The sequence below is a fragment of the Scomber scombrus genome, chromosome 13 (assembly GCF_963691925.1).
Source record: "Scomber scombrus chromosome 13, fScoSco1.1, whole genome shotgun sequence".
Classification (NCBI taxonomy): domain Eukaryota; kingdom Metazoa; phylum Chordata; class Actinopteri; order Scombriformes; family Scombridae; genus Scomber; species Scomber scombrus.
In genome coordinates, this window is record NC_084982.1 from 10,912,341 (window position 1) to 10,984,429 (window position 72,089).

The following is a 72,089-nucleotide window of genomic DNA, read 5'->3' on the forward strand; positions in this document are numbered from 1 at the left end:
TCCCAGCGGTCAGCTGCTATTGAATGCCCTAGGTCCTGTTCCCATGCAACTTTGGTCCGGTGCAATGGCAAATGCTGCAACATGGTGATGTTTTCGCACAATGTTGAGAGGGCGCCCTTTGATGCAGGATTAAACGAGAAAAAAGTGTCAATTGGATTGAGACTACATTTTTTGGGGAAACCTGGTAGAACAAAAAATGATTTAGGAACAAATACAGGCAAACATTGAAATAAGTAAGTAAACTTTGGCAATATGTTCATTTTTACAGAGTTTATACGGCCAGCTAGAGTCAGTGCGAGGGGTGACCACTGTTGTAAAGAAGTTCTAACCTGATTTTGCAGAGGTATGAAGTTTTCTTTGAAAAGGTTTTTAAATTTACGGGTGACCTCGATTCCTAAGTAGGTGTACTGTTGTCTCTCAATCATAAATGGGATGTTATTATAATCAGCGTCTAGGGCCTCATCGTTTACCGGGAATAGCTTTGTCTTGTGTCAGTTAATATTCGGGGACCGAATATGCCAAACAGAGATAGTGCCGCAGTTAAAGAATTTGTTGGGTCCGAGACATACAGCAAGATATCGTCAGCATAGAGAGAGATCTTATGTGTTATGACGGCCCTATGGATGCCTTCAATGCCAGTGTTATCTCTGAGCGCGATTGCAAGCGGCTCTATAGCCATATCAAAAAGAATTGGGCTGAGTGGGCAGTAGTGCTGGGTGGTATGACCAAAAATGTATATTCACGGTATATGACGGTATTTCTTCCCCCGTTTCTCCCGGGTTTCTCCCGTATTTTAGACTCATCTCCCGCAGCCCTCCCGTTTTGTCTTATCTCCCGGGAATCTCCCATAATTTACAGCCCCAACTTTGTGCACACATGCTTAGAAGTTTTTACTGTGGAGATAGTTGCTCCACTGTCCACCAAAATATCAACATTATTACCATTGACTTGAACTGATATCATTTTATCCTCAGAGGGATTATTGGAAATTTGAATACATATTTTCTTCCCATTTTTATCTTGAGATGTTCCTGCACCATTACATCAATCATAATATTACCATGATATGTTCGTTGTTAATGCAAAGACATTAAATAGTCACCACATTCCACATTATTACTCCATTATTATTCTATCATTACTGAGATATTAATATAAAATATAATCCAATTTAAAGGCCAGCTGTTGGTTTCTGAGCCCACATATAAATGTATCATAGTCTTGTTGCCATGGGCCTAAAAAAATGATGCCTTTACTATGCAACCTGATTAATGCTGCATTAATGACTCCTACCAGTTGGTTGAAGTGTCTGTACACTAAGGGCTAGAAATGTAGCACATTGTGTGACCCCCAACACATTATTCCTCCCAGTGAAACTCATCAAGTAAAAGCAGCAGCTGGTGAAAGAGTTAGTGCAAAGATTGCAGTGAAATAGAAAGTGAGTATTCCAAATAGAAGAAAACGTGTTCATATAATTAATTCAGAAAGGAAATACGTGAATATTTTCAAAAAGCTAAAACGGAACAGTCATAGCCTGAATTAATAAACCACAACAAATGTATATGATTGCTCAAGTTTAATGTGTAATGTTTTTGTTAAGCAGCTTTTGGCTGTGGCAAGATAAAACAAGTTCCCTTTTTCATTTCAGTGCAACCACCAATGAGACCACAGAACTGATATGGGTGCCAGGGAGGGCCTCCACCAAAGAAAACAGAGTTGTCAGTAACAAGAGGAGCTGGAACAGAAACTCCAGCAGAACAGCATTAAGGACATGTTGAGTGGCTACAAGAAGACTGGTGGCCAGGTGACAGGGGGAGACCAGAACAGAGCCAATGAGTAAATCTATTTTTCAACAGATTTGATTTGGAGGCCCCTGTTTCATCCTTCCCCCAGCTCTGCGACAGTCTGCTCCCTTCAATTCCCTTGTCCTCCCTCAACCAAATTTGGGGGTGGAGAACGCCATCACCTTCCTCTTCAAATATAAGCACCTGGACTGGGCAAATACCAAAGTGAGACACATGTTCTTTGACTTCTCCTGTACGTTTAATATCATCCGGCCTGCACTACTTGGGAGAAAACTGAAAACTGTGGATGCTCTCCACACTGGCCACTGTTTGTCAGACTTCAGAACAGCACAGGGGCTCCACAAGGGATGGTCATGTCTCCCTTTCTTCTCACCCTCACCCTCCACACCACAGACTTCAAATACAACACTTAGTCCTGCCACTTACAGAAGTTCTCAGACAACTCCGCAATTGTGGGTTAAATCAGTGAGGGGAAAGAGGCCGATTACCAGGGTGTTGTGGACTATGTTCAACAACCTGCAGCTTAACACCAGAAAGACAAAGGAGTTGGTGGTGATGTTTAGTAGTCGGAAATCACCCCCCACTCTTATTTCCATCCATGGGGTGAATGTGGAGACAAGATAAGTAGAGATAAGTACCTACAGTAGGGATCTACCTAGACAACAAGCTGGGCTGGGCCAAAAACATTGATGCTGTGTACATGAATGACCAGAACTGTCTCTATGTCCTGCAGGGGCTCCGGTCATTCAATGTCTGCAGTACTACTCTGAGGATGTTTTACCAGTGTGTGGTGGCCTGTGCAATTTTCTATGCTGTCGTGTGCTGGTGCAGTAGGGGGAGAGCAGTGGATATCAGTGGAATCAACAAGCTCATCAGTAAGGCAGGCTCTGTCCTGGGAATAGAACTTGATTCCGTGAGAGAGTGAGATGATGAGTTAACTGCAAAACATCACGGAAAATGACTCTCAACCACTCCATCATGCACAAGAGCACCTTCAGTAACAGGCTGATACTAGTTTGGTGGAGCACAGAATGGCACAGGAAGTCTTTTCTGCCAGTGGCTATAAATCTTTTTAATTCTACCCCCCACTCACGGACTGATGGCAGTGATCTTAGTTTCCTGTTGACTAGATTACCATTATCATTCTGTAGGATTATACTCCATTCTGGGTCTAATCATCAGACACTTTACTTTCACCATGGAACTTTCTGATGTATGGTTTTTATATTTTTTAAATGTATTTTAGTCAATTTATTTACCTATGGACCTGACCACTGCACATATTTCACATTAGTTATTGTTATTGATATTGTAGCTGATAGTTCTCTCTCTCTTTTGATACTTGATACTATTTTTTCTTTTTCATACCTCATACTGTTCTACCTTGCAACCACACTCTTTCAATAAAGTACTATCCTCTCTTATTTTAAAAATGTTAAACCACAGTGTAACATAAATGAACAGTGCACTGTGTTGGCCAATCAAATATGTGCACATTCCGCAAAGATTACTTCACAATGTGAATAGTGTAACTCTATTGCATTGCAATCATCCTGATGGTGGATTAAACTATATTGCAGGACGCTGAGTACAGGAGGCTCGGTTACATTTCTCTTGCTATTATGAACAGTGGTGCTTTGGCTTCTGTTAAGCCTTCGAACTCATAATGTATGACTGAAACTGGTGTTTGTTTTTCTTCTCACTGTTGTGTAACATACCCACACCAACTCAGCCACTTGAGGGTTTTTTCAGTCAGTTACAATGCATGAACAAAACCTTGTCAATTGAATCGAATTCAATGGCCAAGTATGTTCACACATATTGTACCATCAAGATTTACTGCTGTATTTTAGCTTCCATAGAAGGTTTGACAGAAGAAACTAGTATAAAATAGTCTAAACTATTGCTCAATACGTATGTATTGCCAACCACTTACTGTAAGCAGTGTATATTGCATTTGAACTGTAAACACAACATCGTGACAATTTCACAATAACTGCAGTCTAAATTAAGGCTTCTCATCTTCAGTCGCCTACCCACGGCAGGTCTGGGGTTAAAAAGTAGAATCCGCATGTATTAAATAATTTACCCAGCTGTCAGAAAAGTTTCAGATGTAAAACGAAAGTAAATGAATGTAAATAAAAGTAAAATTCAAGAAACAGCAACACATACATACACACCCCTCCCTTGTGACCCCTGCCTCGTGACGTATTAGTTGCCTTTAAAAGATTCTCGATAGCCGAGATGAGCGCACTTTCACACAATACTGCTCGTCTTGCGAGTGAGTCCTCACTGTGAGCGGGATTATAATTATTTTAGACATGGTGACATGGAGATGGCAGACCTAACAAACATACAACAATAACGGTTTCTATAGCTAGGGAAGGGTTGTGACTTACCTAAACTGAGATGAAAGCTGTCATAACAGTATTAAGAGAGAGAGAAGCTGATGCGCTCACTGAAATGTGGTGAGTCTGGAGAAGGGGGCAGGCGATACGTTTAGGTAACAGGTGGGACTCCATGGTTACTATATAATGTAACCTATTTTTTTATTTGTAGCTTACATACCGTTTTCAAGGAAATAGGTGCGAGTTACATGCGCTCAGCATCAGTGGAGGAATGTAAGTGTGGAAACAACATGAAGCGCACAGTTTGTAAGCAATGTGACCAGTCTTAACTACCAAAAACGCTCCAGAGTAAAGAGAAGCTCTGATGAATGGACCGCAGGATGTTTTCTGGTCAGGATGGTCTGAATTACAGCTTCAACCTGAGCGATGATCGGGGACTGGAGGACGTGCCGGCGGGAAGGGGGAAGCTCTCCCCCACGGGTTTCGTAGTGCTGTCCGTGGTGCTGGGCTTCATCATGACTTTCGGCTTCCTGAACAACTTCATTGTCCTGCTTCTCTTTTGCAAATTCAAGAAACTGCGAACACCGGTCAACATGCTGCTCCTGAACATCAGTGTGAGCGACATGCTGGTGTGTTTGTTCGGCACCACTCTCAGTTTCGCCTCCAGTATTCGTGGAAAGTGGCTGTTGGGTGCAGCTGGCTGCAGCTGGTACGGCTTCATCAACTCCTGCTTTGGTAAGCTCAGTTACGTTTCCAAACACTGCAGATGCCTGAGAAAAACACTTATTCACACTCATATGTTTGAAGAAAGTAATTGCAGCTATCCCTTTGTTAGACGGAGTACGCCTACTTCTTTACAAATACCAAGTAACGTTTTTTTCCTTATGAATAATTTTGGAACCTAGATGAATAAAGAGGACTCTTGATGAGTGATTGCCAGAAAAAGGCGAATCATGGTTTTAAAAACATTGTCTACAGTACATAACAACCAGATATTAAATGCGTATATACCTAAAAAAAAAAAAAAAAAAAACTCTGTTCAAATCTCTGACAATTGACACATTTCCATAATTTCACTGCATATAATCTTAGTACAACATGAGGTTGCAGTACAACAGGCACTGTGGGGACTGATGGGGATTGATGCATTAATATTGCACACAGTGGAGCATGGCATTCTCTCTGCACCCCATCTGTTTAATTACTTACTGAGGTAATTGAAGATAAACAAGAATAATGTTATTTCTATCAGCTGCTTCTTTGTTGGAGGTACAAAGGGCACAAAAGAGCCTGAACTTGGTGGATTTAAAGTGGCAGCTGAGTTGTCATGAACATATAAATGTTTTCATGGATTAAGAAAATCTAAATTTAAGTGCATAAGATGGAAAGCCTGTGGGGATGAGCAGTCACTTGTATAATGATTTAAAAAGTCCAAGATTGACAAACCAAATGCATTTTATCCAGCCAGCACCATTGTTCACTTTGCTTTGACCTTTTTTTAACCAGCTTCAAAATCCTCCACAGAACATGAAATGTCAGATTTGTGCAGTATATTACCTCATCACACTGACATCTCACAGGCCCCCTTAAAAAAAGAAACAAAATGAGAGGTTTTCCTTTAAAGCAAAAGCTGATTGTTCAGGGCAAAGGTCCACTTCTCCTTCTGTGAATAAACTCCTTTGTGCAAGGAAGCATGCTGGTGTCTATGTCTGTTTGTCACACAGAGAAAAATTCTGACCACCTTTATGCTGTCAAATCATATCTTGTCAGCAGTGCTACATGTTGGTCAGTACATCCATTAGAAGGTGACATGACAATCAATGAAATTGAATGCATTGATCTAATCTAACAATGTCTAAATCACATAACCCTTGACCTGTGAAGTAAGAAGAAATGACTAATTGATTCTTGTAGATGTGACCAACAGCCAATGTATCTTTATAATGAGCTACAGATACTTGGAACTATCCAGTTGTTATCTGAGATGGCATATGGTCTCATGTCCTATATCTAGGAGGTGAAAATGTTGTTGTACAGATGTCTATGTTGCCTCAGGGCACATAAATGCAACTGCACTCAAGACAGAAATATTCCATTTAAAATCTGACTGGCTGATCAGTGGGCACATACAACTCAGAGACACTGCCCAGTATTTAATCTACCTATTATTTACTTGATTGATTGATTAGTGGTTGGTCCAAAAAATGGTGAAAAATGTTAGTCACTGTTTCTCAGAGGTCTTCAAATTGTTGTCTTGTTTTGTCCACAAGAGTTCACAAACCAAAGATTTTGAGTTAACTATAATAGAAGACCAAAGAAATCAGAAAATATTCCCATTTGAGAAGCTGGAATAAAATAATTCCGACATTTTTTTTTCCGCCTCAAAGATTAGTCATTACTTTTTTTATAATCTTTTTAAAAATTATACATATATACATACATACATACACACATACATACGTACGTACGTACGTACATACATACATACATACATACATACATACATACATACATACATACATACATACATACATACATACATACATACATACATACATATATACATACATAAACATAAATAATTTCCACATACACCAAGTGCGCAATCTGCTGAAAAAACAGAAGACAGAAGACAGGAAAAACAAAACAAAAAACAAAAAACAAAAACAAACAAAACAAAGCAAAACAGGGCAAAACAAAACAAAAAACAAATATAGAAATATTGATGAGTGAGCCACGTTTTTTATAACAGTCCTTCCAAGCTAAAAGTTTGTTGAAAACAGTAAAATATTGAACTATATTTTTTAATTTTTGGAAATTTTTAATAAATATAAGAGGGATCAAGGGTAACGAGTCGAATATGCTGACTTCAATTTGGATCCATCGAGAATCCTGTCTCCCCATCGACCATGACACAATGTTTCGCATTTGAGCAGACCAATAATACTGGAAATTGGGGAGACCTAGACCTCCCATGTATTCTGGCTTCATGAGAGTGGATAGGCTAATTCTTGGTTTTTTATTGCACCAGATGAATTTTGAAATATTTTTGTTCAGAGATTTAAAAAATTATGTAGATAAATATCAAGGTAACATTTGAAAAAGGACATTTAACCTTGGGAGAACATTCGTCCTTATTACATTTATTCTTTTCAACAGTGATAGTGGAAGACTTGACCAGTTACACATGTCTATTTTAACCTTATCTATAAGAGGGGTGTAGTTTTCCTCATACAGTTTATTCAAATGTGAGGTGATATTTACACCTACATATTTAAAAACCCCTGGTGCCCACTGAAAAGAGCAAGATTCACGCATGCGTTCTGTTGGAGTCACATGCAATAGGCAAGCATTTGATTTGTTCAAGTTTATCTTGTATCCTGAATATTTTCCAAATTGCTCAATTGCATCCTGTAGATGTATAACTGAGTTTTCTGGGTCAGTTATATATAAGATTATGTCATCAGCAAAAAGAGAAATTTTATGTTCTTCATTATTAATCGTCAGGCCTCTGATGTTCAAGTTGTCTCTTACATGTGACGCCAACAGTTCGATCACCATTGCAAAGAGCAGAGGTGATGGACATCCCTGTCTGGTTCTTCTAGTTAAAGAGAAGTAGGCAGAGGAAGTGTTATTGGTTATAACAGCTGCTTTAGGACTTTTGTAAATTAATTTGATCCATTCTATAAAATTATAACCCACATTGAAATGATGAAGGACAGAAAAGAGAAAATGCCATTCAACCCTGTCAAAAGCCTTCTCCGCATCCAAGGAACGAATTAGAGAAGGCTTCTGACTGATATTTAGGTGGTTTATTATGTTTAAAAGTCTCCTGATATTATCAGCGGCGTATCTCCGTTTTATCAAACCTGATTGGTCTGGATGAATTACTCATTAATAATGATTAATAAATTATTTAAAAGTAACTAATCGATTAATCAACCAATCATCGCAGTTCTAATATTGTCAAGCAGTTTTGCTAAAAAAAGAAAGCAGACTAATCTAGTCATGCTAGAAAAACTTAATTAAGACACTTTGTACACACCCAGGGACTCTGCATTGTGTTTATTGTTGTGATAGGGTGTTTGCGCAGGGAGAGAAGGAAACACTGGAGACATGAATTCTGGATTGTGGCTAAGACTTGGCGACACTTCTGGTCCTCTATACTGGCTGCTGGCTCCGTCACCCTTACAGGATAATAAATTAAAACATTTAAATGGTGTCCCACATGGCAAGAATTACCCAAGTACGGTGTTGCATAAGGGACAAACATCAACATTTACCTTATTCACAGAGGAATAGATCAGAGCCGTTGATATAGAGAGTTTGGCCAACTTGGTTTCATCCGTTCTGTGCCATGATTGGTTTGATGACGTGATATACAGGCGCCATGTTGTCACCATAAGTGCATCCCAGTTCTCATTGACATTAATTAAAACGACAGGTGTAGATCAAATGTAACAAGTTATTAAGACAAATTTTGAAATGAAAATGCTGTGCTGTTCAGCTCATGGCTGCAGCGAAATTGTAGTTGTTGTTTTTTTCACCAGATGACGTCATTTTGTGGTATTTAACCTATGGGAGAATACAATGCAGTGTATTCAGTATCCCAGTCCTGCTCATCCTGTATTATGAAGTATAGCAGACCAGTGAAACATGTGAGTGCATCTAGAGTATGTGTGTATTGAAAAATTAATGTGTGTGTGTGTGTGTGTGTGTGTGTCTACGTAATTGTGTGTATATACAGAATTTATATGGTTTTGCAGGTCTGCATTTATAGCATTATATCTAAATCTCTCTCTCTCTCTCACACACACACACACGCACGCACGCACGCACGCACGCACGCACGCACACACATACACATACACACATACACTTTCACACATGCACAAACATGCATTTGCACGCACAGGTTGTTAAACTCAATAGAATATAATATAGGCTACCATAAAAATCAGTGTATAAGCCATACAGCTGTTTAGGACCCAGCCTATGTTTCTCATGCTGGGAAAAACACTTTTCTATTAAAGACTAGCTTATTTGAATGCACCAGTAGCTATTCATTTATAAACACATATGTTTATACTCCAATTTACTTTTATTTGACACACAGTAAAACGCACATATTACATCTGAAGCAGTCAGGTTAAGGTTTAATGGTAGGTAAACCTAGGTAAGGTAATGATTTGCTTAACTGACCTGGACAGGTATATTAACTCAGACCAGGTTCAGGTTAGGCTATGAGTTTCAATTAAAACAAGAAGACAGTAATTTTACATATGTAATACAGTGTATAGCTGTGAGCTTACTCGAGTCCCAAAAACTCTTCATCAGAGCTGTCACTGTAAGGCTCACTAAGCACACTGTCCTCAGACTCTGCGTCAGTCCCAGAGTCAAACAAAGCATCATCCTCTGTTCCATCCAGTGGAAAAACAACAAAGTTAGTGAATCTTTTTTTCTCCAGTTCTGTGCTCATACTGTGTGTTGCTGTCACAGCGCAATAAAGCAGCTCATCTGTGAGCTTTTGCATATTGCGCTTCAACATCTGCTGCTGTCCCGAACTAGTGTCTGAAATACTTCTGATCAACACACTGAATCAGCACCCGTCAGTGAACCCCCCTGGTTTTATTTTCTATTTTTCTGTACAGCATAACGCAGTAACAGGTCATCACTAGTCTATCTATTTTCATCAACTGCCAACACAGCTGGAGTGCGTGTTTTATAGAATGTTATAGTTCGTAAGTGTGGATGCTCACATCGTTATCTTTATAGTTAGGGCCCGAGCGGCGACTGCAAGTCGCCTGGCGAAAGCCCTATTGAAATTCGTTCATGCCCCAACGTGCAAGTGACCCCAAAGTGCAAGTGACCCCAAAGTAATCAAGTAATCAAGTAATCAAGTGGTATGGAAGACCCCCGGGGAAAAATGCTATATTGAAATTGTAATGTTTATTATTATTATTATTATTATTGGGGCCCGAGCGGCGACTGCAAGTCGCCTGGCGAAAGCCCTATTGAAATTGTAATGTTTATTATTATTAGGGCCCGATCGGTGACTGCAAGTCGCCTGGCGAAAGCCCTATTGAAATTGTAATGTTTATTATTATTATTATTAGGGCCCGAGCGGCGACTGCAAGTCGCCTGGCGAAAGCCCTATTGAAATTGTAATGTTTTTTATTATTATTATTATTCTTCCGACATTTCGTGCCCCAATTTCGCCCCTTTCCCAAATGTGAAAATGCTTATACTTTTGCACGGACGTCCGGCCTCATCCGAAATTCGATATTTTTGGGTGGTCGCACATAGTCGACGCAGAATGGCGGAATAGCGCCCCCTACAAAGTCCAAAAATGCCCATAGGGAATTTTGCTAACTTTGTCCTATGCTCACAAAATTCGGTACACATATGTATTATACCCACATATGCAAAAATGCCTCTTGACCTCATGACCTCAACCCAACAGGAAGTCGGCCATTTTGGTTTTGATTTTTCCCGCCTAAAATTAATTCCTCCCACAGCGTTCACCCGATCAAGTTCAAATTAGGTACGCAACATCTCCAGACCTAGCTGAGCTTAAGTTGTGCTCTGCGCATCCGTAGGTCAAAGGGCGTGTCTGCCAGGGCTCAACTAACTTTGGCGTGCTCGCCATGTACATACGAGTGGCTCTCACGCCCACATACTTCATCCAATCAGCTTCAAACTTGCTGGACATGATGATGGCTCCGCCCTGAACGTCCCGATATATTAACTTCCCACGTAACTCATAGCGCCCCCCCGGTAGTAACAGGAAGTGAACTTAAATTCATGAAAAATACATAGTTGACCCCATCAACTTCATTCCACTTCTAAAACATGCGGAACCAGTTGGTGAAGCTACATTATGAACACTGTGAAGCTACGAGTAATGGCGTCCCTGTGGGGGCGTGGCTACCATCAATTCCTCGCCATGAAAATACGTTTGGCTTTTTGATGGCTTTATTGAACACGTATCATCATGAAAATTGATACACAGGTCCAGGGTGGAGACCTCTTCCATCTGATAGGGGTGTCGCTCATGTCGCCCCCTAGTGGAAACAGGAAGTGCCATTTTTTGCATCAACATTGTCCGATTTCCACGAAACTTCACATGTGTGATGAGGGACTGACCCTGAACACACCTGCATGCATCCCATTACTGCCCCCTGGTGGATGAAACATCAACTGCTCATAACTCCCTCATGCTTTGTCCCATTTCCACGAAACTTCACATGTGTGATGAGGGACTGACCCTGAACACACCTGCATGCATCCCATTACTGCCCCCTGGTGGATGAACCATCAAATGCTCATAACTCCCTCTTGCTTTGTCCGATTCACTCCAAACATCACATGAGTGATGAGGGGCTGCCCCTGAACGCACCACACCACATGTGCTGACTGCCCCCTGGTGGATGAACCATTAACTGCTCATAACTCCCTCATGCTTTGTCCAATTCACTCCAAACTTCACATGACTGATGAGTGGCCGCCCTGAACACACCAGACCACACCAGACCATATGTGTAACTACCTGTGACTGCCCCCTACTGGATGAACGAAACATTGCATTTTTGGCCTCCTTCCAGGTTTTTTCTCACTTTCTGCTTCACGCCACAGCCCCGCCATGCCTCAGGCCCCGCGGTGGCATGGGTGAGCGAGGGCCCGCCATCGCCGCTTGCGGCTTTAATTATAGTTATGATTCTTTGTGTGGACAGCCTTTTACATACCTATGATCGTATTGAGATCTAACCTCTCTCTGCATTTTACTGGTGTATAAGACGCACCGTGTGTGTACGCACCTACTTTTAAATGAAAAAAAAAAAATGTTAAAGGTGCATCTTATTAACTGGTTTTTATGGTATAACACTTCAAATGTGCTGTACATTTACTGTTAGTGAACTTTGAAGGTGTGTGTATGTGTGTGTGTGTATATGAGAGAGAGATAGAGAGATTTAGATATTATGTTATAAATGCAGATCGGCAAGACTCTATTTGTATCTGCACATACACACATGTATGCACACACACATTAATTTTCAATGAACAACTACCAACAGTGGCGTTACACTAGGGAGTGGAAGAAGAGAAACACTGATTGATGACTGACTGACTGACTAACAATGTTAATTTTACAATTTTTTAAACAGTTATTGTGGTAAACACAAACAGAGGTACTTCTGTAGGGATCCTTTCCATGTTGTGAGCCAATGATAATGACATTTGCACTCAGAACCATCTAACTTTATGGCGCCTATTGTTGAGTTGTCCGAACTCTTTCTATATACGGCTCTGGAACAGCAGTGCCACCCTGTGGATTATTTAGGCTACTAACTTAAATACACATGTGGCCTCACGTCTCTAGGTTGTTGGGATCTGTACAAACATTGCTTCATTTTGCTAATGTTACCTCAGTGCCTCTGGCATGTTTGAGCTAGTGTTTCATTATGTATCATGTATTTTTGTTCACAAACAATGTAATGTTACGTCCCCCAAACCAACCTCCACCTCCGCTGCCACCAGAACATGGAGACCCCGCTGCTATCGATGCTTATACAGACTAACGCTTTAAACACAAACACAGCATTGCAACCATCCATGCAATTGTAGGGATGACTGGGGACAGTTGCAACACTTTTTACATTACTCTCAGTTACTCAGAGACTATTTGGACTAGGCCCACCAAACCTTTACATATTAAACTTACACATGTCTGCTAATTACCCATACCATTTAAAGATAGTTACAGATAACATATCAATCACAATATTGATTTGAATAGAAAAATTCAGATGGGGACAGTTGCAACACGTATCAGGGATGGTTGCAACATATTAAAAACACATTAAATTTAATTAATTATTATTTATTTAGTAATATTTATCATAGGCCTACCTTGTGTCAATTTGCAGATGTTACTGAAGCTATTAAAACTCAATATTTCAGTGTGAGACAAGAAGAATGGAATAATTAGCTTGCAAGCGGTATCTTATTTGATGTCCCGCTTGCAAGTCTCTCTCTTTTTTTGTGGAACCTGAATAATGTGGTGTGGCATATGTTGAAGGCCTTGGCTACTGCCCTGACTGATTTGCCCTCATCTCTTACAATATCTGAGGCTCGTTCCAAAATATTGAGGGGAACCCCTCTGTTAATGACTCACTTCCTCACTCTTGGCATACTGAAAACAAACAAAAAAAACAGTACAATTTCTACTTTTAGATGATTTATTCACTATAGGACAACAAATACATTTTCCCTGTTTTCACAGGGAAATTTATGTGGCTAGTTTGTCCCATAGCACAACAGATAGAACAATAATTTCTCATTTTTGCTCTACTAGATATTTGGGGAATTATTTTGTTTATCAATAGCATTAGTCTCTCATTGTCTCATAATTGCCAGTTCTGTTCATCATGAACATAGGCACAATAAAATACATGAATTGTGCCTATTTTGAACTTAAAATCTTCAAAAACACTGTTTTGTGGTCTGTTTTGATATGACTAGCCAACTTAGCATGGGGATAGTTGCAACAGTTGCAGTCATGACAAAACATCATGTGCTAGCTAGCCACACTGACATTGACACATGCTAACCATGTCACTGAATAGTCAACAAAATAATGATTCAAACTAGGTAAGTTTGGATTCACTCATACAAAAGGTCAGGGCAGTATGACAAAAATACAGCTCATGAAAAAAGCTACTTTCATACCTCCAAATCAACTTTCTTGATAAAAGCAGGACGACATGCCCAATATGGCCTCTCTCTTCTTGGTGGGCAGAGGGTCTAACTGAGCATGTGCAGTGTGAGTGTCATCACTCTAGCATGCTTCTGATTGGAGAAATAAGACTTGTAATAAGAACCGTCCCCTGTTGCAACTGTCCCCAGTCTCCCCTACCCCGTAATTAATTCTTAAAAATTCACTACTTTTTTTGATGCGCTATGATGGTTTGTAGCTTAAGCATTTTACGTTAATGCCTGCATTTAACCATACAAACAGGCAAACATGTATATTAAATACCCAATTCTGGCAGTTATAGGAAAAACGCTAATTTCGTCCCACATACTCAAGTGGATACTCATTTCAGGTCCTGTTGTTTTCTCGAAGGCTTCATCATACTTCATATGTGTCTCTTGTCTCTTGTCTCTCTCTCATATATTATACATACAGACTAATTGTAATGGGGCGTTCAGACCAAAAGCGTCTGACGCTAATTGAGCAGCAAGTTTACATAGAAAATCAATGTGAATGGCGCGATAACACGCAATTTCATATCAGGCGGCGCGAATGAAGCGTCTGAAGCGAATGAATGAATGAATCAAGCATCTGAAGCGGCGCGAAATAAAATTTGGAAAAATTGAACTTTTCAGGCGACATCACGCCGCAACATCCAATCAGTGGCGAGTTTCTCCCGACGTCACAAGTGCGAATGAAGCGATGATCCAAAAATTGATATTTATGATCAAACGGCACGATATAAGCGATTCAAGCGTTTTTTTTCGCGTCAGTCGCTTTTGGTCTGAACGCCCCTTTAGAATGTCAATATATAAACTGTACCATTCTCATGCTTGTTCATTTATTTTTCCTCTATCTTTTTCCTCTCTTTTTATTATCATTTTTAATGTTTCATCCTGTTGTCACAGTTTCACCACCCTCTGCTTGTCTCAGTGTATGTTTTATTGTATTTCTTTTTGTATGTTTCACAGTGTAACGTGATGTTTCACCAATTTTTAACAAAAGCATATTGATCGTGAGGAATGGACATTTTAATAATAGAACTGGGATTTGGAACTCCAACATTAAACTACATACAGGACTCGACTCAGCGTTCATGAGAGCAGGCATATGTCACTTCTAGGGATCGGAATTATTAACATTTTATTGATACCATTTCCATTATTGATTCTGCTTATCAGTCAAATTCTGTATTTATTCCCTAAAAATTTCTGATCAATTTTTTATGTGAAAAAAGAATGCCTACACAGGGGTTGGTTTACTACACTGTTTTATTATCTCCACTGTTTATCAATGACCTTGCATGCTGATGAGTATATGAAACATGTCTGGTACATAAGATAAATGGTCCACAACCAAAAGTTGACTTAATTAATTAATTAATTAATTGATTAATTTGAAAGCATCATATTGTCTCCTGCTTTTATGAAAATAACATAATGAGCGTGAGGAGGGAAGATCCATTGTTATTAATGTACTTTCTCCAGCAATAGAGAAAAGCCTCTGTGCTGCACCAATAGCTCCCTGGAAAGCCATTGTTGTCCATGGACATGGATGCAGGGTTAAGAAAACAGACTGAGCACCGAGTTATTTTTTCTTTTTTCTGTTCTCTTTTCTTTTTTTCACCTCAGAGTTGGTTTAAGTTTTTTAATACTGCAGTGTGTGTTGGTCAGCCTGTCTTGTTTGTTACTGCTGTCTGGAGGCGGCACTGCCTTCCTGTCAACATCACATGCCTGGGCATCAATGGAGGAATTGATAAAGTTGGAGGCCTACAATACCTTTGTGTTGGACAATTTAGAACCAGTTCTCAACTGGAACTGGTTCTCAATTATCATTCCTAGTCACTTTTCTGTCATCAGAATGACCAGACCGCAAATCAGGTCATCTGCTTAGATTAAGAAAATGGTCAAATGTGGTGTCTATGGCAAATATTTCATCATAGGTTAGTTAATTATGTTAAAGTCAACAGTTATAATGCTAAAAGTCAAAGTAGTGACTGTTGATGCAGCATTGAAAGGGCAATACATAGAACAAACTGAAAAGCCAAGGAAATCCCAATTAAATATAGGCCTGTAACAGCTAGCTAGGTAGCACTGGCAAGCTGGTTTTTCACCTGGTCTCTTAAAATGTGGGTAACAAGTAAAACGGCTTCACCTACCTGTTACCTGAAGTGATTTTATGTCATGATTATTGTCAAAGTAATACAAATTCAAAGGTATCTAAATTATGGTGACCAGACGTCCCCGATTTCCGGGGACAGTCCCCGTTTTGGGTGACCTGTCCCTGGTCAAAGCTGTCCCCGAAAATGTCCCTGATTTTGACACTGAATGGGGGAAAAATGCACGCAGACTCAAACACCAGTTATTACGGTAGCCATTTAACGCATCGCCAGAGAAGATGACGTATGACGTACAGACGTTATCAGGACGTACGACCAGACGCAGCAGCGTCAACAACAACAATCTAGAGGTGGCAAAAAGGAGAGAAAAGAAGACCAGCGGGCGCGATAAATGGTATGTTGTGTATGAACTTATTTATTTTGTGTGAATTGGCAGTAGACTTGGCTGTGTGTGTGTGTGTGTGTGTGTGTGTGTGTGTGTGTGTGTGTGTGAAGTGATGTAACATTAAAGTAAGTATGATTATTTATCTGAACTGAAGACCTAACGTAACTTTATAAAAGTCAGTGAACGTTAACATTGTGACAATGTTTTCATATCTGTCATTAGTGAAGCTATAATGTTAACGTTAGCATGAGATTACCAGGTGATGACATTGTATGTGTCTCTGTTTTGGAAGAGGGGGAGGTGGAAGACTGCTTTGGTAGCATATGATTTTCCTGTGGCACACATTATGTGATCCACTTACATCTTTTTATATGTTTTGACTTGGTAATTATTATTAATTACATCTTGATGATATTTACTAGCTACTGGTCTGGCAGCTGTCTTTGCACATGACACTTAACTTTGGAAGATAGATGTTTTTTCTCATGTATTATTCTATATTTGTGTTTTTGACACTGCTGTGCGCTACTGATACATGATATTTGTGGGTGCTGATATTTTGATTTATTAACCTGGTCCTTATAAAAGCTGGTTAAAATACATGAAAAAGTACTTGTCCCCATTTCTTTCCCATAATGATAATATTTAATGATTTTTCACCGCCGCATTGAAAATGTCCCCGATTTTCATTTCAGAAATCTGGTCACCTTAATCTAAATGCTGCATTAAGTTCCTTCGAGATGAAGTTGTGACCTGACATGCTGCGGTAAGCGCATTGTCTCACTTCCGGTTGCCGGTGTTGCTATGTTACTTGCAGTGATTTTGCTGCTCTCAACCCTGTTAATTTATCTACATCTTCAATAATGTCACGAGTTCTACTCAAGCACTCATAGCTCTTGCATTATTTTAATGACTGTCTTGCTAATTAGATCTGCTAGTTACTTTAGTTTAGCAGTAAGTGATGACACTCATCAATACCTACTTATTTTATTTTCTTCTTTATAATGATGCCAATCGTTGATCATCATGGTTGCTTGTACTTTTGCTCAACATAACCAACTACCCTAATGACATCTCTACAGTTAGCCATCTGGAATACAAAAGGGTTGAATGGTCCAACCAATTGCCCAGCCTGGTTACGTTTCCTCCACAGGAAGAATATTGACATAGCTTTTGTTCAGGAGTCTCATCTTAAGGCAGCTTATGTGCATTGTTTTACTAATAGATTCTACTATGTAGCAGCATCAGCTTCTTTTGTTTCCAAAACCTGTGGTTCCTTAATCATTTTGAAACACTCCTTATCTATAAACATTCTAAAGAAATTTGGCAGTACCAATTGATGAATTTCATTGATTAAACCTATTATTGTGGGATATAGCATTTTTGTCTGTTTATGCCCCTAACCAATGTGATGAAGAAGTTTTCAATAACCTATTTGGGACACTTGGAGATATGCAGGACTATGCCCTGGTCATGGATGGGGATATGAACGCTGTCCTAGATCCTAGTTTAGATCACTCAAATCCAAAGGAACAGTGTTCCCATTCCCAAATCTCAACATCAACTTCTTTGTCTCCTGTTATCTCAGACTAAAACCTAATAGATGGGTTCAGAGTGATTAACCCTTCAGCTAGACAATACTGCTTCTTCTTCAACATACATAGATCCTACTCACACAACGACTACATTTTCATTTCCCCACCCATTTCTGAAATACATCGTGCAAAATTATTTCCTTGCCCATTGTCTGAGCACTCTGCCATATTGGTCAAACCTGCCTTACTATAAACAGACCTATCAGGCATCATGTTAGCATGTCAACACCACTCTCTTACTGATTATTGTAACACGCATACAACTTGATTTTCTTCTTAGACATAGAGCTAAATTTCTTATCCATAAGACAAGGAGAAAGTATAACTTTAGGTCCCAAGACCTAGTCATCTTCTTGCTCAGATAATGAGACCTAATGATGAATCTTCCAGTATTCAGCTATAAAGCCCAGTCACTCTCACACAAAGAAATTACCAGTGAATTCAGTAACTTCTATTCAAAGCTGTATTCTTCTGAAGTCCCCCTAAATAAAGGCAGATGTGAACCTTTTTTGCAGAACTTAAATCTTCCATCTCTAAATCAGGAGGAATCTAATCATGCATCTAATCTTGCATGCCCTCATTCTGTTGAAGAACTCAAAAAATCAAAAAAATGATTACTATGTCACTTTTGAATGCTGAAAATAAGACATATGCTAAGGTGTTACCCTCACTCGACCTTAATGTCAGGCAAACATTTAATAAGAGAAAAAGTAATATTTACCATTCCTTCTTTAACATTTATATGTCTACTTGTGCTTATTGTTTTTATTGTCATGGACACTGTGTCACCTTGACATTAATTATGAGAAATAAATTATTGCTTGCATCTTCATATAAATAATTATTTGTGCTTTATTGGTGTACCATCCAGCACAATCACACTATTCAGTGCATTTTGTTCACCCAGCAGTGGCATTGTTACGCTATGCTTTAATGTGTATGAAGATAGCTCAGTACTATGGTGAAACTGCAAACAACCATATTAATGCCTGACTTTTTTCATTTTCTTTAAATACATCTCCCAGCCACCACCTTCGCCCTGTTGTATTTCTTTTAGATGAGATATGTGGGTCAATGACGTATAAGGATTTTCAACAACTCAATTTTAGAATAATAAAAACAAGCATATCTAATGCAGTAGTTCAAACATTCAGAGTGCTGGTACCTGAAAATTCATATTACAATTTAAAAGTGATTTTAGTGGGTTTTTCAAGATTAATTGGCACTGGCCTTAAAAAAAAAGTCATGTGGTGCGACCATGATTCATATTGAAATATCTTATATAAATAAAAGATCATCATTTACAAAAATTTAAAAAAAAAATGCAAATACTTTGTTTCCAAACACTTTATATTACTGAAAACTTGTAAAAAAAAAAAGATGTGAAGCGTGTTAAGTAAATTCATTTATTTCAAGATGAATCATGGTCGCACCACATGACTTTTTTTAAGGCCAGTGCCAATTAATCTTGAAAACCCCCCACTAAAATCACTTAATTTCAAATGTATAATATGGATCTTCAGGTACACAACATTCTGAATGTTTGAACTACTGCATTAGATATGCTTGTTTTTATTATTCTACAATTGAGTTGTTCTAAATCCTTATACGTCATTGACCCATGTACTATGTAACACCAGCGTTTCTGGTTTGACTCTGACCATGAACCTTTGTTGCATGTCATGTCCCTCTCTGTCAGTTTTTTTCCTTTGATCCTCTATGCAGTGAATGTTTCAACGAGAGCAAAAATCCCCCACAAGATTTGTCTTTACAAAATTCAGTTATTGACATGACTATCATTGTTTTAGTCTCTCTGCTCCTCCTAAACTGATCAAATCACAAAATTTGAATCACTTCCTAGTCTCTTGGAATTGGTTTACAAACTAATACTACTACTACTAATAACAATAATAGTTTAAAAAATCATGCATAAGATGAAATACAAAGAATTTTACATTAAAACATGCTACACACATAAACATCATATGTCAATATCACCTCCTTTTACTGCAAATGGCTGCTTTCGTGGAGCATGGAACTATTAGCAGGTTCTAGGCAGGCACGCTTTATGGAAAATCACCTGGGATCCTTTTGCACAGATTGTCGGAGCTTTTACAGATTACGGTGTAGGGATTTCAAACAACAGGGTGCTCTGTCTTCCTTTGTTGGTTAGATTCATTAACACAGTTGGTTGGTCCAGACATGAACTAGTAGAACTACTATTATTACTAAGCGTGCAAAATGTTGAATATACATGTCATGTATTTTTAAGCAGCTAAAACATCTAAACTGCAGATGGTTTAGTGAAAAATAATTTCAGTAAAACTGAGGTGAGAACAACAAATGGATGCCATAGAAATATAGAATAAAGACTGCTTGTCTGCTGGATTGCCTTAGGCAGAATAGGAGGCACAGCCTTTGTTAGAGTAACAGCACATCCATCAGTCACATTTTGGCAAACAACCTTATCTTTTCAAGCTATTCAATTAAAGCTAATTATGTAACATGAGAGTAAAATACAGAGTTTATTGGTGGGAATGTACTGCTTGTTTTTCATGTTAGTATTTCACATAGACACATTGTATCACAGTGAACAACTGACTGGAGCAGTTGTTCACTGTAGTATTAATGAGCTATTCTGTCCTGTCATGTTCTGTCATTGTAATTTTGTATGAAAGTATTTCCTCGTTGTATTTTCATTTATGATAGATTTTACCACAAGCCTCAGAGATTTTGGATTTTCAGAAAGTAGCTCTTAAAGCCAAGAGAAATACTTGCAGTTGTGCGATGTGTTTTCTTTTTCAGTTAAATGGTTATGCAATAATGAATTCACATTTTCAGTCGGGATGTTTTACAAATTTTGTGATATAGTTCATGACATCCAAATTAAATCCATATTAATTCCAGTCAGACAAACTAATTCCATTATTAACTCTGCCTGTCAATGGTGATGACTGTCACCATTGTGTAATAGTATTAGCTTATTTCCAGCTGATGAATGATGTGTTGAACTAGTCTTTGGCACAACTAGCTTGAAACACATTAAGATAATAAAAATGTTGTCTTGCTACTACAAAATGTAAAGTCCTGTAATCATTATTTTTAATGAAACTACAGATTTGAATTCCTTCAGTCTGGTAATGATATTCCTCAGAGAGAGACAGGGGTGGAGCTAGCAGAATGGCTGAACACAGGAACCTCTCTGAAAATTACCAGGTAGAAAGAACCTTACTCTTTAACAGTAACCACAAAGTATGTTAAAGGACAGGCTCACAATTTTTCAAGTCTGTCCTTAAACAAAAGTCAGGTGCCCAAATTAACATTGACACATGTTTTTCTTGTTCGAATCATTCCTCCTGTTCATACTGACCATTAAGTTGACTTACGTGCCAAAGTGTATTTAGAAGTTGATTTGAAGCCAATATGAGGCTTCAGCCACCCAAATTAGTCAAATCAAGTCTTTTAATACTTGGAAATATAGGAAAACAGTGTTTATCGAGACCCAAAGATGCCCTTTTTCCAGCACTGTACTGTGACAGAAATAAAGAGGGAATGCTTTGACAACAAGTTAGATGCTAACGAACTTCTTCCTGAAGTGAAGTGGTCTGTGATGTGGAGAAGCCATGTGATAGCCCCAGAGACACAAAGGAGATATAAGACGAGTATTATAGGCTACAGTTGGTGATGTTATACTGTCAGCTGCAAAAGAAGATGAAGATGAAGAAAGACGCCGAGGCAGCTGATGGAGTGAGAGGACTTTTCTATCAACTACTGAAATGTAGGCTATAATCATACAGTCTCAAAAGAGCCTCTCAAACTGGCAGCCATAATGATAATAATAAGGTGAACAGACTTTTGCTTTAGTTATGCATTTTATTTTAGATGATCATATTTCAACTTCAAATTCATTCAGATATCAATATAGATATAAAATTCCAAGTCAAATAAGTGCTTCTCCCCTGTGAAGATAGTCTGTTCATGGCTTCTGCGACAGGTCTGGACCAATTTCATTTGTACTTAAGAGAAAATTGTAAGTACAGAAAAAATGATGAATGAAATTACTTGTACATGCCTATTAAGGACAAATCTGTTTATACATATGGTTCTAGCGTGAGGCCCAAAGTGTTTTGACTATACTGTAACATGTCTGAAATGGAAGAATAATTATGTGGTTACAGTGCCTTTTTATGAGTATTTTCTGATCTGCAGCCCCTTTATTTAAGGTGTCATGTTTAGGCAACTAAAATTAAATTGTTAATACAAAATAAATAAGGAAGCATTAAGAATATGGCCTTAAGGAAGCTTGATACACACTCCTAGTTCCAGCAGGAGTCAGGGCTATCTTTTCATGAAATTGAAAGTGCTTAAGGGCTCTGTGACTTTGACTTTTTGGGCCATTTAAACAGACTTTGCAGGATATAAAAAATATCCTCCACAGGTGTATAAACACATGTCACTCATTTACTTGTTTATGGTGCCATGATGAAGAAGAAAGAAACACTCAAATTGATTATACTACATTTGGAATAATGTTCCAAATGTACACTTTACTGTCTACAGAAATGTCTCTATAATGTGATTTTGGTGTTGTCCCACTCCTCATACAGCACTTGAAGCCTTAAATCTTGTTTTACTTACACACAAGTCATGTCGCGTTTAGTATGTAAGGGGTTCAGTAATTAGTGCTCAGAGTGGACATTGGAACTGAGTACACACACTCCTGCTAAGTCCTTTAGGGCTCAAGGCTGTTAACAGTGGTCTATGAATGAGTTTTTGAACCATGTATGCATTTTTTAAGCCTGCAATTAAGAGGATTGGTAGAGTAAGAGTAATGTCTGTGTCATATTAAAGCTGTCATAATTAGGAGTTTCTGACTTGTAAACTGAATTCACGTCAAGATCCAGGTTTTAATTAATATATCCAACTTGGCAATTAATAATACAGAAGTGCCTGAAATCCAAATAATTATGGAAACTTCAGATCAGCCAAAGATTGAAGTTCAGTATAATTAAACTCAAATTTAATCGGTATGGTGTTATATTCTTAATGGTTAGTGTTGCGTAGGACGTGAATGCAGCATTAATAAGAGCATGTTTGCTCATTCTTGACCAAAGTGGTGAATTGCCATGCAACTGGCATTATGATTAAGGTGTAAGATCTGCATTTACTGTTGACAGGATTCCAGACACAATCCCCAGTCTTCAGCTTTCAAATCAAGCACTCTGTATGCGCACCAACCCACCAACCCACCCATCCAATGCAAGCTTCACACTGCTACTATTTGCTGTGCTATAAAAATGTCCCAATACCTCATTCTTTGGTGCTGAACATAAACACGCTGTAGGCTGTTAATCTGTTTGAACAAACAACAGTTGTTTTTTCTGGAGAGGAAAGTCTTTACACAACAGTAGGAGCAAGAAGGAAATGTCAGACACGATTTGTCAAGTTAAAGTTCATCACAGTGGGTTAGCAGCACAGTTCGTGTGTTTCTGCACACACACCTTTGCCTTTTCTTCCTTTAAAATTCACCATAGATGCACAAACCACATTGTTAGCGAGCTGCAGGTAAAGAACTTCAAATACAGAGATCTTTCTTTATGGATTTATCTCATTACACTTTGCACTATAGATTTTAACGTCTCTTTAGTGACATTTATACTGTAGGCTGACGCTTCTATAAGTGAAGGCTGCATCACCTGACACGCTGCCTTTCCAGCAGACTTTCTATCTCTATTAATTACTTCTGGAACATTTTATGTAAAAATGTTAAATGTGTGATTTGGAGTGACTCACATAAACATAAGGTTTGAACAAAGTTTGCCTTGTCTCTTTATGTCTTTGGGTGATTTCACTAGGTGCTTTAGATTTCTCACACAGTTCAAAAACATGCAGGTTTGGTGAACAAGCAACTCTAAAATGCCTGTGGGTGTGCATGTGTTTTTCTGTTCGAACAGTCAGTTGTGTCAGCCCTGTGACAGACTAGTGACATACAGTATCTAGAGTATATCCATACTCAGACTAGATCAACTATTAAAGCTCTGTTTGAAAGGCCCCATGAAATGAAAAATACATTATCCCAGTTTTAATCCGGCGTTTTCTCTTCCTGTAAAACAATTTCAAATGTTTGGTGACTCATACTATCCACACTGGTCATTTAAAACTGCACTCTGTGGATCGAGGTAGCTAACAGAGTAATATGGAGACAAGTAGGAAGAGATATGTGTTTGGACATCAGTGGGCAAACTGTTGTTTTATTTCATAAACAATATGGCTGTGGTCTAATTCATTCATCTCTCCTTCATCCTCCTCCTAATCTAACAACAGGTGAAGAGCTGTGTGTGGAGCAAACAGTCTTTTGTAACTCTGTCTCTCTCTGCAGCTCCATATCGTGCTAAACTCTAAGCCTCACCAACTGTTAAGCTGTCCGAACAAATGTGAAGGATTTGGTGTAAATCCATCTTGTAACCGTACATCATGTAAATACTCTGTTTTCACAAGTACATAAACCTGGCTTGAGGTGTATTTTTAAAGTTCTTTCCATCACTTTATTTATGATGCTTCAAGTCCTCTGTGTGCCTGGTTTGAGTAGTTTCTGATCTCAGGAGATCCAGGATGTTATGCCTTATAACCCAATATTCCTTAAATGCCAGATGGAATTATGGAGTATTTTGAACTATAGGTTACTGCAATATAACCACTTTCTATGTACAATGTAAAGGACCTGTTGTTTCAGAGTTGTCATAGCAAATGTTGGTCATGATACTTTGGAATAGGACATGGGTCAAGAGCTCCAGAGAGAGGAAGATGCAGCAGATGGGTTTTAGGGTTGGAGTTGAACATGTCAGCCAGTGGAATGGCCAGGTCTTTATGAGATCGCATTTACTGTATCTGCTTGTCACGGCACTGGTAAAATAATTTGTTTTACTGTAGGTCTAATGCATGTAATTTCCACTGAGCCTGATGGCTTATGACAGAAGAGACTGCCCCCCCATGAAAGACAGTGAACTTTGCCCCAGGAGACCACTGATCATTTCTTGTTTCCAACCGTGAGAGAGGCCGTTTAAAAAAAAAAAAAAGCATAACTACAATCACCCCCTAACCTTACCCCATGTTTTTTATTGTAGCCATGACAACACATGTCGCCTAATTTTAAGGAAGTTGTGACTTCCACATGAAACCCTAACTTAACTTTGTTAAGGTTAGAGAAACAAGTGGTGTGGGATCAATTTAACCCAAAACATCATCTTTCCCTTGACCTAACCAGGTGTTTTTGTGCTTAAACCTAATCAGACCCTAGCCACAGTATTGTCATGAATGGTTTTGGAAAGCACAGACAAATCAAGTTATCCTGCCAATTACTATCAATGAGAGCACCAGATTAGAAAACATGTGTGTTGTTTGCGAGTGCACATGGCCAAATAACCATCACGGTCTCATCAAAAAGTTGCTCTTTTCCTTCACATGCAGCACACCACTCTCATGCATCTAGCACAATGGTTCACAATAGGTAAGCAATATAATTCAATGTAATGACAAGCTGTAATTATGAATTGTATCAATATATATATATACATATTGTCTTTTGACTGATTCAGAATACAAAACAAAGACCCCAGAATCACACATGGAAAGGGCTAGAGCTAGGACCCTGTGGAGACTACTGCCACATCACAGTGTGTACATTTGTAATTCAGAGCTATTTGAATGCACCAGTAGCTATTCAAAACGTTTTCAATCGACTTTTATTTGAAACACAATCAAAACACACATATTACACCTGAACAGTGTGTTGGGTTAATGGTTAATAGTCCAGTAATGATTTGCTTAACTGAACTGGACCGGTATATTAACTCTAAGATTCTCGAGTCCCAAAAACTCTTCATCAGAGCTGTCAATGTGCACAATTATTGCACCTGAGTCTCTGTAAGACTCACCAAGCACACTGTCCTCAGACTCTGGGTCAGTCCCACAGTCAAACAAAGCATCATCCACTCTTTCATCTAGTGGAAAAACAACAAAGTTAGTGAAACCAGATCTGTGCTCCCTGTCAGTGTGCAATAAAAGCTCCTCATCTGCGTGCTTTTGCACATCATGCTTCAACATCTATCTATATATCTATATTTCCCTCTAGATAGATGGATAGATAGATAGATAGATAGATACACACACACACACACACACACACACACACACACACACACACACACACACACACACAGATACATATATACATATCATTAATACAGTGTGGTTGAAGGGTTCTGAGAGTTTGAGAGTTCTGTTTGGAAGTTTGAAATAATTCAGCTGTCACTGTAAAGGAATCCATATTTCTGCAAGTACCCATTTTTTTTGATGATCATATGATATATTGAACTTGAAGTGACATGTGGTTAATTTTTTATATTACATGTTAGTATTGGGATAAACAAAGATAAAGGTCCCATTGACTTTTCATCTTTTGCCCGAGGACAACTAGCTTAAGGCAAAACATTGCAGTAAAGCCTGTTTCATGGCAACTCTGGTTTTAGTATGCAGCTAGAGTACATCTTTATTGCATTCCAGTGATGTGCAGGGCCTTCAGCTTTGCTTTTATACAGTTGAATTGACTTTGCGTCCCCAGTTGACAAAAAAAGTTTTTGCTTCATACTTGCCTATTCTTTCCACACTGTCAAATGATCAAAGTGAGCTCAGATATACTGTAAGTACAAGATGACTTATACCTTGAAGAATAATATGAACGTGTATTATAAAAATGCTGACAGTGACACTGAGAAAAATAAGTGCATGTATTTGACAATGATGAACCACATCCGATTAATTACTCAACGATCGATTATTAAGTGGAGTGACAGTAAAGGTCTCGGCATGCATCAAATGAAGGGCTTCAAAGAAAGAATCAGCTGGGGGATAAGGAGGGAGAGTGGGGATGGAATGGTGTTGCTTTTGTCACCCAGTGGGATATTTTGAGACTGTCCTCCCAAGAACAAGACTCAAAACCTAGTGTATGACTGGATGGTGAATAATGTGTATGATGTCGACTCCTTTAATTCAATCCTTTAATTAAATGTTCATTTGCAATTTTGAAATTTTAAGCAACATTTGATAAAACATTTTTTTAAAAGGGTTATAAATAAAGCTACAATAACAATACTTTCCACTCATATCTTGGGGAGTTTGATTTGAAAGACAAATTATTTTTATTTTAATTGTAACTATTCTAACTATCTGATCGACCAATGGTGTATCTTCATCACTCAGTCAGTTAGTAAGTGACAGACATTCAGGGTTATAAGGCTGGTCTGTGACTGGTCCAGCCAAAAACGAGGGTATAACTAGTTTGTCCAGAAAATGACATGAGTTTAGTTCAAGTGACTAAGCAGCTATACTTCAGGGATTAGAACATTTTAAAATGGCAAACCACAGTTAATTTCCTCTTTTGCTGGTTTCTCTTATCAGTGACTATGGTCGTTCCGTAACTGTACCCAAGTTTGTTATTGTTGTAACTGTGATGATACAGATCACAGATCACATGACTGTTATTGTAACCCAATCCATGATATTGACCTAAACCTAACCAAACTTAAACCATAGATCATAATAGGTTTTTTTTTTAAATAGTGATGTTGCCCTGCTGATAGGGGTGGCAGATCAGAAAACACTTCCACATGTTGTTCTGGAGTACATGACCTAACTACGCATCTTATCTTTAAATGTTGAGGACTTTGTGATCCATTTTATTTTAGATCAGACACACTAATCACACAATCACTTTTTGATCTAAATTCACTATCTAAATGTCATGGAGATCTGTATGGGAGGCGAAATAGTTTGAAACCTAAAATGGAGCAGAGTAACTTAATGTATACAGACAGGAAATGAATGAAAGCCGGAAGCACTCTGGCAGTATTTATCTTTGACTTACACAGGTTGAGCCTTTAGGAATCTGGGAGGCTCTATTGGATGCCTTTCTTAAGACAAAGAAATTTGTTTTTAATAAGTATTTTCAAGAGTATAGCCTTTTAAACTCCACTGTCCCACAATATCTGTTTCTTTTAGTATTGTATAGTGCCCTGTTTCTGATGTTGCTCTCTTAGTATTTTTTCTGCAACATGTCATATGATTGTGTGTCTTTTTTGATGTATTGGTCAGCCAAAGACAACTTTCCACCCTGGTTCACATTAAAGGTGTATTCTATTGTATTCTAATGTGCCAATTACTTATGGCAGTCTTTTCTCGCCCCTCTGCCTTTCTCAGGTATTGTGTCACTGATTTCTCTGGTGATCCTCTCGTACGACCGCTACAGCACTCTGACTGTGTACAACAAACGTGGTCCAGATTACAGTAAACCTCTGCTGGCTGTTGGGGGCTCTTGGCTGTACTCCTTGCTCTGGACGGTGCCCCCTCTCCTGGGCTGGAGCAGCTATGACATAGAAGGGGCAGGAACAAGCTGCTCTGTGTCCTGGACGGTTCACACAGCCCAGTCGCATTCCTACATCATCTGCCTTTTCACTTTCTGCCTGGGTCTACCTGTATTGGTGATGATCTACTGCTATGGCAGGCTGCTATGGGCCGTCAAACAGGTATAGCGACTGTGTGTGTGTGTGTGTGTGTGTGTGTGTGTGTGTGTGTGTGTGTGTGTGTGTGTGTGTGTGTGTGTGTGTGTGTGTGTGTGTGTGTGTGTGTGATTTATGCTAAAAAAAATTGCTAAAAGAAAAAAAAAAATGCTTTAATTGCTCCTACACCAAAATATATCTTTTCAGTACCCAAACACAGGGCTTGAGAGGTAACTCAAAGTTTGTAGTTTTGCTTATTCACACCAGCTGCAGTCAGCTTGAATTAATTTCAGTTACAATGATTTGAAAATGGTGTCCAGTCTGTGAGGTGGAAAAAATGATTCATGAATCCAAATGTCCTTGGAAACCACATCAAAAATGAATAAATGTGTGAACTCTTGCACCACAATGAACAAGGGTGATAGCTAGTGCTAGGTTCCCAGACATATAAGGATTTTTGTTTCCATCCATTGACTGCACAGCTGAAAACACACCTGATATATTGTGTCAGCGTGTGCAGCTATCTTTTGTTGAAAGCTAGGATACATTTGAAAAGGTCTTCAGGCCGTTCCACCATCCACATGTTCCATTTGGACAAATTCAACCCATAGAAGAGCCTCTTAGACAGGATGGCCCGTGAGTGGCTCCCTGTCAATCATAGCAAAATCTAACACACGTCACAAACAGATCTTAGGGAGGTTGACAAATGACATGAAGCAACGATGTGACGTCAATGCAATTTCAGCAAAACTACAATGAAGTTTGATTGAGAGGTGTTCTGGTTATCTGTCAACAGTAAATATTAGGTTTGGATGACAGTCCATAAGCCAAGGAGATATCCATCACAGAGAAGTCAGTGGTACCATGTGTGGCCATGTTCACACTAGCTTACAAACTGGCTGGTGGGCTTTGGAATATAATGTGTTTTTAGTGAAGCAGGACAAGGGAAGGGGCTTACTGTAGCTGCTCTAAAGCAATCAACAGTAGTCTTTTCTGACTGCTTTATAACGTAATAATGAAAAGAGCAGATACTGCTTTTGCACAGAGCTGAGGGTTGATATTCTTATCAGTCCCAGATAAAGAGGCATGACACTACTGAATATCTTTCAAATACATGAGATAAAATGAATGGTCGTATGTGCATTACTTCCCAAAATAACTCAGTGACTGTACTGAACAAAAACAATTTTTTGTTATATCTTAACAATGTAAGTAGACCCATCTACAAGGACAACACACAATTATGTAGCTTGACTCCACATTTCAAGTATCTTTGCAGGTATCCATGGCAGCGATTGGTGCTTGTAGTTTTGTTGAGTTTTCAGGAGAGACTTTTGTTTTTTTTCCTTGAGTAAGCTCTTGCAGTGATTTAGATTTACACTCAGAGTTGAGGGGGTTTACAGGGCAGGGGATTATCACAGCATTATGCCTCAGAAAGATCAGCTGCTGTGGCAAAGCCTAAGACCCTCAGACATCTCCTTGTTTCTTCAGCCGTTTAAATCCATGATGTACTTCAGAACTTAGTTAGTAAGTACCATAAAAATAAAGATTATTAAATAATTAGTAGTAAACACACACAAACTCAAATGGCCAAAAGTAAACTTCTAAGAAGGAGGAGTACATGTTGTCACTGCTGTCAGACCCGACTGGAGCATGTTCTCCACTTTAACTGTCATCAGCAGCTCCTTTCCTCAGAGCCAGATGGCTCTTTCCTAAATAAATCTTATTCTCTGTTTGGAATGACGTTGTGGTATCAATAAGCAGCTTTCACAAAGTGCTCTTCACTTATTACCTTAATTATAACAGTTTAATTTCAGTTCTATTAGTTTCATTTGAAACAATTACTTAGTTATACTGTAATTGTGATTCCACAAACCATTCCTAATTCAGAAGACCTGGTAAGACGTGTAGTTTCTTTGCAGTTGTTACGTGTACGTCCTTCTCTTTTGAACTCAGAAAGAAAGAATTAGAATAGACGTGAATAATGAGCAGGAAACCATGGACATCCTGTCACAGTAAGGTTTACAGAGGACATCTTTAACCCTTACATACTGTTCATATTCTGACTCATCATAAGTCTCTACACCAATTTACATTCATAAATGCACCATCAGTCATTAATAAATGTTTGATTAATCTTACAGAAAAAAAGTCACATTTGTAAATTTGCATATATAAAAATCAATTGCACACTTTTTTAAAAATGATGCATATTTTCCCCATTTTTGTTATACTGTGGGTCAAATGAGCAAAAATCTGGCTAAAAGAATGTGTATAGGGTGTTTTTACAGCTCTCAAGTATAAAAAAAAAAAAAAGAAAAAAAGAAAGAAAAAATAAAAAGGGTCAAATTTGACCCTGAACAGTATGTAAGGGTTCACTTACAACAGTTTACTGATGGGCAGAATATATGGATTTACAGCATGAGGGTCGTTATTATGTAGCTCAGTAAAGCTTTTTTCTTTGATGGGTAATATTTAAATATATATGTACACAGAATTTACAGAATCAAAAAGTGGTCCTGTAAAATTGTTTTTGATGAAATGTCCAATCTCATTCATTTGTGCAATCAGTTTTCTGAAGCTGGTTCTGGGCCAATTTACTCCCCAGTTGTCATTTTTGCATTGCTGTAAGTGTGTGAGTGAGAACAAAACTGATCTGAATGGACATTTTAGAGTGATGTGCAGTGAGCAGGGAAAACTCTACAACTCCTAATTTTCCACAATAACAGAAGCGAGGCAGGAGGGGTGAAGATTAAAGAAAAGCCATTTGTGAGTGTATTGATCGAAAGAGGGATGTTAAGATTCCTTACATTACTCAAGAGACAAGAAGTAAAGGTAATTTGTTAAATGTGTTTCGTGGTGAATGGTGTAAAGGATTTTTTAAACTTCTGTATAGATTTTTCACAAACACTCATACAGTATGGGGATTTTCCCATAATAGTCATTCTGTGTGCATACCACAGACATACTGCATTCAAATCTCAAAGATACGGCTGAATCACCAACTGTGAAGCTGCTTCATGGGCCTCAAAAGCCCCACATTATCTGCATGTCAATTGGTTTTTGTAATCTTATTAATTACAAATGTATTGCAGGATACATTTGGGACCAATCAGACGCCTCTTTTATGACATTGCATAATGGATAAGAATGAAGACATCTAAAGCACTTGAAACATTGCACAGTACTGAATATACTGCACTCGTGGTTTTCCATTTCTTCTCTCTACTGCCTAGAAACTGGATGGACTTTAAATACAGTATTTTTTTAAAGAATTATCAATCATCAGGAGGCAATCACATATCCATACATTCTTTTGGGGTGCTGGGTAACAGCAAATGTTACTCCTTGAAGTGCTTTTGTTACTGCTGCATGATAATGAGCTTGAAAGCAGGGGCTAATAAAAACATTTATAATTGATGCCTTCCCTGAAAGACAGATGACACATTCATTATAGTTTTTTTTCCTTCATATTTGAATTATCAGCATTGTTTAGTCATTCAGCATCACCCTCTCAACTTTGAGCGTCAGAGCATCCTTGAATGCACAAATATGGACAGTTTATGATTTAGTGCTTGTAAATTTGCTTTCATTTTTTATGCTTTCAAGTTCAAGACTTTGAAGGTTGATTTTCAATGAAACCATCAGCTGCCAGTAAGTTTGGAAATGAATCAAAAGAAGAAAAAAAAACGGGGGGAAAAACCTCTTGCATGGTGAGAGGCCAGGAAAAAAGAATCTAAACTATCAAAAGCAATCTCAGATCAATGGTTTTACTTTTGTATCATTAACTCTCTCTGACTTTATCCACAGGTGGGTAAGATCCGAAAGACTGCAGCCAGGAGGAGAGAGTACCACATACTGTTCATGGTTCTGACCACAGCAGCCTGTTACTTGTTGTGCTGGATGCCGTATGGTGTTGTGGCCATGATGGCGACCTTTGGACCACCCAACATCATCAGTCCCGTGGCCAGTGTGGTGCCCTCACTGCTGGCCAAGAGCAGCACTGTCATCAACCCTCTCATCTATATACTTATGAACAAACAAGTGAGTTTACAACATGCATGTGATTCTTTGATGCTGCATAAATTAAAAGTCAGAGAATTTGACATTTACAACAGCTTTATTTACACAGTAAAAAAAGACAAATTACAACAGCAGAAATCATACAAATGGTCTATTTAAATATCAGTTCAAGTGTAGTAAGAAGACAAATCAAAGTCAAGAGGAACACCCTAAGGCTGTTGGGAGTGAAACATGACCTTCACTCTTATTGTGTTCACTCATGGATGTTTCTTTTTTTCATATCCTCTTTTCAGGGCCACTGCAAAAACTTGCAGGAGGGGAATGTAAAAAATAAAACTTAAATGTTAACAATCCTAAGAGGCAGTGTGGTGCAGCATTTCCCACTGAATAAAAACAATATGTAAAAAATAGGCCTCAAGATTAAAGAGTGGAGAGAAAGAGGCTGTGAGGGAAAAACTTTATGAAGTTTTTTCTCATCTCACCATTCACCACTGGTCAAATATAAACTTAATGTTAAAAGTTGTGTGCAATGTCCTTTATTTAAAACTGACAGTAAAAGTGTCCTCTTAACCCGGATTAAAAATGTTATTAAATTCTGCCTTAAGCATCTCAGAAATAAACAATAGCACCTTAGAAGTTCCATTATTACTGAGTCCTCATCCCATGTTTAACCCATTCAAAGAGACATAATTAAAAATAGAATTTGGCACAATAATAAGATGCAAAGTTATCGTTGCCAGAAGGCATTGCACTTAATCAAGTGCCCTAGGAAAACTACTAATAGCTGCACCGCAGCTGAATATGATTTCCCTGTCCACAAGCATGCATTAAAATCTGCAAGACACCACTTAAGGAAAAATGATTTAAAAAGAATCTTATAACACAATCGTCTCACACAACATTAATGACAATGGTGTCTACTTGCAGCACAGTACAGCACAGACAGTTTAAGACTCTTAGCCCTGATCCTGATTTGCATGCTCTGTGCATTGGAAAGTAAATAAAATTATTAGAAATATCCATGTACATATATTCCGTGTTTTTGCACCTTCAGTGTGTTACAATCACAAGCAATAAAACATTTGATAGTTTATCTCAACAGAGAAACATAAACCTACAGCAGAGCTGAAAAAACTGCATGATTTAAAAAGAATGCTGAATCTCTTTAAGCTTTAAAAAAAAAACAAAAAAAAAACAGTTGCAGCTTTCTCTGTAACAGTTGTTGACTTAATTGGGTTTCTATTCCAAGAATCTTTTAACTGGGCATCAATCAATCAATCTGAAACTGGGGCTGGGTATCAAACCTCAGTACATTTTACATTACATTTTTACATGAACAAAATGCATCCACAACATCAAGTAGAATCTGTCGAGTAGGACTGGGCGATATAGTATACCTCGAGACCACTAACAATCAGATATTTCTCACTCTCTGATATCTCTTGTTGTATTTGGCCTTAGTGGGATATACTGTAAATCAATAAGAACAGTTTTATGCCAATTTTGAATCTACTACAGTTTTGCATCAATGTGATGAAGTAGCAATGTTTGTCATGTATTTAATTCACTGAATTAGTCAAACACAGTCATTCCCGTCTGCTTATATTTAGACAAAGTTTTTCAATTGAATTTCAAGAAAATTTACTATAATATGATATACAGTACAGTACCATGATACAAGATTTTATCCATATAGCCCATCCCGACGGTTAAGTATCAAAAATGTCACCAAATACTTGGTGTGATGCTTGGTATTTTTTACGTTTTTTTTTTTTTTTTTTTTTTTTGTTTTTTTTTTTAAACCTAATGTAGAAAATAAGGTTTTCTAAGGTGTATTGTTTTGTTATGAACTCAGATTTTGTATTTGTACTGAATGTACTGAAATTCTGAATGATACCCAGTCCTAGTCAATAACAAGCAATACTGAGGCCCAAATTTAACTAAGTACTATAACTACTATTACTACAGAGCCACCTTCCTCAACATCAGACAACTCAAAGCAACATTCTGAGACATGTTTTCACATCTTATATCAAACCACTACCAATTGCACCAGTACATTTCAGAGAATAGCACACTTTGCAATGACAAAAATCTCTGTTATAGGCAAGATTTTTCTGCATGTCTGCAGCAAAGAGCACAAACAACTGTGCTCCCCACACTGAACAAATACCTCTAGAGCTAGCCACAGATGTGGCACTGATTCACTGTAAAGATAAAAAATCATCCTAGCCGGACATGAAGCAAATCTGATGTTATTATTGGTTCACATTCCTCTTTTATAATCATCTCCACTCTGAGCTGTGGACAGGTACACACCAATATTAGAGGATTCAGGAAATATGAGACATTTATAGTTGTAGGAAATGAGCTTCAAACAAAGGAAATAACCCTGCAATGAGCTGCACATACACAGAACATACTTCAGCAGTGAGCTCGGTGGGTGTGTGGGTGGGGGGGTTTGGCCATAAAACGCAGTGGTACAGTAAAATTACATTCAATAAACAGTGAACTGATCATCGAAAGCAGGGGCTGGTGGCTGCTGATACAGATCACTTCAGCAACATCAACTGCTCCGCACCTCTCTTGGCAATTAAACTCCATGGTACTGCAGTCCCGCCACAGTATGACCTGCATGTATCTCAGCTGTCACAAGGCAACCCAAGGAAAGTGTTCAGTCGACCACTAGGCACAGGGTTACGGCTGTACTGAGCACCGGTTTGTTCTGGATATCCATTTTACCCCCATTTACTTTGATTTAATAGTGCTTTCAGTTCAAATAAAAAATCTCATTACTGTACTGCAGGTAGGAGGAATCCAAAAACAACAACCAGTGTCTTCCTGTGAGCATTAAACTGAGAGGCTTGTTGACACTGAAAGAGCAATCATGTGTATAAGGAGTGACAACCTGCTGGTTGTTTAGCTGGCATGCACAGGAGAATGATTTAGTATTGAGCTTAACAACATCAGTAGTGTGAAATAAACCTCATGACAGCACAAAACACAAATTCTGATTTTCCCAAGATATCAGAGGAATGTCAAACAAGAACACCTGCTGCAGATGTAAAACAGTCTAACACTAAAACTGCCTTTTAAACTGTGCAACCTGCATGTGTTTCATGTAAAAGAGCATGTGTATATTCATGAGTTTGTGTTGCGTTTATGACATTCAGTGTGGATGAGTTCTTTGCTTATTCACAACCCTTTGGACCAGTAGAAAAAGAACAAAAGTCACAAATATCCACCCTTATAGACAGTGGCATTTCCTTTAAGTGGAGAACCACCCAAACTATTGAAGAACACAGATATCACACCATTGAAACACACCCAGTTATTAAAAATGAACTTGTCTATCTCAAAACACAGATCTGTTGCTACCCTAGTCAGCTCCACAGCTAATGTGGCTCAGCTAAAGCAGAGACATGTCTTTTTCAGACCCATCTTGGAGACTCTTCCCCCCAGTCTCTGGTCAAGGGAAACATCTTGATGAAAACAAGTTCTTACAGAGGCCTCCATGTTGATCCCTCCCTGAAGGGCTATGGCTTATGTTCTTTACCGCTCTAATTTGAAATTTGTAATCTCCAGCCTTCTTGTCTCCAGTGGCTTTATTGCACCTCTCCCTTAGTCAGCCAAAAAAGGCTGTACTGTACGTGTGTGTCTGAGCACAGAGGGTCAGGTTTCATCTCTCATTTGTCACAGTTGACGGTGCTGAAGCCTGGAAGAGTGACCCGTCCCTTCATCTTAAGGTCACTCTCAGGACCTGTGTTGATCCGCTGGATCAGTCTCTTCTCAAACAACAGGGGATGGTAGGCACCCAGTGTACAGGCAATATCGACATAACGCTCATGGTAGTGGCACAGGTCCGTCTGCCTCAAGGAGGGAATGTACTCGTACACATGCACCTGCTCGCACAGCGCCATCATCATGAGGATTCCTGCAATGAGAACAGACAGAGAGATTAGATCAGGTGTTATTGTTCAAAACAACTTACTTTAAAACTTGTTCACTCTAAAATAGTTTATGGAGCCTTCAAACATCCCTAAATCACATTAAGTTCAAAACACAAGTGCAGTTACAGTGACATATGATGGTGATGGGAGCTGGGAGGCTGAGCCAGAAAATAACAGCTGCAGGCTGTAAAACCAAAACAACAAGTAAAAGATGCTGAAAGGCTCTATAGAGCAAAGGGGAACTGCAGAGTTGGGTGATCATTGTTGGATCGTCACTATGAGCGACCCCTTTAACAGACCGGTAGTCATGTGATCCATTGTTAAATATAGAAATATTGATTAACAACTGCTGCCACAGTTTCCATGTCAATTCAGGCAATTCTTAAAGTGCTGGATTGACTTTGATTGATTTCCGACCTATTTTTCAATTTACTTAAATGAAATTGTAACTGTAGGGTCTTGCAAAGTAAAAAAAAAAATGTTTACAGCTTACTACAAAAGTACACAGGGCCTAACTTGCAGATAGATATTCTCAGTTGGGGAAATCCAATTATGAAACGTGTAACAGTCTTCCTGAAGATCTGCTACACACACTTTTGGTGGAAGTTAGGGTTAGGGTTAATCCTGACTGAATGCACTCACAATGGGTAGTTCTTGGGTGCAAATGTGAAGTTATGTTGTGCTGAAAAAGAGCATATGTGCTCAGCAAAACCTCTTTTAGATGAAGATAAAAAATAGAACTGAATACATAATATATGAAGACGGCGAGTTTTTCTGCCTCAGCAGGCTCTGCATGGTACATTTCACACTGTGATATGTTGCTATCACAAAGAGCAGTCAGTTCCCACAAACATTTTGTTACCTTTCATTGTTTTTCATTCCACCTCGCTGTTGATTTCTGTTTATCATTTTCTCTCTGATAATTGTTATTCTGCTCACACCTCATCCTTGTCCACGGCTGTTCTCCAGCATGATAACTCACAATAAATAACCAAGCCAAATTCTCCCTGGAGTGTGTTAAGCTGGTCATGTTGGCATGTGTTGAATTCACCATGGTGAAGGCTGTAGCTAAGATCCAGAAGTTTGACCACCTAATTTTCCTCAAACTTTCCTTTCTAGAACTTATAAAACATATTAACACATAAAATATGAATAATTCAAAATAAACCCATTAGTAATGATGTACACTAGAAATCGTGCTAGCTTGCTAAACACAATCCCACAAAACAAATGGCAATGAATACATTTTTTTCAAGTAAGATATCACACTATCATGGGACATTTCTTTTTAAAGTAATTTTCATTTTTCTGTAATTTATTCCACAACTTTATTTACTTAACACTGTTTTATACATTTTCACGTGTAGATAAGCCATCACAATCAGCAAAAATAGTGCTATGGTAATGTCCCAAAACTACATAACAAAAGGTTTCATTTACTGCATTCATCTTCACTAATGTGTCTCACTTTTGTGCAACAAACAGGTTTGAAAAAGCCCTGCTTTGAGGGCTACAAATGAATTCTGATGCAAATGGATTTTATTTGCATAAGGTGAAGAGAAAAAAATAGATGTCATCTTCACACCGAAAAAGCATTTATTCTTTAGAGAGCAGCTCTCAAAACTGTCCAACTAATGTGTTAAAATACCTCTAAAGGTTAAACTAACCACTTGGAGCATTAGAGGCCGTATACACTAACAGTGCAGCAGACTATATGGGGACCATTTTCTCTTCCCCAGCATCACTACCAGTTGTCTGTTAGAACATGAAAGTGCACTAAAGCTCTAAACTCTGAGCAGTCTCTCTGAGAGTGTAAAACCAGGGTCATTCATTCTACTGAAGATTCAATAAGTCTCAGTTTGTGTAGGTATGTTTTTACACCGTATTTCTGTCCTTCTCATCCTCAGTTCTACAGGTGTTTCCTCATTCTGTTTCACTGTGATCACTGGTCAGCAGAGAATGGCAACACCTCGATGCCCTCCAAAACCACAGTAATCCAACTTAACCGCAGAGTCTACAGCAACACAGTGGCCTGCACTGCCCAGATCTCCACTGATGCCCTCCACCAGTGCAGCAGCACCCCGGCCAGCAAGCACACAAACCCCCCGGAGCTTCCGACCTGAGCCGAACATCCTCAACATGACCAGACAGAAAACAGTCATGAAGACACAGGAATAAATCCACTTTGAAGCCACACCTACAACATGAACTACAGAAGAATAAGGACTAAAGCATTTCGAAATTAAATGTACTTTACGTATATGAGCATGTGTTTGTAAAGAAAGGATTCATTTTGTGTCACATAGGTTTCAAGTTTTTTACGTGTACAAGACGCAAAACCGTGCAAAAAATATCATAAGTGTGTTTTACATTCACAATATGATCAAATGTATGTGGACAACAGAATATTACAACCACAAACATCTTTATGTAAAACCACGGGCATTAATAAGCTGCTATAACAGTGTTCTCTTCTCAGCAGGTTTTGGACATTTGACGAGATTTGCTCCCATTTGCCCACAATAACATTAGTTATTTTGAATATTGATGTGAGGTGAAAAGGTCTAACTTGCACTTATTGGTCCAGTTCATCTCAGAGGTCAGAGCTTTGAAAAATGAATGGTCATTATTTAACTATTGGCACAAAACTGGAAGCATGATACTGCCGAAAGTATCACTGAATGCTGTAGCATTAAGAAAAACTGCGCCTGACCTCACAAACCTACTTTTGACCATTTAGTGTATTTAACTGTCTGTGTCCAGGTGTCCGAGTGCACAGTAACAACAATATTTTTTTAAGGTTTAAAGTCCCCCCTCCTCTCAAAAAATGTGTTTTACTTACTGTTTCTTCACTTGGATGTTTGAACTTCATTGTGTAGAATGATATATGTGCAGAGTTTGACACTCACATTCATCTGGACAGTTTGTCAGTGCTCACCATAAGTATAAGGTGTTTTCCTATGAGCATGTTTTGTGACATCACAGCTTGTTTGGAGCCAGTAGATATCACTTTAAAAAATAAACATTTAATGATCCAAATAACTTTGAATTTCTTTTGGAAATGGATATTGTGTTCCCCTTCCCCCACCACCAAAATGAAAACCTAGTGCCTATTCTCTGTTGCTGTTAGTTTGTCCCTCCGTTGCTGTAAATGACAAGACTAGTCAATCATAGATTTGTGCCTCTTCGATCACTGTCCTAAGTGGATTGATTGTGGTATTCATTTAGCTTCTCCTCTTGCTGTCTTCTCTTCCTCTTACTTCACCCTCTCATCTGCTACGACTGTAAATGTTACACAATCCTAAAAGTACTCAGACTAAAAACTTATACTCAATTGACTTTACAGCCTCTATGTACTTTATAATTTTGGTATGGTGTTTATTATATTTATTGCTATGTGTGTTTGTGTTGTTCCCTCTTTTGATATGGTTATTTTGTGTTATTACCGCATGTTTCTGTTGCATGTTTTTTGTACATTAAAATTGATTACAAGTCATGGAGAGAGAGACAATTACATATATATGCCTGTATTCAATTAAAAAGTATATTTCAGTATACCAAGTTGAGGGAAGGTGACCACAAGGAAGGGGGATAAGGGATGCCAAATGGCTCATATTTTACCAGCATTTAGTTTGCGGTAGGGGAGAGGCCACTTTATCACACCGGTCTGAGCCACAGTGTTCGAAAACAAGATATTCAGTGTGACCATTCAAGAAGACACCAAGTTGATGGCTGATGAGAGCCAATACCACACCTGAGCAGATGGCTGTCACACAAGAGCTACGTTGAGGAAATGGCAAAGGCTTCCTGAATGTATCTATACAAGTTTTCCATAAGCGCTCTGGCCTTTGTTCACAGCATTCAAGACCAGAGACATCGGGATCTCGTTATTGAAAAGAGACAAATGCACAGTAGTGGTAACAGATGCTGCTGAAATTTCCCTGTCCTAAGGGATACGCTCAACGGGGCATCTTTCAAATATCATGCATATTTTTCAAGAGGCAGTTGTGTCAATGGTGACAGGCGCACAGTGGCAGGCCGAAAGTGACACTCTGACCTCAGCCTATGTGGAAGTTAATTTAAGCCATGCCAAGACCCGAGCAATATGTATTTCATAAATATATTTTAATAAATATCATTGCTGCGGAAGAGAATCTTTGTGTTGCTGTATTTTAAGAGACTTGAGGTTCTTCTGAGGGTGCCATAAAAACACAATGAGCTCTACGACTCTTGAGAAAAAGGCAATTTTCTAAAAATGACAGGAGACTCTGATGAGCAAGAATACTGTCAACATAAATCTGACCTTTTACTAATGATCAACAGTACGAGCGTGTCATATCTGTCTCTGTGGTTGTGAAACAGTGCAGTAGAGATTGTGGTAGATAACTTTGACAACAATGAATTGATGCAATGTTTGAAAATCTGCTGTTCTAAAACTGTGGGCAAGCTGCTTAATTATTCTTATCTAGAGCTTGACTTGTGATGTGCCACAACTCATATGGCTTGAGTAAAATCCCACTGTGTTATGTCCACCAGCAGCGTACAGTGCTTCTCTTCCTGCTGGTAGCTTTAATTACTACCTTACATTTCTTCAAAAAGACAAAAGAACTGCACATCACCCACCATCTAACACAAAACCATGACACCCAAATAACAGAAGGAGGAACCAACACACAACTCACTAATTTCCTTTAAAAAAAAAAAAAAGGAAAATAAAGGCTTTTGTTCCTATAGAATGGAGGTTAATGGGATTATTTTGGGCGACTTGGTACAAAGGCAACTGCCAGATAATGTAATGAAGAAAACACAGGCCCATTTGCATTCATTTAGCAGTGGGTAATAAACAATACTGGCTCATATAATGGATATATGTCTTGAAAAGGATTGTACTTGTCCTGTATTAATGGACAGTGCTTGCTAACAGCTGGGGAAAAAATCAATCTATTCAGCATATAGCAGATTTAGCAGAAAAACAGTCTAATAATACATGTAGCCTTACATATAGGTATAACAAAAACTCCTTCAGGAACATACTGATATTCTGTTTCATTAATAAGGATATATGCAGTGAAGCCTTAAAATTCAGTAGGTCTTGTTTGCAAACCCCTGCTGCCTTTCATTCAAGCCACCTCAGAGATTAATTTACTCCAGTGTACCACAATACAGTCACCTGCAATCCCAGGGAACCATTTCAGAGCAAGGGTTGTAATACAGCCAGTCTGTTTAATTGTGTTTGATGAAAGCTGATGATCAAACACTGAATTGTTTGTCCTCTGTGCTCCAACTGTGCTAGTGTGAAATCACCTGATGTTATTGAATGTTTTCATTTTTTTCCCCTTTCTTTTTATTCTATTATGTTAAGATACTTTCAAGTTGCTTAAAAGCCTGATGGCCAGTAGATTATGTTAGCCTGTCGGTATGTTACCATAAATTATTTTTCTGTGTTTTTTTCCTGTCAAATATCCACTTTGAGTTGTAGCAATACTAATAGCATTGGCTCTAGAGGTGGGGTTCAGTCTGTCCAGCATTTTGTACAGACATCCTAATGGTTTTGACGATCCCCTGACTTTTCTCTCTGGTGCCATCACAAGCTTCACATTGACAGTTTTGAGGACCTGAAAAACTAACGACATTCTCAATATAAGATGGGAAACATGATATAAACATTATACCCAAATGGTCATTGTGATCATAACTGTGGATAAGCATCTAATGCTACTTTTGCTAAAAATATAGGACAGAGGACATGGCACACGCATCAATGTCTTCTGGTAATCTGATATCTCCCACATAAAAAGAATACCGCATAATGACCGACCAGTCTGATGTGTGTTGAGGTGTGTGTAGTTATTTTTTAGCTGTCAGGTGTCATTTGCATGTGATTTATTCAAACTGAACTAATCAAACAAGTCGTATTTGTCAAATGGGATGCTGCAGATTTATCAACATATCTGTGCTGCTGCCTTCAGATGCTGCAGGAATTTAATAAACAGCGGGAGAAGGCTTCCATACAGATTAAATCAACCACAGAAAACAGAGACAGAATCACTCATCTTAATTTATACATGTATGCTTTACAGATGTTCCTACTTTAACCACATCAAACCCTTTTTAATGTGGATTTAACACAGCTTTTGAATGGAATGTTTAATTACAGTTTAAAGATAATCCTGTTATTGCTGTGCATTTGTTTTCAGTCATATTCCAGTTAAGTGACATACGTATGTGGTTCTAGATATCTACTCTCAGCACAACTTCTCTAATTTCCATCAGAATACCAATAACTCTTTCTTTGTGCTGCCTCATTTGAATAAACCTCCCACTTTACTACACATCACAGAGGGAACATCACATTTCAAGGTGAAACAGCGCAACGCTGCTTGTTGCGCTGCCAGGAAAATAGTGCCCTTGATTTTGTTTGATACTTCTGGCAAAACATTATTTGACCCCCAGACACCTCTATTATTGTTATTATTTTTATTATTAGCCTTTATTATGCATGAAAAACATTTGTCTCAAAAAGAGAAGAGATGATTTATGCCAGTTTTAGCCATTAGCTAATTTCCATCTGTGGCCCCTGGACAGGTACACACAGGACAATAGGCAGACACAAAAACATTCATTTACATGCAATACCATTACATATTCTGTGTCACACTACCTATTATACAGACAAATCTACAAGCACACATAAGCATATAAATACCAACGCGTTCATCCAGGTACAGCTACAAAATTACACTTCATCACAATTACAAATCTGAATCACAGGCAGAATTAATATCAACACGGCTGGTTGTTCAATATCCATTTTTTGCAAGTTTTAAGCTCAGCTGGAAGCATATTCCAATGTTTGACCGACATAAATGAAAAAGCAGACTGAATTATTCCTTGACAGAAATGTGATAAGTACAGAAAAATTGCTTTGATAAATAAATAGTAAAATAACTAGTTGATTGTGGCGGGATTTATTCAGACCCAGCAGCATAATGCAATTTCTTAAACAACATGGCTAAAAAAGTAAATGTATCTCTTTTAAGCATAGTGGTTGTTTTGTAATTACTGTTAAGGATGACCTCATTCTCTAAATAGCACTATGAACAAGTAGAGAGATCTATATATAAACTCCGTTATGAGAGATAATTTCCTGTTTTTAAACTCCACAGTACAGATTCTGTATTATCATGTGTCTTTCGCAACAAGAATTATTGTGACAACCTCGAGTTGCTTGATAAGTACATTCCCTGTCAGAAGTGAAAATAATACCGAATACTGAGCAGACATAAGAATAATGGTGTGTTGCTTAGAGATAAACGAAGGCCTGGGACATAATTGGATGTTTTATGTTATACAGCTGACATTTGAACGTCTGAAAATGATGGTGGAGGAGAACAACATGAGACGTGTAATGACATGGTGGTGAGCTTCCAAGATGTGCTTACAGCAGTCACATTCAACCCCCTGCACAGATGTTCTCTGTTAGAGTGTGCACTGTGCATACTGAAGATAAAAATTCCATCATGACTAAAAGTGCCTGTGTGTGTGTGCGTGTGTGTGCATGCTTGCATATATCACCTCCAGGAGCAGGCAAGGAAATGTGAAGATAAGGATACAGAGGCAACTGCAAGAGAATACTGGAGATGTACACTGCATGCATACCAGGTGTGTGTATGCATGTACGTGTATGTACTCACCTATGAAGCCAGATGAGGGAGGATTGGGCTGGATGTTCTCCTGAGTGTTGCCTTGAATCACATCCCAGAGTTTCCACAAGTAGCTGGGGTGAAGGATGTAGAAGGGCTGGCCAGAATTGCGCTTGCGATACTCCACGTACGGGCTGAACAGGTTGAAGTCTGGACTGGCATACCACTGGTGAAGAAAGAGAGGGGGAGTTCAGACCACAGGGAATTCAAATATTGCAATGTGTTTTGTCGAGACTTTGTACAGATTCTCAGTCCTTTTAGCTTCATTTCAGTCTAGTCCACACTGATCAATAAACATGTGTCATACAGTTTCAAATGGCAAAATGAAATCAATATAGTCGTCATGAGGTGCCAGGTTTTCAGTCTCACTCTATATCACTTCCACCACACATGACAGATCATGGCAAAGAGTGAATGTGGTGTGTCCTTGCCCCTGGAATGAATGAAAGTTGTACTTTGATTATTTTACATCACCTACATGTTTGAGTTTCACTGAGCAGAATGATGTATGTGCAGAGTTTGACAGTGAAAGAATGTTTTCACATTCATCTGCAGATGGCTGAAAGTTTCACTGTGCTCACTTTGAATCAATTTAGTGCATACACATGCAAGGATGATTTGTGACATTACTACTAGCCTGGGAGCCAAATGTGGTCCAGCATGCAAATAACACAAGTGTGTGATGTGGAAATGTGAAGCCTCCAGTGCACATACACTGGAAATTGACTTTTCTGTGAAGAATGAGACATGGGGCGCCAAGCAGTTAAACTTTTGCAATGAAAATTCCAGACTCTTTGAATATGCAGACAAAAAAGTCTGGAGGGGATATTTAAGAAAGATTGTGAATTTGAAATATATTTTGATAATAATTTGCCTAAAAGTAAGAGATCCCTCAGTGCACAGGTAACATGAGTTTAATTATTAATGAATATTGAAAATGGAAGATACTGAAGGTGTGGTTGAAGATGAAAGAATCTGAATCTTGTGGAGTAAACGAGGTGGAAAAAGAAATTCATTTCAGATACTACTGTCCTTTATATCATGATTTTTCACAAATATAAGTTATCAATTTTGATTTGATTAGAATTGAGCACAGAGCTTAAATTGAATACTTTTTTGATAAGGTTTTTGCCATTTCTGGATATAATTCTAAAGCATGGATTAGGCAGAAACATATAATTTAAGAGAGATAAAATGCTCACATTTTATATTACAGGCTATTTATTTATTTATTTATTCATTCATTCTTTTGTTCCTAAACTAGCTCAGATATGCAATGTTCTGACATAAATGGATGCATTGTGTTGATTTAAATTTGTAAATTATTGTTCGTGCATGTGTTGCTGTGTCTTTGTTTAGTGCTGTTGGGTTTACATGACAGAACATTTGTTTTGTTTTTGACTAATTTGTCAAAAAATAATTTCCATATGGGATGGGTCATCTAAATGGCCAGAAACAAAAATAAAACTATTCATTCATTCATTCATTCATTCATTCATTCATTCATTCATTGTCTGAGGGGATCTTTTACAATACTTTGGGAAAGTGGAAATATGTTTAAAAGAATTTTTATGTCTATATCTTGTTTTGTAAACTAGCCAATTGAGGCAGGTGATATGTTTTTTAAAGCATCCTCATTTTACTTTTAGTGCCCCAAGCATTTTGTATAGTACAGTATATATACATGTAGTACAATGGATTACGGGATAAAGGACAGTGATGTAATTATCATGTCGCTTATTGATGGACATGAAAAGGTAAACCAACTTTAGGCCATTTCTTGTCAGCAGCTGCGATAGAGAACATCGCTTTATGAAAATGTCAAGGATTCATATATAAAGACATAAAGACACAGACTGCTGGTATGACCACTGATTGTGAACTTCTCTGTTAGCTGTACTCTAATGGCTCTAAGAACTTCTCTTCAAAGAAAGGCAGATGAAACGTTGTGAGACAGGTGGAATGTTTTTGCCTGCTGTTTCTGTGGTGTTTTGTGCTGCGTTAGTACTGCGGGAGGGTAATGTTTTATTTACATTTTTCACATATTGTTTTTAACTTTAACTTTAAAGAAAAATAGTATATGATTTTCATGGAACAAAACAGAAATACAGAAATGCTCTTCATGCTACCTGATCAGCATTTTAACAGAAGTTCTCATGCAGATGAGTGAACATGTCTCCTGACAGACTTTTGCAAAAATTGAGTGACCTATGTGTAAAACAGTTGCTCAGGAATTGTTGTTTTAGACAATAAACAGTTTTGGAGTCTGTCTATTATTGATGACATTTAATACTACCCTCTGTTATCAATTTGTGAAAAGTGTCTGTTTGTCTGTGTTGTAGACCACATTTAGTAGAGCTGCTCGATCATTATTTTGGTCAACACTGAGATCACTATTGTTTAACATATTGCTCACTAGGGCTGGGCGATATGGACAAAATCAAATATCCCGATATTTTAGACCAAATACCTCGATATAAATATTGCAACAATATTGTAGCGATGATTCTTGATGCTTTCACAAAACATTTACACTATGACATTTTTGATAAATAATCATCAGTAATGTGGATACAATGACAAAGTGGGTAAAAGGTACAAAACAGAACAGCTAGAACATTCTGGTAAGTTCCGAAAATCATATATTTTACTGTAATGCAGCATTTAAAACCAGGAAAAGACAACTCTGGTGACATATCGCGATATTACGATATCCAAAATCTAAGACATCATATCACGCTATTGATATAATATCAATATATTGCCCAGCCCTATTGCTCACACTATTATTTAACATATACAATATAAAATAAACATAAATTAGATTAAAATAAATAGATCAACTATGTTTAAATGTATTTCCACAACCTGAAAACTACTAAAAATATATTTAATAAATAAAAATGTACAACCATTAATGTGAAGTGAGAGGTTTGAAGTTGAGTTGAAAGCAGTGGTGGGTTGCAGACAGCCTAATAAACAGGCTGTTTGGTCTGTATGGGCACAAAAGAATAAATAAATAAATACATTTAAAAAAAATTAAAAGGCTCATACCTTATGTAAATTGAGAGAGTAAGGTGGAGGGTCCCAGGCCACCAGGGTCACATTCCTGTAGATAGAATTTGTGTTGAATCGATACCTGGGATTGACCAGAATCTATAGAGGGAGATATATAGCACAAAGCAAATTAATTGTATGTAAATTGAATTAGTAATTATTTTACCAAATACAACAAGCTCGAAAGCCAGAATCTCCTTAATTAGGGCTGAAATTAACAATTATTTTCATTGCTGACTAACCTGCTTTATCAGCAATCCTTGTTAATCGCTTAGTCAATAAATTGTCAGATAACGGTGAAAAATGCACGTTACAATTCCCCAAAGTCAAAGTAATGTATTCAAAAAGTGTTTAATATTTTGTCTGACCAACCGTCCAAAACTTAAGTTAATTTACATTTATATAGAACAGATAAGCACAAAATCCTGATATTCAAAAGGCTAGAACCAGCACATTTTTTGCATTTATGCTTTTAAAAAGTTCCTATTGACAAACTAATGTGTTAATCTATTTATTATTGCAGCTCTAAAGGCAATAGTTCAATAGTTCACACTGTCATCAGACTTCCTGGAGTCATGTCGTCAACGTGAGTGGAGACTCCACAGATTGCATCCAAGAAACAGTCGAGCACATATCCGCCAGTAAAACAAGATATGAGACGTTAGAGAGCTCTAGAGGTGCAGGTATGTGGATTATATTATCTCTGGACAGAGCCGGGCCAGCTGTTTCTCCCCATTTACAGTCTTTATGCAAAACTAAACTAACCAGCTTCTGGCTTTACCTTATATTAAACTGACAGATAAGAACGTTGTGGTTGAAACTTACTGAGAATGTATACTGAAATGCTGAATCATTGTAATTGTATGACTGTCACAGTCTTGTGACCCCTGTCACACTCAGTCGGGGCCAGGAAGACCAGACATAAAGATAAGATGTGGCCTTGCAGGGGCTCATCTCTTTTTAGTGTGTGTTGCAGTGACTGGCTCCAGTTGGAGATAACTAGAGGAGCTGTTTGCGTCAAGATATATAGGATACACTTAATTTGTCCCGATGGGGAAGATAACACACATGACATTAAACCAGTAGAACACATCGTACCTAAAATTAAAACATAAACATGCAGCATAAAAAACAGGAAAATCAAAAACAGTAAACATAAATCACATTTATCCATTGCACAGAAACCCTCTGCCAATGGCACATTTCATTGGTGTTTAGAGTACTGATGCAGGCAGAAATAAATGAATAAATGACCTTGTTGTGATCTCTAAGCATCTGTAAATACAGCCTCTTGTGTACAGCATTCTCTAACTGCATTTAGTGTGTGTTCGTGGTAGTACTTTCATCTTAGACAGACCAGAGAGTTTATTTTAATTATCCATCAAAGGGGTATCAATCTTCTCATCACACTCCCTGCAAGACAGCAAATGAGCATATCTCTACCAATGTCAAACTATAACGTCAAATCTATACTTACCTACCAATTCATTAGGTACACCTTGATATAATAAAACCAATGCAGAATACATCCTGCCATAATGAACACTAAAATGCTGCTGCTGTTTTAAAGGCAAACTGTTTTAAAGGCAAAGCATGCTCACAGCAAATAATGATTTCATCTAGGTTACACACTTTCTAACTTTACTTTTAGCGTCTACAGCTTTTGCACAATACTGTATCTTCACAGTAGGTTTATAATTGATATTGAGAGTAATCGTGTCTATTCACAAATGGTTTATGAGCCAAAAAAACAAACAAAAGGGAAGCAACACTAACAACCAAACCATCAATAAAACAACACTAACTACACGATAAAAGCATTTGAGCATAACTGAGTCATGTGTATGATAATATGGACTGAAGTCATAATTCATGAATTATTATGCAACTCCACATAACTTACATGTGTTTCAGTGAATGTGATGCAGCTCTCTCAGTGATGTAACGATTAATGATTTATTAATATGCGTCATACAAGGCCAGACTCACCTGCGAGTTGATGATGCGGATAGTGGTTTTGTTCCCCACGTCTCTGTCGTACCCCTCTGTAGGTGCAGAATTGAACCTCAAAACTGCATCATGAGAATCTGAAAGGCAAATACACATTATTATTAAGTCATTATTGTATACTAGAAAATGGCATAGTCTAGTCTCAATAGGATGTCTTCAGTATGAAATTAGGCAATTCCTCCCCTGAGGCTTTTGCACCTTTCTACACATATATGACTCAAATCAGGCAACATATAACTGGTTCCAGTGATTGAGTTTTCTGACAGTATTGAGTTTTCTCCATAAATTAAAACTCACAAATTGCTTTTTTGCACATCAAATATTTCACATTAGCCAGAGCTCCCTGCTGACACCACTGTCCTAAAGAATTACTGCATATAGTCTTATCAATTTTAGGAGGCAATGTCAAACAGTAAAGAACAACGTGAAACATATAAAAAGCTGACTGTGACATCCGCACATCTATTAGCATATGTATGACTTCCAACAGAATTGTTTGATCACTCAGTAAACACAAAGAGCGCATTGTCAGGTTTTGAAACAATGTAATCAAATAATAAAATCAGAGTTAAAATGCATTATATTTCTTCAACCTTCAGATGGAAACAAGAGTTCAACCAGTCTAGGAATAGTATACAGTATCTTCTCAGAAATATATGTCATAATGACAGCACACATAAAGAGACATTGCTATCACACTGAATTAAAGAACAAACAACGCTGTCCTCTTAAGGCTTGTCAGTTAAAGACATTAAAGAGACATAAAAATCTATACAGCTATAATTTGTCTTACCACTGGCTCAGACAAAAGTAGATCATCATAAACTAACTGTTAAACAAAGGCTGAATAACTTACACACAGTCAACTGCGTTATTTTACAAAGCAACGAGCTGTGCAGCATTTTGATAATAGACAGCAGCTGTTTAATGTGAAATATAAAATACATACAAGAAATACATAAAATGATAACCACTATTTAAATCTCTCTCACAACACACACACACGCAAACACACAATACGTTCTGCACATAGTGAGATCAATGGCCTGGCAACATCATGTTTTTGTGGCAGGATGTCACTATAACACGGTGAACTGCAAATTCAGGAGCGTTGTAAATGATGATCACACTAATGGATAACAATGATATCTGGCAGGCTCACAAAAATAACCAAAGTGCTCTCTAGTGGTAATGTTGGGTAACTGATGAGCCATTGCAAACATAAATACCCTCACTTGCAAAATATCTTAGTTTCCAACTCTGCAAGTCCACATTGTTTGGTTGTTTTGTTCATACGACATCCTTCACAGTTCACACACCAACATGAAATTCTAAGCTTGATGGATGGTTGTAGTAATAATTACAAACTTGCAATGTCCGCCTGTCTGTTGATCGATCCTTCAGTTCCACTGATCCTCTCGTGCTGATCTGACACCAGAATGGATGATCCTCCAGTTTTTAATCTGATACTCTTTTATTACTGCCACCCGTGCACTGTTACAACACTGATTGGCATTCGGAAAAACACCTACCTACTGCAAACACATCATAGTGCAGCGGTGAAGAGTAACTTAATACATTTACAAGTAAGATTCTTTAAATTTTTTTGTTGTATTAATCTTGTTTTGGCCTTGGGAGAAACATTTAACTGTACACCTTGTGTGCAGAGTTGGGATGACAATAAAGTTGACACTGAACTTGTATGTTTACAACATACTATATATACACAATACATACACACACACATATATATACACATATGTTGGTGTATATATATATGTGTATATACATATATGTTTAATCACTTCTACTCTACTTCACTGGAAAGTTTATTCGTAAGGCTGATTTATCTATAGTTGCAGACAAAAAATAACAAGGAAATTCAGTGAAAATTACAATCTCCATGGCGACAATAACACTACCCAATCACATGCACAACAAAATATGACATTGTCCATGACATACAAAAATTTTACAGGTGTGAGATATGTAAGGAAAACGTGGAGTGAATCTTTTTCTTTGTCTAAAATATGTATTTTCTGTTTAGTGACAATCAAGAGTGTCGAGCGTCCTGCCATGAATCAGCCTTCAAGTTTCCACATTACGCTTGTGTAGGCTGCATACTGAAGCACTAAGTCACAAATGATGCTTGTAGGGCCACCCCCTAAAATGAGAAACTTTCCTCCTTCAGCAGATGAATGTGAAAATAGCCTTCTAGTGTCAAACTCTGGACATACATCATTCACAGACAGTAGGAACAAGAAGACAAACATGTATTTCTACACTGTGGTACTGTTACTTTTATTGAAGTAAAAGATACAAGTATTTTTCCCGCTACTGCTGGCTTGACATTGAGTTCACCCTCCTTCTCCAATATAATAGACTCAACATGCCTGCTGCCTACAAGGCTACAGCAGACTGATGGACATTCACCAAGGGTTTCTTAAAAGCAGAGATGGTTCTGTGTCTACATCCAGAAGAAATGCATGTTGTTGATAAAAGGCAAAAAAGTCTGAAGCTCATTTTAGTGAAGAGGGGACTCACATTTTTACCTATCATGAATATTGTGTGAAATTTGTATTTATGTTTATATATTACTTCACTGTCACAATTATTTTTAGTTTTGTTGTTCCAGGGTGGTTTTAATGACTCACATGTGCCGCCACAAGTTACCACATAAACTGTGTTTTTTTCAATTTAAGCCTTTGGCCCATTGAACCTGAAGTGACGAGCGACACATGGTGCTCTTATTAGCATTAATAAAAGATCCTTGATTGTGCTTTTTTATTATTATGCAAGTGTGCGGCCTCTTACACATGCTTTATTTATTTATGCTAATGAGCAAGTACTACTTTCACAGAATGTAATTAAACATAAAATGGGGCACACTTGAGCATACTCATAAATGCTAATAGGAATGCCTCAAGTGTTTCATGAGGGGAAACCTGCTCACACATCAGTAGTGTTCATGAAAAATAATGGATACGCATGGATAATTTGCTTCCCCACAGCCAGTGATTTTCTATCTTGTGTGACTGTGACCCCTTAAAATAGGCGCAACCCCTTCACAGCCTGCAGAGTGGCGAGCGGTTTGATCAGAGAATCGTTGATCATTTCATATGATTCCTTCTCAGAGGAGCCCTAGAGGTTTGAAACTGTCAAAAAAAAATTGTCCCAAAATGCACGTGTGCCTAATCAAAAGTTAAAAAAATTAAATAAAAATCTATTATCTGTTCACAACAGACTTATGACTTATACTATTATTGTATTACTTGACCTCCAAGTTAAGAAGCAGGAGATGCAATCATCTTGAAGATTATATAGTTTAAAACCAGCTACAGGGTTTTCTAGTCTAATCTCAATTTCAAGGCTTTCATTTTACAATGCTTCTGCAGCCCTCCATTTAGCCTGAACTGAAGAACACACCCAAGCCTTCAATAACAGCTACAATTTTCATCATTTCAGACTTTTGCCAATAAAAAACAGAGCTGTTTGGACCTCACGTGGCCGACCTTTCAACTCCTTTTGAGCTTTTCACTGCTGTCAAAACTCCTTTCTCTTCAGAGAAACCATACAAATATCCATTGTAACATGTAGCACTCGTTTTCCACTGGTTCCTCCTGTTTTGTTTATAAGATTAGCATCAACCTGGCCAGGATCAATATTCCATCCTCCCTTTGTATTTGCAATTATCTTCCTAATTTCATTTTTGCAGTGTGTCGTTTCTCCAGAGGGAAAACCACTTTATATTCCCTTTGTTTTTCTTCTTTTGTTTTTTGTAGAGCCACCAACCAATTAACTAATAGTATGTCCAGTCTAGTCAACATTTGATTTTTTTTTTTTTTTAAAGAGGAAAAGCTCCTAGCTCATGACAGATTTTTAAGTTTGTTATCCAGGAAAGTTCATGAAAGGAATTGGAATTTCTGGTGTTCAAAGGTTGCGCTATATTTTATAATTAAGTGTTTCTAATATCGTCTGCATATCATCCATTCAGCATATGTATATAATGTCATCAATAGCTCTAAAAATTACAACCCAAAAAATTAACCACTTCTCTAACACAAGGGCAACAAGTATTAACAAATGTTATGTTTCACAAAAGGTGGTATGTCAGGTATATCCTATAACAGACAAATCACCATGTTAAAGAAAGCCAGTGTTTATTATCAGCCATTAATGTAATTGCCCAACTACTCAACTGTCTATGTGAAAAAGAGAGATGAATAATTACATCCACTGGTTCAATGTTTTAATAGTTTAAGAGTTGTGCTTCGTACATCAGCAGCTATTTTTCAGTGGCAGCTCTATCATTAATTATCTGAAGCTTGCGACATATAGTGATTAAACTACAATATTACAACACCATTTTTCACACTCTATCATATGAGTTTTGATTAATAAAATGTGCATGTGCAACTGTGCATCTATCTACGTCTATGAGATTAAACCTGAGCCCACACTGCCCCTCTGTTGATGCAGTTTTTTTTTCTTGTTTTAACACGTGTTCCTCTTGTCACATTATAAATAAATTTCACAGTTTGCGATCGACACTCCTGTCAATGAGAAGCAGCCTATTTGCGCTCTTTGGAATTTGTTAGATGCCTCGTGTTTCTTTACAAATATAAATATAGATAAACAGTTGGTTTGAAACTTGTAAAATAGAGCTGAGGTGTCTTTATGTCGACATGTGTGGATGTCAGTTTCCTTGCCTGACAAATAAAACCTTACAGAGGCAGTTAATGTCTTCAGTAGAACGGTAGTAATAATTAATGAGAACTTCTGTTTTATTGATCAAGTGAAAAAGGTAATGCAGTCATTGTTCATCAGTTTGTCCAACTCAGAAAGAAAAGAAAAAAGAAAGAAATGAGATCACTCATCATCTGTGAATGCGTTCTTTTTAATCTAAATCTATTCTGGTTTTGATCCTGGCTCGTTATTTCTGGGATATCTTTCCTCTGTATTGACCACTTTGTACTGGCTCCCTGTTATGAATTGATTTTTTTATTGACTGCTCATTTAAAAAAAAAAAAAAAAAAAAAAAAAAGCATTACAAGACCTTATTCCAAATAAATTACCAGCCTGTAATCTAAATGTGCACCTGAGAGTCCAATGAGAGTGGATGGGGCCCAGTTATGTCAGCTGTTGACCATTTACAGGTTAATATGCTTTATTAAAAGGCACCCAGATTTTTACAACATTTATGTATTGTGCTAAGACACAGAAATCTTCTTATAAATAAATAAAGCTTTTATCACAATTTTTTTCTTCTGTAGCATCTTTGACATTTTTGACATTTCCTGTTGTTTTTTAATCCTCTGTGAAGCACTTTGCATCTTTAAGAAAAATAAATATTGTTACTGAAATTTACATGAGTGATGAAATATTTAGTTGAGTTATTGGCTCAGATTATTTTTTAAGCAAAATACCAAACAATCACCGTTTCATACAGTAACTGTAAATGTAATCTCTTTGGAATTTAAACTGTTGATTGGACAAAACAAGCAATTTTAAGGCATCACCTGGGGCAGGCTAGATATTGTGATGGACATTTTTCACAGTTTTAAAATAACCAATTAATTGACTAGGCAAACAAAAGATTATCCATTATGAAAATAATCATTAGCTGAAGCCCTACTTTAAACTAGTTCGGGTTTCTAAGATTGATGAAAGTGATTAAATGATTCTTATTGTTATGAGAATAATTATTTTGTGATGTAACAGATATCAGGGCTAGTTTTGCATTGTCTGTCATGTACATGTATCATTAAAATAAGAAGAAAATAAAAAAGAATATTGATATTAATATTAGATTTAAGTTGAATGTTACTATAGGTAGAATTGTATTGTGATTATAGCAGGGTTCAAATAATTCTGATGGTATAAACCCAGTTGTTTTTTTTAAAGAAAAAAAAGGTAGTGTATGTGTTGCGTTCAAATGTATCCATCTAAATGTTGTTTTTAATACAACCACAGGGGGGCGCCACATCAGAAATGAAATACAACCAAACAGCAGTTACAGAAATACAAAGTCATTTGATCTTCAAAAAAACAAAAATCTAAAATCACAAACTACAGTCTCAAAAAAGAAGAGGGAGCTGACAGTTAACATTACAAACCCCAGAAAGAGAGTATTTGTTGCAGGGCTATGACACTGAATTGAACAGTGCTGTAATGCATTGCTATTATTTCCTAAGTCCCCAGTGCTGTAGTGAGGAGGCTGTTCATTCTGGCGACCACATGATGGCAGCTGCACATCACACTAACCCTGATACTAAGCCAAAACCTCAGCTACAAAGCCCTTGCATATGATAGGAAACACAGTCATCTAAATGTCAGCTAAACTGCAAGGGAGCACAGAAAAGGAGTTTGATTTTCAAACCTATCTGTAGGTGTTTTTCTCACAACTGCACTTTACAGATGCAAAATGCAGGTTTTGATGCAGTGCAGCATTCTGGGGCGGACAGCGCAGGGAGATGAAGTAGATAGAATGGGATCCATGCAGTTTGATTTCTTGTTGAGGCTAAGCTGGAGAATTAATGTAACAAAGTAAAGCATTTACAACCCTGTGAGGCTGTTCAATAATGAATCAGCTTCATCACATTTATCTCATCTGTCAAGTAGGTAACCCCACCGCCATCCTACCCTGTCAAGCAAAATCTCTTTATTTGAGAACTAAATACCACTGATGACACACTGAACCACACTGATGCTATTTGACATAAAGATGTATGTGCTCACCCTCAAACTAAAACTGCTCACGAATTACAATTTTATGACGATCTACTTGTTTGTTGTGTTCTGTTTTCTAAAGATGTGAGGCGTACACATTTTCATATCAGTCAGATGATTGTGAAAGTATGACGGTGAACAGACATGCAAACTTCCTTTGTTTGTGAGCATGTGCATATGGGCCACATTACTAGGCAGAAACAAGAAAAATAAGCATGGAAGATGATGACACATCATCAGATTAGAAAACACCTGCCGAGTTTAAATCCAGGGCCTGGCGCTCAAAGCTAGAGACTCCTTCTTTTGTTACTTAAAATAGTGAAGTCAACCCCAGTATTTAAAAAGACACCAGAAATGCAAAAAACACCCTAATATGCAACCACACAGTCAGATATGAAGTTAATAGATTTAATTACCCTTCACTTTATTTACTTACTGTAGATTTAGTCTGTGGTATTTTTGTGTACTTTGCAGAAAAGCTGTTTGCGTTAGTGTTGACGCAGACAGAGTGTTGAGCGCAGTGCCTTCACTGACAAAACCAAAAGTTCTTTCACTGTGAACACAGAGTCAAGTGCAGGATGTAGCTTTGCATGCATCTAGGTTTCTTATGAAAGTGGTTAAGTCTGCTTGTGTTTGTAAGACATTGTTATCTGCAACAGCCAGGGTCTATATTACCCTGTCAGCATATATACATGTTATAGAAATATAATGCATACGGTAAAACTAAAGCCCAAGTGTGTGCCCAGAGAACCTGAATTCACAATTAAATGCAAGGAGGCTATATGTGATGTGAAGGCGCCTGATTGGTTACCAGAGGGGGTTCTGCCTTTTTTCTAGTGAGCCATCTGTCCGTGAGTTCACACTCTCCCCACTTACCAAAGAGCTGCCAAAGTCTCTCAACCAAGAGCACATACACTCAAACGCAAAGACGTATAGCCTACTAGGCACACACTCAACCCTGTTCACCATCAGCTTGACAACTTAATAAGTAAATGCCATGCAAAATCCTACGCACATGCTAATCTATGTGGGTGTTAATGGATATTGTTGACCTTTAAAAATCGCCTCCAGACATGTTGTAAGAGGTATATAAAACACAAAAAATGTTCAATTATCTCGTCAGAATTCCTAAATTAACATTTATTCCTTTTAATTTATTAAAAAATCCCAGAATATAGAAATATGCAAAAAAAAAAATTCCCAACTGCTGGACACGAAATGTTTCCTACTTTACAAAAAACTCAATTTGCAATGCATGTGGACCTTAGATTTTCAGTTTTCCATATCACACTTTTGTAATTTGAATATTGAATCAGGACAAACTACAAACTAGTTATGGTGTTACAAATCCTGCTCATAAGTACAAGCCTTAAACTCGATTTTCAGTGGGTACAGAGAAAAGTTCCACTTCCAGCGGATGAACTTGAACTTGAACTGAAGAAACAAGAAGAAAAACACATTTTTGAGTGAACCAGGACTTTAAAGTTCTACATCTTAGTGTTGAATTTAAAGAATAAGAGATCAAGAATAGAATACACTGATGTTGAAATGAATATAGCTTAGTCAGGTAGTGATTAGCCATTAGTATGGTTAATCACTACCTGATTCACTTATGTTCAGCTGGAGTTGTTGACAAACTACAGCAACCACTATAGTGGTGTCGTACAGTGTGTGTGTATGTATGTATATTGTTCAAATGTTGGGGGGTTTCTTCAACCCATCAGTAGCTGACAGTCTGTGAAAAAGAATTTCCCTCTGGGGACAATAAATAAATATCTATCTATCTAAAACATGGATGTGAGCAATCTTATTATACCTGTCCTAAAGGTGCAGTGGCACTCTATAGACCAATGCTTTGTAGTGCTTGCTGGACATTGAGCTGCTCCTCAACTCAACACCTTTTTGCATAAGTTTCACACAACATTGATATGTTTCACCTTTTTGCATAAGTTTCACACAACATTGATATGTTTCACCTTTTGCATAAGTTTCACACAACATTGATATGTTTGACGATGAAAGTGAAACATGAAGAGAAGAATTATATCCCCTGACCTGTTAGAAGTCGAAACAGATTGTGTTAACTTTCTAAAGCACCATTATCACATAACAGTAACAGGAAATAGAGCTAAGGTTTCTGTCTATAATAATAGTCTGTCTCAAATCTAGGCCCTGCTTTTTAGAATGTGTGATGTTATCATTGCTCTGTTGGCCATTTTATTTTGAACGTGGTTTTGATTACTTCTTAACTTTTTCTTAAGTGCCACAAACAGGCTAAAATTTCCACTTGTGCATAAGGAATAGGGCTGATGATCTTGATATAAGTAAAATGCATCACAGCATGCCATTATAAATGGTACAGTATGTATCATGGAATACAAATGGTATGTCGTGACAGATACCATTTATGCTACATATCAGAAATGTCACAAATGTTGTGACATATACACAGTTATAAAAAGGAACGTTGTGACATATTGTGGTGCAACAGCCAGTAAATCATATTTGACATAAGGTGAGGTCTGTACGAACCAAACCTGCTTGTTTGGTACAGACCTCAGCAAAAATCACATCATAATCATTTTCTTTTCTTTTTTCAATGAAAAGGAAATGCAAAAAATACCAGTCCCATTAAAATCATGACTCATACCACAATATTAAATATGGGGTTATGCATATTCTTCAGCCCTAATAAGAAATATCAAAATTTAACTGAGAGATTGCAGCAAAAGCTTCTAAGTAAATTGACGCTTCCTGGAAAATTGTTCTATTTTGGACAGCTTTCCCCTTGCACCACTCAGGGATCCACTTCTCAATTTAACACAGCAGATAATCATAATCTAACAGGCAGATGGTCATGAAATGCTTCATGCTTCTAGAAAAAACTTTTTTATTTTAATGACTGATTGGCATTACAAATACCAGAAAAGGTTTAACAAAAACAAAGTTCCAGCCATGTGTCCCGTTGTTGCCCTTATATAAAATCTTTGTTCTCTCTACTTACCAATCTCTTTGCCCAGTCCTGAGTGCAGAATGGCCCCGGCCGAGGTGACCACCGCACAGGTCTTGAAGCTGCTCTTGTCCTGCCGCCTGTACAGTTGGTCGAGGGGAAGGGATGGCACAAGACGAGCCCAGCCAAGTGAGGCGAAGGGCTCCTCCAACCCGTCCACTGTCCTCAGCTGGGCCTGAGCTTTCATCTGACATACAAGCTCTTTGGCACTCTGGGCAGCTTTGCGATGACCCTTGTAAGAGACACGGTGTTTGTTTGATCTCACATATTCCTTCATAGCATGCTGCAGTCGAGGGTTCAGCATGTCGGCCGACATTCGGCCTCGCCACAAGCGCTGCAACACAGAGGCTGGTTTAGTGAAATAATATTGCCCCCGATCAGAGGAGTCACTACTGACCCTCCTGTGTGTAGTCCTCATTCTGTTTCCCTGTTCTTTGTTTGTGTTTTCCCTCTCATCATCCTCTTCCTCTTCCTCCCCTCCATGGTTGCGGGGAGCACTGACATGGTTTGGATACTCTGCTGTCTCGGAAATTCGCTCACGACTCTGGAAAACAGTGTCAGAATGTGAATCCACATTTTCTGTGCCAAATGAGGACCAGGCAGCCAGGCTCTGGGGGTCCAGGTATTCCTGGCGACTGGCCTCCTGGCTACCATAAATGGCATAGGGTGCACTGTTAGGACTGTGGCTCACCTCCTGGCTGAAATCTGGGGAATTGGAAGGCTCTGGTTCATCTCCAGGGTAGGATGTGGTTAAGGTGGACGCCAATTCATGTCTGGACCCCACAATGTTATGCTGTGGATGAGAGGACTGTATGGAAGTCAGGCGACGGGTGTCAGGGTGCTGGGAGAGTAAAGAGCTAGCAGAGGTCAGGGTCTCGTCGGGACGAGCATCCAGAAAGTAAGAAAGGAGGGCGAAGAAGAGGAGAACCCATGCCATAATTCCCAACAGCATCAGCCTCCGCCACTGCTTCATGCTGGACTTCATTAGCTCTCACTCACACACACACACACACCTGTTCAGCCGGCCCACCAATAACAAAGCCTCGCAGCCAGGACTTAGCCGAGAGGTCAGCTGGAGGACCTGTAAAAGAAGAAAGCTCAGAATAAAACTGTGCAGGGGGAGACAGAAGTAAAGCAGATGTTTGAGATGTACTCACCTCAACGGACGATCCTATTTCTTCATGTCCATGTGACCGCCAGGATGTAGCAGGACCCTGAAAAGAGGAGTGGTACAAATGAGTACACTACTGTATGTGTGTAAGAAACACCCAACACTCAAAACCTGTTGCATTCTTCTCATAACCCAAAAAAGGAGAATTTTTCAAGAGAACAACCATTTTTTTTAGATGGAATCAAATTTCCCTCTCTGAAATAATCTCACGCACTGAAATCACAACATGTACTTAAGACTCATCTATATCAGCAGGATTTGAATGAACAAATATATTGCATGGTTTATCTGGTGTCATGTTCACAAGTTGGCATTAGTGTCTTGATTGGTTGCCAACCTCAATTTATGTTTGCGTGAGGTGACAGTGGAAAGCAGGTTGAGTTCCCCATGCCCAGGTTCCTTGTTGGTGGCAGCCAAAGGCGTAATAATGAATCACCTACTGTACACCTATCAATAGATTATTATACTGGTACCACCTGTGCCATGACATCCTGGAAACTGGTAAGTGGGAGGACAATCCAAACTAACTTTATCTCTATGCACAGTCCATCGGGTTAAACGTGTCTAAATGGTGACTATCTTCAGAGCAGTGCAGCAGTGAGTTGTTTCTCATTTTTTTATTCAGCACTGGACTTTTACTGATTAGACTTTTCCTAATAAAAAACTGAAGGTTTTCTTTATTTACAATGGGCTGTTTTAATACATTTTTTGAAGGGAACATATGATATGATCATTCAATTATTCACCTGCTGGGGTCACATCTCATCTCATTACCAATGTAGTTACTGGATAATGGTAAAAAATAATAGCCTCACTCATTAAATGCGTGGTCTCTGCTCCCTTAATGTAGTGCCACTGCTCATTTTACCACAAGCCTGATGAGCCATATATTATATTTAATAAAAATTTAATTTTGTTTAATGATGTTTGGTGCTGTTTACTTCAGATGAGGTGGGGCACCTCTACTACAAATGCTGCAGGGAGACCCAGTATCCTATTCATACGCAAATAAAAATTCAAGAAATTGCTCACTGGTTAGAAAGATATCAGTTCTGTCATTTAATAGAGATTAATTTGCTCTATTGTCTGTTTTTCATTTTGTTTGGATTTGTATATGCTGCCACCATCGTAAAATGTACTGTTCAGGTGCTCCACTGAGATGCACTGCTTCAAAAACTTGGATTCATCAACATTACACAAGTGCTTTAACATGAAACCTACATTTATTTCTGTGCTGTAGTAAAAAATAAATTCATTAAAACCACTATCAGCTACCAACAAGAGTTACTTCCTCTGCAGCTTTGATAACTGTAGTGTACTACACAGTAAGTTCACTGATACAGAGTGAAATACACAGCAATGAAGGTGAGGAAATGAAGCATTAAATTGTCTCACATCAGAGGACTACAATCTTCTCAACCACAAGTAATTATGAGTTTTGGTCTCTTAATGTGAGAGCATTTCTCTCGAGAGCAGCAGACTGAAGCAGGAGAGAGAAAAAAAGCTCCTGAGTGTTGAACCTACTCTATTCCTAATTACAGCTTCCTGTCTGTAGCTGCCAAGACCTGCAGAGTGCTGCACAAGTGATCTTAGGCGCCCCTGAGGTCCCCTCCCCTCCCCATGTACCCAGACATCCAGCTCTCTTGCCCTGGGCCACACAGGAGGCCAAAGCTCATCCACTGACCCTGGTCAAGCAGGAGGAAAACAGCAGGGAGTAATTAGGCCAGAGGGAGCACAGACAGTATGGGAGAAAGACAATACCAGAGAGAAATAGCAAGCAGGCACACATCTCCTTAAACACACAAAAATCGGATAACTTTGTAAGGCCTTAAGGCCATAGGCAGGTGGGATAGGTGTTAGGAAGAAATCCCCAGTATAGCAGTTTCAACATGTCTACCACAATGGCACCAAGTTACATAGTGGAAAATATGCCATTTAACACCTGAAGAAAGAAAAAAAAGAATAATCAGGACAATACACAGCTGGCAAGAGGCAAAGGTATCAACAACCAAATGTCATCTATATGCACCACTGCACAAAAGCTCACTGTGGATATGTGTGCCCCGAGCCATGTAGTTCATACATGTGTGTGCAGCTAGTTTACCTCACCTGGCAGCAATCAGGGTGTGTGCTTGACTAACTGTTGTGAAACAACATAAATGCCTGGCACAGATGGAGAGGCGGGGGTGGAGGACCGAGGTAGTCTTGTGAGGGTTACACAAAGAAACAGTACAAAATGGAAAACATGGAAACGAGACGCTGCCAGACAACAAAGGGGCGCTAAAATGACTAAATGAGTTTGTAGGAGACAGTTGTGAACATAAAAATGTAAAGAGCAAAACCAAAATCGAAATGTGAATGGTGGGAGAGAAGAGGCTTTTGTAATAGGTGAGAGGAGATTGATTAAATGTTTGCCGGCCATTTGTCCACAGGAGGATAATTATGTGGTTTATGACCTGCATGAAAGATAAAAATAGAGAGCGAGTGAGCAGTGAACAGAGACGAAACGTGTTGAGAGTAACTGATGACATTTCAGTACATGCATAAACTACTACCGCACATGCATCTTTAGTGCAACAAGCGAAAAAGGGGGCCAAATGGAACTCAGCACACAATCACAAGGCCTCTAACGTATGTCGGGTCAAAACTGAACAAATGAATGTCAGTCAATAAAAATTTATTATTTTGTCTAGTTTTGTGACTATTATGGCTAAAACCAATTTTATTTTATATAAATACATTTATTTTTTGCATAAAATATGAGAAAATATTGTTCTACAGAGGTCTACAGAGAAGACAAAACCCAAACACTGCAATTCTCACCATAGCGACGCCGGAACAAGGTTGTGTTGCAGCTACTGGCTAACTACCACAGGTTGTGGTTTGGCAACCTAACTGCTGAGGACTGCAGACTGCTACAAAGAACTGTAAAGACAGCAGCAAAAGTCACTGGCATGGAGCAACTACAACTTCATACATTTATACCATTCTCTGCAAACGGGCAGCCCAAAACATCATTAAGGACACCAGCCACACTCTATCTATCTATCTATCTATCTATCTATCTATCTATCTATCTATCTATCTATCTATAACATCTGGACAGTTGGAATATCTATCTCATATCATATATCTATAAAATTAGTTTCCCAGGAAGCAAAAAACCCATGTGAATAGAAATATATATATATATATATATATATATATATATATATATATATATATATATATATATATATATATATATTCAGAGAAATCTGTAACCGTTGCATGTGTTTAATGCTCATATATATATATATATATATATATATATATAATGCTCATATATATATATATATATATATATATATATATATATATATATAATGCTCATATATATATGAGCATTAAACACATGCAACGGTTACAGATTTCTCTGAAGGTTGTACAACACTAATTTTAATGTTCTTTAAAGGCTATTTAAGAAAATCTTTATAAATAGCCTTTAAAGAACATTCAAGGAACATATGTGAATGTGATGTCATTACCACTGTCTGTGTTCTTAAACGCATTCACACTCGAGAAAACAAGACGAAGTAACGAGGTAATAAAGACCATCAAAGGCACCCTCCTTGGGGCTGTAAACAGACATTTGAGAGATGTGGAATCTGAGCCATTACACTCGGTTGCAACGCCACTGCATCCAAGATATAGACAGGTATGGGGGGTTTAAATTAACTTGAAAGCGAGAGAGCGAGAGAGAGAAGGAGAGAGAGACCTGCCAGTGTGTGTTATTTTCACTTCTGCATATCTAATGACAGTATTTCATATCAAGCAGCCTTCAGAATGGGATTACTTGATATTAAGGCTAATTTGAAATGTTACATATGTATATTTTCATTGTTCCAGGTACTTCACAAAAACAGAAACCTCAAGATATGCAAAGGATGCATTAATGGCAGAGGTAAGGAAGATGGAATGAATGTTGAGGAGGCACACATCTACAGCCTCAGAGACAGAAAGGAAGACTCCAGGGGTGGAGGCTGCAAGGAAAGTACTGTAGAACCAGGTCCTGATTCAACCACTATAAGTGCATGGGTTGAAGTGCAGAACTACCTCAGTGAGCCAACTATTCGGCGCTCCTCTGTGCTGCAAAGTCAACCAATCCAGACTGCCCTCATTGGCAGTCACAGCAACTAAATTTCTCTGTGCACCTTAAACAAGTGTGGAGAGCAAGCTGCTCTTCAGCACAGCCTCTGTTATTTTTGATGAAAGGAGGAGCAGGCTGAAAGCTGAGAAGGCTGAAATGCTAATCTTTCTAAAGAAGAATCTGCCCCTCATGTTCAAGTTTACAAGCTGAAGTCACATAAGGATTTTTGTGATCGAACCAGAGGTTGTAAAGGAAGGAAAGACATTAAAGAAACTTTAGAGCTTGCACTGTTTATACCCTTAGATTTTTCAATGAAGTCTGAATGTTGTTGACCATTCAAAAATGCTGCTGAAAGTTGTGTGTAAAAAGTTTAAATAAAAAACAGCAGCAGTATTGCATAACTGAGTCATGTTGTGGGTTATGCATTTCTTCCTTTAGGGGAGCAGAATATTTATTTGACTGTTTGAGCATGATGTTTTTTAGATGGCTATGTTAAGCAAAGTGCATCCATACAAATGTATTATTAACAGCTTAGCTGTTTAAGAGAAGGATAAAGAGGGTCTCAACAGATGGTAAAGGTTGCAGTATCGGACATGAAAAAGTAGTATTTAGCCATCCCTAAACATGATGTCTGTCTTTTCAGCATATGACAACTGCCAGCTGATGTCAATTTTAATATATATTGCTTGAAACTAAAACTATTGATAATTAGGGCTACAACTAACAATTATTTTCATTCATCAATTAAACTGCAGATATTTTTTTGACTGCATCTGTCTAAAGCTCAAAAATATTACAATTACGATTATATATTTAAAGAAATATTAAAATCAATTATCAGAATAGTTGCAGCTGGCACTGACAAACCGACTCGTTTCAGCATTGTTATAATGACACTGCATCTCTTTGGGGCAGCCAAAAATAGAACCAGAACAGAGTAGAATATGGACACAATAACTATAGATGGATTTACTTATTTTTGTAACTACATTCTTTGGGTCCCAGCATTCCCTGCTGCTGCCGCCTGCTGTAATATTCTCAGCATGTCTGCAGTACAGGCATTGCCGGAGGTGACTTCACTGAACTCAAGCCGCTATGGGACTGCCAGGTAAGTGCTTAGACAGCCCTTGAGGGAATACAGCCACACAGCATCTCACTGAAAAGTGTTCAGTCCACTTTACAATGCCCTGCTGAGGGTCCGCGGTGGGGAGGCAATGGTATGGATGCTTTGATCACAGCCAACTTGAAAAGTTTCTTATATAAGCCAACAGCAGCTTCAATAGGAGGTGAAGGTTCTAGCTTTAGCATAAAAACATAAAAGGCCACATTAACTTTACAGGAAATACACACAGTCCACAGTAAATGGATAGTGTGTCTCAAGAGGATGAACATCAATGTTGCAAATGTTTGCCTGTAATTAAGCAGAAAATAGACAATTCACAATGAGTGGGTAGAGTCTAATAGAGTTAATATAGACTAATTAGTGGTGTTTAAGACTGGCATCAAGAGACAAAAAAGGAACTATGACAGTCTTATAAGAAGGAATAATAGAATTGAGGTATTTAGACCTAAAATACCCCAAAACAGGCTGTTTCTGCAAGAGAACATGATATCCTTCTGTATTCGGCACACTGCATGGCTATTGGATGTGCACATTCTCTCAAATAAAACACTGACCGAAGGGCTTGTTGCTCATAAAATATTGAGCCATCAGGACTGAGGTAGTTCTCCATCTAAAAAATAAAGCCATTTTCCTTGAATATTCACCTTGCAGCATTTCAAGCAGCAACAAGCTAATACTATCTCTACAAGGTGAAAAAAAAGAAGAAAGATAGGTCCACTTAGAATTTGTGGGTTCACAGACATGAGCTTTAACTACATGGTCAAAAGAGACATTTTTGATGGCTTTTGATGTATTTGTGAGTTCCATTCTCTGTGGACAACGAACAGACATGAAATAGAGAGTGCTCCATGTATGAAGATTGAGAAAAAACATGTTTTCCAGGCGGGTATTACATGAGGGAGACACAATTAGAAACAGAGAGTAGTTTGAAATTGTGTGCTGGGTGTCCACACACCTTTACTGTGGGTGCACCTTTATGTGTAGGGACCAGAGTTTATTTATAAGCTTGACCTCAAGTGGAAGGTTTAAGTTGTTTTTTTTGGGTGAACACAACCAAGTCATATGGTCATCATACTAAGGGCCTGTGTATACTTATACAAAGTGCCCATCAAATCACCTGACAGCATCTGAAACGCCACTAAGCCACACCTTTGACACCGGACTGCATTTGACAATACAATTCAGGTGGTGCAGAGGTGAGACCGTAGGCAGGATTTGAACAAGCTTTCCTTTGTTCTTCAAACCTATTTACATTGTGTGTTCATACATCACAACCAATACTAGAAAATTCATTAAGGAAGAAGGATGTTATGAAAGGCAGTAATTCAAAGGCCTCACCTTTGAATGTGTTCATGCAGGACAAGTAGGAACCTGTTTCCCAGCTTCCATTTCAAACTGAAGCCGTCAGTTTGTTCCCTATCACAGAGCTGCTGGTAGCATTATCAAGTCTGATAAGAGACAGAGAGGGGACATCATGCTAATAACTCAAATATTTATTCCTTTTCTGTGGCAGTAAACACAACCCACCGATAACTAAGTGTGCTATATTCAGAGCTTTACAAGATAGTCAGGGCTAACAAGTGACGAACGTAATGTTAAACAGCAGCAGTTAAGGCTTCATACTGGCACTCTCCCACAGACACAAACACACTAGAAGGCCTCTCATAGTACAGCTGCTAGCCCAGCTACAACACAGGTCCCACAAAGATTTTTTATGTTTGTTTGTTTGTTTGTTTGTTTGTTTGTTTGTTTGTTTGTTTGTTTGTTTGTTTTTGACAAAGGGCCATTATTGTGCTTCTAGTGACTGTCAAGGTTCCAGCAGTCTCTCTATACAGAAGTGAGAATACTAATGGTAAAGATGAATAGATTTTAAACAACCAGGATAATAATAATAATAATAATAATTAGAATGCCAATACATTCTCACAGAGAGGGTATACACCTGTAGTACGCACTGAAGAGAACATAAATAAATCCTAAAACAAGACAACAAGGTATAATGATATTAACCATCACATCAATACTGTTCCTAAATTTTGACTTCAAGCAAATCAAAATTCTGCAATTCACATCTGAAAAGACCCTGTCAGATACAGAAATGGCTGACTGTAATTTAATGCTAGGAGCCATTTTTCACAAATGGAATTTCAGTTACAAGACTGTCATTAACGATGAGGCCCTTGTACCAGTATTGATCTTGTACTATCTTTTTAGGGACTGCTGTAAAATGAACCTTTAAAACATAGCCAATTCAGGGCATAATATTCCTCTATATACTGCTGTACTTTCTCATCTAGAGATTACTTCTTTTTTTTTTAAATCACACAAGAAAAATGAGAAGAAAATGAGAAATGGAGAGCAAAGACAGACTGGGATAACCACATCAGATGTCACTTGAAATTCTGAGATGAAAATTGAACTCAAAGAAGCAGCATATGCAGAGGCTAAATGGACCGCATCTCTTTTTCATCCCCTTAATGAACCCCCTGCTACAGGTCTACTCTGCTTTAGCCTCAGGACGCAATGAGGTTATTACCATGTAGGACATCAAACTTCACCCTGTGTAATTACACCGCCAGCATCCGAGCTCTCTTAAGGGTCCACTGCAGTTCATCACATCTTGAAACCCCAAAGTGCAGCTGTTAAGAATAGCTTGTAGACTGAATGGCTGGCTATCTAAGCCCATATAAATGAGCAACTGAAGACAGGATGATGTCAAAGCTAGAGCAAAGCTGTTTTATCCAATATTCTGTGTTTCACATCTGCCAGTGTTGCCACTTCTGTAGCATAGTCTATGGGCCAGCGATTCTGAGAGTATCTTTGTTTACATACAGTGTATTTGCTCTCTCTGATGGTTGGAAGTATTATTACCCTTCAGGGGTTAAACTTCCCATATATCCTGCCAAACTCTAATCCTGCCGCTGCTCCAACATGATGACATAATGAAAGGCTTCCTCCTCCCTTCACTTCTACTGCTCACCTTCTTTCCTTCCCCCACATCTGCCTTATTCTGTGACCTACATTCAACTGTGCTGCTGTGCATGCAGATGTTGACACAGACACGGCTCCAGTGACTGTGTTAGTGTCTATATGCTTTTATTCTAAAGTCAGTCATTTTAACATTATATCTAACCCACACAAATAACTGAATTATTAATGCATTCACTACTGCATCTCTTTTCAAATGTGCGTGTGTGTGTGTGTGTGTGTGTGTGTGTGTGTGTGTGTGTGTGTGTGTGTGTGTGTGTGTGTGTGTGTGTGTGTGTGTGTGTGTGTGTGTGTGTGTGTGGTTAACCATGTATCTGCTTGCCTGCATTTTTGTGGAAATTACTTACTACCAGCAGTAGATCAACTAGTTCACCACTGGCACCTAGCATGTGAAGCTGAGAACACACTGGCGATACAGCTCATTCCAGCCATCCAACTGCCTGCCAATCACATACACTGGAGCATGCAATCGCATGACTGCATGCACGCATACAGATGCACAGCTAAGTACAGACCAGCTTTGGGACCTAAGGTACAGAACAAACGTAAGCTAAAAATACAGTGCAACAAATTTCAGTTATTTCTCCTAAAAAGTACAATGGTCAAATGGTGACACATACACAACAGATAAAACAGGCAAAAGAAAAAAATCCAGGCAAGCCTATCGTTTCCTAACTCTAACAGCTTGCAGGGACTTGAATGTGCACGCTGCTTTCAACACAGTGACTAAAACATAGCTGTGTTTTCTTTAGAGATGTGATGATTAGTCGATTAACAGAAAATGTATTGAGTTTGATAATACAGAGTTTCAGCAAAAATGTTAAACATTTACAGGTTTCTGATTCTCAAATGTGATAATTACATGTTTTTATTTGTCAAACATAACAGTAAACTGATTTTTTTTTTTGGACTGTTGAACAGATAAAATAAGACAAATCATCTTTGACTCTGGGAAATTTACCTGGCCTTTTTCACTATTTTCAGACATTTTATGGACGAAACGCTTAATCGAGAAAATAATCCGTAGATTATTCAACAATGAAAATTGTTGCACTCTGAACAAACTAAGTTTTGACTAGCTACACAGCAGCAAACCTGCAGCATACTTGCCATTACCAATTGAAGCTGAGCACTGACTTTTAATCATTATTCCTTTGCTCCCAAGAACAATTTATTAGGAACCTATTGTCCCTATTGTTATTGTGTCGTTTTTTATTCTACTGCCTCTTTGAGCCTCAATTAAACCCCATAAACATGCTCAAAAACTCACCAAATTTGGCAGGCACATCAGGTCTGACGAAAAATTCAATAAAATGGAAAAAAAAAACAATGCAAAACTCTCTAGCGCCACCTAGAAACAGTAAAAAGGCCACTACGGCTGATAGTAATGTCATAGAAAGATCAAACCAAAACTAATTTTTTGTCTTATCAAGACTGTTTTCCATAATATGAGCCTGAGCCTGGCATTTTTGCTAGAAATAATAACTACATTTTGTTTAATTGGTCAGGAATAATCAATCAACTAACTAATCAATCAATCAACTAATCATTACGGTTTTAATACATGCACATACAAACAGGAAAACATCAGACCATGTTCTTCAGTATGTGAAATTTATTTTTTCATAGAAAATCAAGTTGTCTTTCAACTCAATTCTCTCTTACTGGTATCAGGATCAGACCCATGAGGGAGGGCTTCATGTTGCTGTAATACCAGGTCTAGCAAGGTCAGACCAGAAAGTACTAACTCCATTACAGACTGATCTCACTGAGGCAGATTAAGTCTGTCCTGTCCCCTGCTATCCTCCTTCAACCACAGCACCGATTATATCAGCAGAGCAAAATTGTCTATTTTTGCAAAGGCGTGCTTTGAAACCCATTAATCTTGCTCTGAGGAAGCAACTACACCAAATAATGGCCAAGAGGTGCAGGAAGGGAGAAGTGTCTCACACACACCTGTCACAGTCCATCTGCTGTAGAAAATTCCCACCTGATCCACAATGCAGAGAAGAGATGACTAGTTCTACATGCTGCAACTATATGTACATGCACGCAGGCACACAATCAGCCTTCGTTCTGCAGAGAGCACTGCAGACATCCATAGCATAATACTAAGATGACACCTGGATGCACACACTATGAATTAGCCCCTCTCTTTCTATCAGACCACCATGTGAAGTGTTCATGCACCTTGTAATTACGAGAGCAGTGGATGTTTCATTTAAAAATCAGTCCTACTGACACAGCGCTTGAGAGAAAACAAGCCTGACTCACTCATAGTGAGTAACAGACATGAGAAAGTCATCAGACATCCACTGACTGCTGAACATCTAAAAAAGAGTTTTAAAGGATTTTAAGGTTTAAAGCCATAACAACACAGTCCATAAAGTGCTCAGCAAGTCATAGTCACAAGAAAAAGAATTTACAACACTAATATTTGGTGTAGAAAGTAGCTTCCACTTTAAATCTGTTAACACAGAGCCAGGAAGAGTTAAATCACCCTGACCTTCTGAGCACACCATCTTCTGATAAATGACAAAGGACAGCAGTTCTTGATGAGAGGCTTTCACGGTGCATAGAGCCCTCTCAAATACAGCCTGCCAACAGCAAGGTCCTATGAAGGAAATGCAGCTTTACACCACCTCACATTATGGGCCATAAATACAGCTGGGAGCCCTGATGTCCACAGCAGGCAAGCATTTGATGTGGGAAAGTAGAGAAAGTCCACTTAAAGCTAATTTCACTGTCCATTCCTTTTCCTGTGGAGGCTGAATGGACACAGCATAGCTCGTACTATCACTCTCACAACTACAGTACAGACCCTCACTATATTTCTGAGCTAGACAGAGAAAAAAATACAAAGAAATATAAACACATTTCGTTGGCCCAGACCCAAGTAAGATCTTACAGCCACACAGGTTCATACATATGCTGATGCTTCAAAAAAAAAAAAGAAAAAAGAAAAAAAGATGCTGACAGGATTTATTCATATCAGCATTTCACACACTGGCTGTTGTGTTTGAGAAAAAAGAAAAAATCATGCTTGACTGCCTAGAGAACAAGTCCACTAATCTAGAGCTCTATAGCCATTTTCACACAGCTTAACCTCTCTATAATCTGCCTGAACTCTGGACACTTACTTCTAAACATGGGCTAAGATTAGCAGCCTATCACAGATTTAGTACAACTTCGAAAGCTACACCACAATAAGCTGCTCAAACATCCCATGTCCCTGTCTGAGAAGCTGCAAAAGAAGGAGCAGAGCAACATACATCAGCACAAAGACACACACAAATGAGTGCCTCAACAACATCCCTCAGGAAGTTTACAATCGTGTGAAGACGGCTAATTACGTCCATGTGTTTCTCACGAGGAGTCCTGTCCTCTGAGCGCTCACACACTCAGCCAGGAGTGAGGGGCACAGCTGGTCTTGATGACTCCGGAGCTGCAGCTTTTGAAGGCTGAGCACAGATAACTGCTGCTCTGGTCAGTGAGCGAGCATCTGAAATTACACCTACCCTGCCCACTCCTCTCTAATGTATCCCCACACACAGTCTGGAACAGATGAAAAATGAAACTCTAACTCGAGCTTCGACCAACAGTAAAATTATATATGAGCATTTTAGGATTAACTAAA

General features: G+C 38.3%; 2 protein-coding genes across 2 annotated transcripts; one reads left to right on the forward strand and one right to left on the reverse strand.

Moving 5' to 3' along the window:
• Window positions 1-4,533: 4,533 nt before the first annotated feature.
• tmtops2b (teleost multiple tissue opsin 2b) lies at window positions 4,534-34,058 on the forward strand. Its single transcript, XM_062432284.1, is given in 4 exon segments — window positions 4,534-4,888; window positions 28,261-28,601; window positions 32,370-32,603; window positions 34,044-34,058. Coding segments are annotated over 4 exon segments (945 nt in total).
• A 2,210-nt stretch (window positions 34,059-36,268) lies between these two features.
• st6gal2a (ST6 beta-galactosamide alpha-2,6-sialyltranferase 2a) lies at window positions 36,269-60,026 on the reverse strand. The gene is made up of 5 exons (XM_062432285.1): window positions 59,036-60,026; window positions 49,282-49,379; window positions 47,290-47,391; window positions 44,227-44,401; window positions 36,269-36,516 (listed from the first exon to the last, which is right to left on the reverse strand). Exons 1-5 carry the CDS (start codon window positions 60,024-60,026, stop codon window positions 36,269-36,271), a joined length of 1,614 nt encoding a protein of 537 aa, XP_062288269.1.
• Between the last annotated feature and the right edge of the window lie 12,063 nt (window positions 60,027-72,089).

What these genes read in the sequence shown, in the direction of transcription:
- st6gal2a (XM_062432285.1), bottom strand. Translation starts at nt 60,026, where the DNA reads ATGAAGTCCAGCATGAAGCAGTGGCGGAGGCTGATGCTGTTGGGAATT. An exon ending in AGGACTGGGCAAAGAGATTG is followed by an intron (nt 49,380 to 59,035) that starts GTAAGTAGAGAG and finishes TTTGCCTTTCAG; the next exon opens with ATTCTCATGATGCAGTTTTG. An exon ending in TCCGCATCATCAACTCGCAG is followed by an intron (nt 47,392 to 49,281) that starts GTGAGTCTGGCC and finishes CTCCCTCTATAG; the next exon opens with ATTCTGGTCAATCCCAGGTA.